General features: G+C 44.3%; 2 protein-coding genes and 4 long non-coding RNA genes across 6 annotated transcripts; 5 read left to right on the top strand and 1 right to left on the bottom strand.

Annotated features, from left to right (window-relative positions):
- The first annotated feature begins 27,023 nt into the window (after positions 1-27,023).
- On the top strand, positions 27,024-29,109 carry LOC127298335 (uncharacterized). Its single transcript, XR_007849710.2, has 3 exons — positions 27,024-27,571; positions 28,636-28,724; positions 29,002-29,109. It is a non-coding gene; the product is annotated as an uncharacterized lncRNA (long non-coding RNA).
- Positions 29,110-34,235: 5,126 nt separating this feature from the next.
- Positions 34,236-36,666, top strand: LOC139831520 (uncharacterized). Its single transcript, XR_011746122.1, has 3 exons — positions 34,236-34,387; positions 35,350-35,547; positions 36,351-36,666. It is a non-coding gene; the product is annotated as an uncharacterized lncRNA (long non-coding RNA).
- Positions 36,667-45,189: 8,523 nt separating this feature from the next.
- On the top strand, positions 45,190-49,206 carry LOC127302561 (uncharacterized). Its single transcript, XR_011745733.1, has 2 exons — positions 45,190-45,684; positions 45,811-49,206. It is a non-coding gene; the product is annotated as an uncharacterized lncRNA (long non-coding RNA).
- Positions 49,207-52,063: 2,857 nt separating this feature from the next.
- On the top strand, positions 52,064-56,222 carry LOC127302558 (kinesin-like protein KIN-7J). The gene is made up of 12 exons (XM_051333029.2): positions 52,064-52,336; positions 52,416-52,505; positions 52,612-52,712; positions 52,819-52,932; positions 53,045-53,126; positions 53,247-53,314; positions 53,402-53,467; positions 53,538-53,662; positions 53,767-54,100; positions 54,194-54,310; positions 54,394-55,433; positions 55,543-56,222. Exons 1-12 carry the CDS (start codon positions 52,168-52,170, stop codon positions 55,850-55,852), a joined length of 2,616 nt encoding a protein of 871 aa, XP_051188989.1. The 5' UTR covers positions 52,064-52,167; the 3' UTR covers positions 55,853-56,222.
- LOC127302560 (uncharacterized) lies at positions 52,797-53,248 on the bottom strand. Its single transcript, XR_007852926.1, has 2 exons — positions 53,071-53,248; positions 52,797-52,962 (listed from the first exon to the last, which is right to left on the bottom strand). It is a non-coding gene; the product is annotated as an uncharacterized lncRNA (long non-coding RNA).
- Positions 56,223-57,076: 854 nt separating the features above from the next.
- On the top strand, positions 57,077-57,701 carry LOC127302559 (small ribosomal subunit protein bTHXm). The gene has a single exon (XM_051333030.1). The coding sequence runs from the start codon at positions 57,162-57,164 to the stop codon at positions 57,405-57,407; it is 246 nt and encodes an 81-aa protein (XP_051188990.1). The 5' UTR covers positions 57,077-57,161; the 3' UTR covers positions 57,408-57,701.
- The last annotated feature ends 14,388 nt before the right edge of the window (positions 57,702-72,089 follow it).

Genomic DNA, 72,089 nt, shown 5'->3' with positions numbered 1-72,089 from the left:
GAGTGCGTGCATTAACCCAGCTATCCTCAGCCGAAGAGATTTTCTGGCGGGAGCACTCGAAGGCTTCGGCTGTCGCGCAATTTCAGGATCGGGTTCAGCAGGTCCACCACTTTTTTGACAAGTGCTACAAGGCTATGAGGGTGGTTTGGAAAACGATGTTCCCTTTGAACGCAGTTCCCCCCACGCTCCTTGCATTGATGTCTGAGTTTGGTAATGGCAAGAAGATCCGAGACTTGGTGCGTGCGCAAGTTTTTGCAGGGGCCAGGTTTACACTTGCTCTTGTACTCGCCCGTTATCCCTCAGCGGGTTTGCTGCGATTGCCAACGCAACTGGAGACTTGGAGGCACTGTATCCGAAGGTATTGTTGCCTGCCAACATAATTGTCGACAGACTCGAGGAGGACTCAAAGGTGCCTGAAGAAAGAGGAACTCCGCAAGGTGATTTCAGGGATTTAATGTTTGTTTTGTAAATAGATAATTTGGCTACTTCATCCAAGTGTTTGGATTATGTAATGATGCCTTTTCATTCGGTAGATACATGCATATGTACTTTTACCATGTTATTGCCGTTGGCAAGTTTTGACTTGAGCGAATCTGAGTTGCTCGTTTTAAATGTATGTATATTGGTTGGCTAGCAAATCATTTGAGTGATCAGCTCGTGTTGCAGGTTTTGCTAAACCTGTTGTATGCGCAACTTTGCTTTCAACCGTTTTATGTTTCGACAGGCACTCCCGAATATTTCGGGTGTAGTGGTTCTGTCGATGAGCCCGTTATTTCTTGATATTTCCATAAGTAAAATATCGAACGTGGGTTGTATTTATATGTATTTTCCGAACTCTTGCTATTTACGGCACTCGTAGAGGCATCTATAGCAGAGGGAAAGGTGAACGTCTTTTAGCACTCGTAGAGGCTTTTTGAAGCACGATCTTCTGCCTCGTACTATGTTTGCATAGTGATGGGGCTTAGAAGTTTGTAGTTACTGCAATGCTTAACAAAGAATCGAAGCTTAAGTTCTCATTAATAAGTTAAGCATGAGGCTAGAGGGCGAAAAAAGGAAGGCCCTGTTTTTAAAATAAAGGAAAAAAGAAACTAAAGGCTGATAAATTGCTTAAGCAAGGAAGGGGTTCTTCTCTTCTTCTGGCTTCTTCACCACGTTAGTGGTTGCTGCAGCGTTGCTGGTTTCATCAGGGGTTTGGGCAGTGGTTGTCAGCGTCTTGCTGTCTCCTATGCCTTCTGTGCCATCAACTGCCGAACCTTTTGCTGCCCAGGCTTCTGCTGCCGAAGCTTCCGCTGCCGAAGCTTTAAGGGCAAGAGCGGCTGGCTTCTTCTTGGTTTCTCTGACATCTTTTTCCTCCTTGATTTCACGTAATGACAGCTTGGGTAAGGGGTCGACGATTTCTTGTTGTGACCCGAACTTTGCAGCAATCCTCTGAAAGTCGCGATCACAATTGTCCGAGCGTGAAAAACTTCCATAGACTGTGATGTTTGTCCCGTTGTTCCCAGGCATTTTCAGCTTGAGGTATGCATAATGCGGCACAGCCATGAACTTGGCATACGCTGGTCTCCCGAGTATAGCGTGATACTGTGACTCCCAGTTCACCACTTCAAACTCGATCTTTTCCTTCCTGAAATTGTCGGCTCTGCCGAAGATAACATTCAGGTAGACTTTGCCAAGTGTTGCGGTCAGAAACCCACCGGCGAGCAGCGACGGGCAACACAGGAGAGCCGGGAGCAACTTAGGGCTGCGGCTGGCCCTGGTCCCTCCGAGCGACGGCCCGCAAAGATTCCGGCACGCACGTCCGATCTTTGGTGCAGGGCGTGCCACCTGACCTATACAGTCGGGAAGGTGATGGATGATGCCTCGCTTAGTTTCCTGCATGGCATACACGTAAACATTAAATACGAGCCTCGATCGGCTCTCAGGTTGTCCTGTGAATCGGCTCAAAGAGCCGATCCACCCATGATTCGCACGAGGTGTACGAATATATGGTGGTCCTGCTTGATCAGAATAAAGCTAAAGCGATCTACGACGATTTAGGGTTTTCACCGCATAATCGGAACATCCTACTCGTGATTGAGCCTCGCGGCCGCGTACGGTGTTCGTAAGTCAATCCTAGACAAGGCCTAAAAACCAACACGAGGTTGATCCCCGGAACATCCTGTCTAGGACTAGCAAACTACACCCTACACGTCACTGGATCCTTCAACCCTTTGTAAGGCCTAACTATTGCAGATATTAAACTAATCCTTGAAGGACAAGGAGCAACCGTAACGGATCGGATCTACTGAACAATGATCAAGCGGGGTGCCGCCCCTACACCTAGGATAGGTGTAAGGGCGGCTAGATGTATAAGGGTCGCACTACGACAGCATATGATACGAAGAACAATGCTAACCCTAATACATCTAAGATAACTACGTTGCTCGCCATCAAAAAGGCTTCAGTACGAGCAACGCATGGATGGTGAATAAACTTGTACTGCCTAGATCGCAAGATGCGATCTAGGCAGCATGATGCTTACCCGGAAGAAACCCTCGAGACAAGGGAGTTGGCGATGCGCCTAGATTGGTTTGTGGTGAACGTGATTGTTGTTTATTTCATAAACCCTAGATACATATTTATAGTCCGTAGACTTTCTAACGTGGGAATAATCCCAACCGTGCACGAGCCAAACTCTAACTAACCGACACGTAATCTACTATATTACAGATACACGGGCAAACTAGCCCAAACCTTGCATATAAGGCCGATTCACGTATATTCTTCATGTATATTCTTCAAGCCCATCTTGATCGCGGCCCACCTCTGACTTGGTCAAATTCTGGTGATAACACATGCCCCCCCGGTTTTGGAATTGATAATTCCAAAATCACTCTGCTTCTCTTCGTCGGGTCATGTCGTGGCAGAGCAGAACCGTCGCAGCATCCTTCATCATGATGCCCTGCCTTCTCAACTTTTCCGCGTGATTTGACCGTTGTTTTTCGGGCACCGCCTCCTCGAAAACTGCTGTGGCATTGAATCTCTACTATATCCCCTTTATTTAACCGCTCTGAGCAGTTTGCCACTTCGTCCCCTTGCTCTGTTCTGGCCATCGGCACCCAAAAATCCCCAAATCTCCCGCAACCATGTCCTCTTCTTCTTCCTCCTCCGCCTCGTCGGATCTTTCTTCCCAGTCCTTCTCCTCTTCGTCCTCCTCCGCCTCATCAGTCTTCTCCGACTCTTCCTCATCTCGCGAGCCGACGCCGGAGTGGGGCTCGTTGGCGGCGCACGACATTCTCGCCCCAACGATGTGGGACAAGGAGGAACATGATTCCTCCATCTGGTCCGAGGATGACAAGTCCTTGACCGACGGAGAGGGCGACCTTCGATTCCTCGTCGAAGGGGAAGAAGAGGCGGAGTGCGAGGACGACCGCTTCTCCTGGGACGATTTCACCTCCTCCGAGGAAGAGGCGGAGGAGGATGACGACGACTCCCTCGAAGGTTACCCACCGGCGAAGCGCCTCCGCACCTGGTGGGACGACGACAGCGATGACGACGATGAGGAAGATGAGGCTCCCGTAGAAGGCTACGGGAGCTCCTATGAGGAGCCTATCAGCAGCTGCGCTGGCGGCAGCGACGACGACGACGAGGGCAGCAACGGCCCTTAGATTAGGGACTAGTAGTAGTAGTCGGCTTTTGTTCTCTCTTCTCTGAGCAATCGGCTCTTTCGTTGTAAGAAATCCCTCTATTAATGAAGAAAATATTCCTCAATTAATTTTGCTTCCTTGTCAACTTGCCGATCATCGAACGAAGTCGCCGTACAGAGAGCCGATGGCAGGGCATCGGCTTGCATTATAAACGCGATTTGAGGCCAAGCCGTTGCCTAATCACGCGGTCCAACAGGTCTAACTCACGTCCAAACCATCCTCCAACCGATTGAACTCCTCAGCAACTCACCAAGAGATTCATCCCAAATATCATGACTTCCGGTCTGAAACCGATCTGTTAACCCACTTAATCGAGCTTATTCCTCTAGAGTCGATAGCAATGTATCGGCTTTTATTATTCTGAAGTCGATGCCCGTGCATCGGCTGTACTCGCATACTGTTGTCTCCGCATGTTTTCTCAAGTCGATGTCTGCGCATCGGCTATGATTTTTTTTAACTGGCCGATTAAAATCGGCCTCCATACCTTACTGCCCATCATCCCACATGCTTGGGAAATACTTCTTGAGGTGTTGACCATTGATGGCTACTGGGAATTTAACGCCGTCTAACTGCTCAGCATGTATGCATTACCCTTCAAGGCCTGGACGACTTTGTACAGACCGTGCCAATTAGGAGACCATTTGCCATATGCTTTGTCCCTAGTTCCTAACGGCAACACAGCTTCCCATACTAGATCACCAACTTGAAACTCCTTTGGTCTAACCTTCTTATTGTATGCACGAGCTACCCTGGCTTTGTTCTCTTTAATTTTCTCCAACGACCAAAGTCTAAGTTCTGTTGCGTCCTCAATAGTGTCACTCATCAAAGCTGCATATTCTTCAGCCGTTAGATCATTCTGAAACGTGACACGTCTTGATCCAGCCGTAATTTCCCAAGGTAATACGGCTTCCTGTCCATAGACGAGCTGGTACGGCGAAGTTTTTATAGCTCCGTGGCATGACATGCGGTAGGCCCACAAAGCTTCTGACAATGTTTCATGCCAATCCCTAGGGTTCTCGTCGATTTTTCTCTTGATCAGCTTGATCAGGCTCTGATTGGACGCTTCAGCTTGCCCGTTGGCTTGAGCATAGTATGGAGATGATCGGATCAGATTAATCCCCATGTCATCGCAGAACTTTCTGAATTCTTTAGAAATAAAGACCGAACCTCCATCGGTCGTAATAGTTTGGGGAATCCCGAACCTATGAATGACGTGTTCCTTCACAAACTTGACCACATCTTCTGATTTCACCTTCTTCATAGGGACGGCCTCCACCCACTTGGTGAAGTAATCTGTGATAACCAAAATCCATTCATGTTTTTTACTCGACGCCGGATGGATTTTGCCGATCATATCCATGCCCCACCCTCGAAACGGCCAAGGCTTGATGATAGGGTTCATTGCTGATGCGGGTACTATCTGAATCTTCCCGAACATCTGGCACGCTTGGCACCCCTTGTAGTACTTGAAGCAATCTTCAAGCATGGTGGGCCAGTAAAACCCTGATCGCCTAATTAGCCATTTCATCTTATGAGCCGACTGATGAGTTCCACAGGCGCCTTCATGCACCTCATGTAAGAGCCGATTAGACTCAGTTGGTCCCAGGCACTTGAGTAGTAACCCTTCCAACGTCCTGTAGAACATGTCGTCTCCTATGAGGACATACTTCATGGCCTTGTATCTTATCCGTTTAGGTGCCCCCCGAGCCGAATCCTTTAAGTAATTGAAGATTTCGGCTCTCCAATCATCCTGCTCCAGGAACTGCACCTGAACTTCTGACCCGTCTGCTATGTCCTTATAGCCTGACGCCATTTGTGCGAGATCGTTGGCCTCGGTGTTTTGGGATCTTGGGACCCAATTAAAGTTGATGTACCGAAACTGTGTCATCAACTCACGGCATTCCATCCAATATGGGAAAAGCGATTCACTCTCGCACTTATATTCATCCGTGAGCTGGTTAATCACCAACTTTGAGTCTCCAAAAAGCTCTACTGCTTCTGCCCCGGCTTCCAGTAGCAACTCCATTCCCTTACGCACCGCCTCATATTCAGCGACATTGTTGGTGCAAGGGGTAGATAGTCTGATGGAGAAAGAGTATATTGCCCCCCGAGGCGATACGAGCAGAATGCCGATGCCACAACCATCGTCACAAGCCGATCCATCGAAGAACATAGCCCATGCACGTATAGATAATGCTGCTATGTTTGTACTGATCCGTTCAGCTATAAGATCGGCCAATGCTTGTCCCTTGACTGCTTTCGTAGGCTTATACCGATCGAACTCTGACAGCGCAAACATCCACTTGCCCAGTCGGCCTTTCAAAACAGGGGCCGACAGCATGTGCTTGACAACGTCTGACTTGCATATGACGATGATTTCTGCCGTCAAAAGGATGTGATGAAGCTTGGTACAGGTGAAGAACAGGCAAAGGCAAAGCTTCTCGACCTCAGGATACCTTGTCTCTGCGTCCAACATCCTTCTGCTGAGGTAGAAAACGACCTTTTCAACACCCTCATAGAGTTGCACCACCACCGAAGCAATGGACGTGTCAGCTACCGACAAGTAGATATAGAACGGCCTGTCTTGTTGGGGCAGAACTAACACGGGCGGCGTCGTCAGATACCGCTTAATCTCATCAAACGCCTGCTACTGTTCTGCCCCCCAGTGAAACTCGTCGTCAGATTTGATCTTCACCAGTGCTATGAACGGCTCGATTCGTCCTGACAGGTTAGAGATGAACCGTCGGACAAAATTGATCTTGCCGATGAGACGTTGGAGCTCCTTCTTCGTGGTGGGCGGCTGCATGGTACGCATTGCCTCTTGACTTTTCAGGCCGATCTCAATTCCCCGTTCATGAACCAGAAACCCTAGGAACTGACCAGCCGTCACACCGAAAGCACACTTCTTTGGATTCATTCTCAGTCCGAACTTCCGAGTTCCGTCTAGGACGCGTCGCAAATCATCCAAGTGTCCCTCCATGGAGACAGATTTGACCACCACGTCGTCGATGTAGATTTCCACCAACTTGCCGATTAGATCGTGAAATATATAATTCATGGCTCTTTGGTATGTCGCACCAGCATTCTTCAACCCGAAGGTCATGACTACATACTCAAACAAGCCTACTGCCCCTGGTACTCTGAATGCGGTCTTGTGTATGTCTTCCGGAGCCATGAAGATTTGGTTATAGCCGGCGTTGCCATCCATGAAGCTCAACACCTTGTGGCCAGCAGCTGCATTGATCAACGTTTCTGCCACAGGCATCGGGTATTCATCCTTTGGAGTGGCTCTGTTGAGATCTCGGAAATCGATGGCCACGCGCCATCGGCCATCCTTCTTTTCTACAGGAACGATACTGGAGATCCATTCAGCATACCTGCATGGCCTGATGAACCCGGCGGCCAACATCTTCTCAATCTCTTTCTTGACCTCTTCCAGAATTTCGGCCCTCATCTGTCGTGCTCGTTGTTGGAATGGCCGAAATCCCTTCTTAAGGGGGAGCCTATGCTCAATGATGCTCCTGTCTAACCCTGGCATTTCTGTGTAATCCCATGCAAAGCAATCTGGGTATTCTTTTAACAGAGCTATCATCTGACTCCTAAGATGTGGATCTAACTTCTTGCTGATAAAAGTTGGTCGCGGCTTATCTCCAGGTCCGATGTCGACTTCTTCAAGCTCATCAGCCGATGTGAACCCATACCCTAGCTTTCCATCACCCGTTAGATCGACACTAAATTCGGGGAGAACGTGTGGTAAGGATAATACGGGCCGATTGCTGGAATCGGCCTTCATCTCGATTGTAACCGGGATTTCTTGGAATTGCCGGAGCCGATCGGGTGGAACGGCTTCCTTCTTATCCTCGCTATGAGAGCAGCTGCCCTCGTCTCCTTCCTTATCAGGGTGGCGCCCAAGCTCTACCATGTTGATGTTGAACGAGAATCTTGGCTGGTACCTCCCGGGGTATGTGCATTCCACCATGTCGACTGCGTATGCCGGCGAATTCGGCACTTCTGGTGTTGTCAACGTGAATGGCAGCGGTGGACGGGGTTGGAGTGGCATCTCTCCTTGGTAAGTCCTGATAGCTGGTCCTGACGGAGAGTACTGATGCCTCATGATTTCCTGGATCATCCGAAGAGCGACACGCTCCAAAGTGTTCGCCAGGCTCTCAGAATGGTGGCGCAGCGAGTGAGCCACCATGTAGCTAATCTCCTGACGCAGGGACCTGGTGCGTTCTTCGGACGGGGCGGACAGGTCCACTCCATCGAGCGCGCCTTCAGGTGAGAACCCTTTCCACCTGATGCCATGTGAGCGGGTTCTGTGAAAATGGCCGATGAGGTCGGCTTCGAGGATTGCTTTGACCTCGTCATACTTCTTCTTGAGCTCCTCAGTCAGATCCTCGTACGTGACTGGAGTGCCATCCGCCATCTCAGATGTAGATGGCGATGTGGTTGATGTCGAAGATGGTCCCACCGGGCGTGCCAGAATGTGTTGCGGTCAGAAACCCACCGGCGAGCAGCGACGGGCAACACAGGAGAGCCGGGAGCAACTTAGGGCTGCGGCTGGCCCTGGTCCCTCCGAGCGACGGCCCGCAAAGATTCCGGCACGCACGTCCGATGCTGGTGCAAGGGCGTGCCACCTGACCTATACCTGGTCAGGAAGGTGATGGATGATGCCTCGCTTAGTTTCCTGCATGGCATACACGTAAACATTAAATACGAGCCTCGATCGGCTCTCAGGTTGTCCTGTGAATCGGCTCAAAGAGCCGATCCACCCATGATTCGCACGAGGTGTACGAATATATGGTGGTCCTGCTTGATCAGAATAAAGCTAAAGCGATCTACGACGGTTTAGGGTTTTCACCGCATAATCGGAACATCCTACTCGTGATTGAGCCTCGCGGCCGCGTACGGTGTTCGTAAGTCAATCCTAGACAAGGCCTAAAAACCAACACGAGGTTGATCCCCGGAACATCCTGTCTAGGACTAGCAAACTACACCCTACACGTCGCTGGATCCTTCAACCCTTTGTAAGGCCTAACTATTGCAGATATTAAACTAATCCTTGAAGGACAAGGAGCAACCGTAACGGATCGGATCTACTGAACAATGATCAAGCGGGGTGCCGCCCCTACACCTAGGATAGGTGTAAGGGCGGCTAGATGTATAAGGGTCGCACTACGACAGCATATGATACGAAGAACAATGCTAACCCTAATACATCTAAGATAACTACGTTGCTCGCCATCAAAAAGGCTTCAGTACGAGCAACGCATGGATGGCGAATAAACTTGTACTGCCTAGATCGCAAGATGCGATCTAGGCAGCATGATGCTTACCCGGAAGAAACCCTCGAGACAAGGGAGTTGGCGATGCGCCTAGATTGGTTTGTGGTGAACGTGATTGTTGTTTATTTCATAAACCCTAGATACATATTTATAGTCCATAGACTTTCTAACGTGGGAATAATCCCAACCGTGCACGAGCCAAACTCTAACTAACCGACACGTAATCTACTATATTACAGATACACGGGCAAACTAGCCCAAACCTTGCATATAAGGCCGATTCACGTATATTCTTCATGTATATTCTTCAAGCCCATCTTGATCGCGGCCCACCTCTGACTTGGTCAAATTCTGGTGATAACACCAAGAGAGTAGCCCGGTGCAGTTGGAAGGATCCCATGGAAGCAGGTGTCTGTTTCTTCCAGCATCCTCATGGTGATCCCCATACTTCTGATTGTGTCGACGAATATCAGATTGAGCCCGCTTCCACCATCCATGAAGACTTTGCTCATCTTGAACCCCCCAATTTGTTCTTCAACTACCAAGGCAGCGTGTCCTGGTTTTGGTATGGTCATCGGGTGATTTGCTCGACTGAACATAATGTTCTGAGAAGACCACTCGACATACTCGGGGATGTTTGCCATGATGCTTTCTGCCAAGTTGATCTCTCGGGTGAGCTTCTTCATCTCCCTTTTCGAAACACCTGTCCTATGGATCATGCTCATCTGCCCACATGGTGGTGGGAATGCCTCGTTGGGTTGATGAGGTTGAGCCTGCTGGACTTGATGCTGCGGTGGAGGTGGGGGTGGCGGTGGTAGCTGTTGCTGGCTTGACTGCTGGATGAGTTTGTGCATGTCAAGGAACTGCCGATAGTCCCTGAGCAGGTGACTCGACTTCGTTTTGCCGTCCTTGGAATCGACATATGAATGCAGGTAACAGGGGGCGTTGATCTGCTCAGCATAGGGTAATTCAGGAGTCCTCTGTTGTCGTGGTTTATAGTTGCCACGGTTCCCAGAGTTGTTCCGATTACCGTCGTGTCGATCGTCTCGATCGTCCTGTCGATCGGAATACCCTGCGGCTACCAGATTGTTATCATCATAGCTGCGGTTCTTGCTTCTTTTGTGACGATCCCTTCGGCCACCCGAGTCGTGCTTCGGCTGGTCATCGTCTTCGTCGTCACTGTGCTGTCGTGGCCTTCGTACATTGTCCTCACCATCAGCCCAACTGTTGGCGATTTCCATTAACTTGGTTATGGTTTTTGGATTTTTGCGCCCGAGTTCTTCTATGTAGCTCTCCCGCTGAACGCTGTCGCTGAAAGCGTCGATTGCTCTGTCGACAGATACGTCTTCGGCAACGTTCAGGAGTTTTGTGAATCTCCCGATGTATGAACGCATCGACTCCTTCTGCTTCTGTCGGCAATTCCGCAACTCTTCGATCCCAACGGGCCTCTTGTATGTTGATTGGAAATTGGCAACGAAGGCATCTACTAGGTCGTCCCATGATTTAACGGAACCTTTCGGCAGCCCCCTTAGCCAGGCTCGCGCTGAATCCTTCAAGTAGAGTTGTAAGCATTGCATTGCTGCTATCTAGTTTCCTTTGTGCAGGATCACAGTCTGCAGGTAGTCGTCTATCCAGGATCTTGGTTCCTGCTGCCCATCGTACTTGGCAGCGTCGGTAGGGGTAGGCTTGAAATTTTTGGGCGGCATCGTCTCACGGATTTTGTAACTTAGACAGTCGGCTCCCCTGAGCTCGCCGTCGTACTCCTGATCTTCATCTGAAGAATCGCTATCGTTGTCCTTTCTAGCGGCGCGTCGTCGCCTTGCTTTGTCGATCTTGCTCTGGGTGATTTCGTCCCGAGCATCTCTCGCATGATGTTTTGAACCACTACCTTGCACCGTGGTCTTTTCCTTTTGCGGGACTAGGTTGTTCCCCAATATCGCGAGACTCTCCAGGGCACCTCGATGAGCTTGACCATGGATCCTTCAGGGCGCTGGTTGATGAGGTATGCGGCGAGGTTGGCCGTTGCTCCTGCAACGGTTTTGGGCCGTGGCATGCCCGCGGTATCCGTAGTCATAAAGGATTTAGTCAGATTCGACGTTATTTCTCTGGCGTCATCTTCCGAAAGCCTGGATAGTCTTGACCGGTGCTTGCCTGCTCCCTGAGTGTTTCGGGAGGCGCTCCCTTGCGAGCCCCTTCGCCGTTCACTGGATCAATCTGCCGCAGATAGGCGTTTCTCGAGGGTGGCTTGCTCTTTCGACAGGTGCTCCCGGTTTTTCTCTAGTATAGAGCGATAAGCATTGAGGGTCCCAACCGAAGTTCATGCGGGGAGCGGTGTGTTGTTGAGTACTGCTGCCCTGGCTGCTGCCCACTCCTCATCCGCGATGGTGTAGTCGCTATCGCGGTTGCTGGCACTGTTTTCAAAACTTGCCCTTCTACTGGAACGGGGAGTATGGTCCTCGTCTCCTCTGCGCCTTGTGTTTCCCGTGTTATTGGCGACATAAACCTGATGGTGTGCCGTTCTTCGGGTGGTTCCCTGGATGATGCTGTCGATACTGTCCTCTTCCGATGAGTACTGGGCGTTGCAGATGAACGGCGTGTCGCTCGATCCCAGCCCGTGCCTGGTGTCGCAGTTCAGGCAGTAGTACGAAGTTAATTCCGAAGATGTGGGATCGTCAGATCCTACCGACATGGAGGACACCGAGCGGGGAGTCGAGGCGCCAATTGTCGAGGGCACGGGTGAGCACGTTGATCCTGTCAGACCAGCCGATAGGTCGAGTGACGATGACGCGCTTGAGCTCGTCGATCCGGAAGTGGGCGATTCCAGCAATCGAAGGATTCCTTCTGCGTTGACGTTGTAGTGGACGTTGCCGAAGGTCATCTCCATGTTTCCTTGTAGATCTGAAAAGTTCGAGCGGGAGGAATCGCTGTGCGGAGTGAACTCGTAGGAACCGAATCGAATCGGGCTCCCTGGGATCGGAGATGATGGTGTCGACGAAGTTGCTGATGAAGTTGCCGGCGAAGCCGCCGGTGTCATGATTGGATCTGCCAATGCCCTGCCTTGTGCCGTCAGGCTTCCCACAGACGGCGTCAATTGTCGAGGGTGCTCCTCGGCAATGCCCTCCGATAGGGGCTTAGGGTTGATGGAATCCTGCAAGCTGGCACGAGACATCGGTTCACAGACAAGCGGGGAGAGCGATTTACCCAGGTTCGGGGCGCTCGATGAGGTAAAACCCTTACGTCCTGCCTGTCAGTTCTTGATTATGATGATAACAGGTTACAATGGGGTGCCGAATAATTCGGCTGTGATCTCGTCGAGATGGCTAATTGCTAGGGTAACCTAGTTCTAAGCTTCTGCTGGCTAAGATCGCTAAGATTGATTGTGTCCCTCGATAGCCCCTCTCCTGGTCTTTATATAGGTGGCCAGGTCTCGAGAGGTCTAATCGAGTACGAGTAGGTTTATAGTAGATCTATCTCTAAACTTTCTTTGTTCGGCTTCTTCCGTGTCTTGTACTTCAAGTAATCTTCCGCCGCACCGTCCTAGTGGCCCATCTTGCCATCGGGTACCTTCATGGGCCTCCAGCTGGACCGTATAGGGTAGAGCAACATTGGTTACCCGAAGGGTAATGCCCACGTCAATATCCCTCTCAGGCAACCCTGCAATCACGATACAAGAAGTCTCTTGTGTCCCCAACACACCTAATACACTTGTCAGATGTATAGGTGCACTAGTTCGGCGAAGAGATAGTGAAATACAAGTAGTATGGATGTATATGAGTGGTAATAGCAATCTGAATAAAATATGGCAGCGAGTAAACATGCAACAGAATAGTAAATAAACGGGGATTCGATGTTTGGAAACAAGGCCTAGGGATCATACTTTCACTAGTGGACACTCTCAACATTGATCACATAATAAAACCACTCTACACTCTCTTGTTGGATGACAAACACCATTAATTGTGTAGGGATACAAGAGCACCTCAATGCCGGAGTTAACAAGCTCCACAACATTCAATGTTCATATTTAAATAACCTTAGAGTGCATAATAGATCATTGCAATTATACCAAGTACTAACATAGCATGCACACCGTCACCATCACACTATGAAAGGAGGAATAGATCACATCAATACTATCATAGTAATAGTTAACTCCATAATCTACAAGAGATTACAATCATAACCTACGCCAAGAACTACATGATGCACACACTGTCACCATTACATCATGAAGGAGGAATAGAGTACTTTAATAACATCACCAGAGTAACTAGATCACAAAGAGAGAGATGAACCACATAGCTACAGTATAGCCCTCAGCCTCGGGGGATAATTACTCCCTCCTCATCATGGAGACAACGATGGCGGTGAAGATGGCGGTGGAGATGGCTTCCGGGGGCACTTCCTCGTCCCGGCAGGGTGCATGAACAGAGACTTCTGTCCCCCGAATTGGAGTTTCGCGATGGCGGCGGCTCTGGAAGGTTTTCTGGTGTTTCGTCAATCCGTGTCGATGTTTTAGGTCAGGACGGCTTAAATAGGCGAAGAGTCGGAGTCGGAGGGGTTACGGGGGCGCCACACAATAGGGGGGCGCGCCCCCCTTGGGCCGCGCCGCCCTACTGTCTGGTGGCCCTGTGGCTCTCCTCTGGTCCCTCTCGGGTGTTCTGGAAGCTTCGTGGAATTATAAGATGTTGGGCGTTGATTTCGTCCAATTCCGAATATTTCCTTACTAGGATTTCTGAAACCAAAAACAGCAGAAAACAGGAACTGGCACTTTGGCATCTCATTAATAGGTTAGTTCCGGAAAACGCATCAAAACGATATAAAGTGTGAACAAAACATGTAGGTATTGTCATAAAACAAGCATGGAACATAAGAAATTATAGATACGTTTGAGACGTATCAAGCATGTCTTGGAGATATTTTGCTTGATTGATGAAAGTTCCTTCCCTCAATTGCTTGATCTCAAAACCAAGGAAGAACTTCATCTCTCCCATCATAGACATCTCAAACCTTTCGGTCATAATCTTTGAAAATTCATCATTGAAAGCTTTGTTAGTAGAGCCAAAGATAATATCATCAACATATAATTGGCAAACGAAAAGCTCCCCATTGACCCTCTTAGTAAAAAGAGTGAGATCGATTAGCCCAACATCAAACCCACGGTCTACCAACAATTCTTTAAGGTGCTCGTACCAAGCTCTAGGAGCTTGTTTGAGACCATAAAGTGCTTTATCAAGCTTGTAGACATGGTTAGGAAAGTTGAGATCCTCAAACCCCGGTAGTTGCTTAACATAAACCTCTTCATGCAAAGGACCATTAAGAAATGCACTTTTCACATCCATTTGTTGTAACTTAAAGTTATGATGCGATGCATAAGCAAGAAGGATACAGATGGACTCAAGGCGAGCCACGGGAGCATAGGTTTCTCCAAAGTCAATTCCCTCAACTTGAGAGAACCCTTGAGCCACCAATCTTGCCTTGTTCCTCACAACATTTCCAAACTCATCTTGCTTGTTCTTGAAAATCCATTTAGTGCCTATAGCATTGCGGCACTCCTTTGGCTTCTTTACTAAGGTCCACACTTTGTTGCGCTTGAAGTTGTTGAGTTCCTCATGCATAGCTTCCAACCAATCCGAATCTTCAAGGGCTTCAAATACTTTCTTGGGTTCCACTAAGGAGATATAAGCATGATGATTGCTAAAGTTAGCCAATTGCCTTCTTGTGGAAACTTTTGCCCTTACATCACCAAGGACCTTGTGATGAGTGTGTCCACGAAGTTCAAGGTTCCTATCTCTTCTTGCTAGACGACGGGCCTCGATCTCCTCCTTGGTTCTTCTTGGCCTTGGAGGTGTCACTTGATCAACTTGATCATTTGGGTCCCCGTCTTGACCTTCAACTTGAGCTTCCTCAATTTCTTGAGGTTGCTCATCCTCATGTGCTTGATCTTGGACATTATCCGGTGAGAGGAGAATGTTGAAAGGACATTCATCGGATCCATCATGAATCCGTGGTTGATCTTGTCCTTGATCTTGTCCTTGATCTTGCACACAAGAGGGAGGGTTTTGTTCTTGTTCTTGGGTTGGTGCATTATTTGCTTCAAGAGATGGGGTTTGTTGATGTTGAGAAGATGAGGGATCCACCGTGGTAGAGCATAGTCCTTCCCGAGATGCCACACCGTGTCCCTCAATGGGGCGGAAAAATCCCACACCCATTCTTACTATGGCATCTTGAGGTATTTCATCACCTGCACATACATCAACTTGCCCCACTTGGGAGCCATCATTTTCTTCGAACCTCACACTACAAGATTCGATGATAATCCCGGAGGCTATATCATAGACTCTATAAGTGTGAGATTCGGCACCGTAACCAACAAATATACCCTCCAAAGCTTTAGGAGCAAATTTAGATAAACGAACTCCTTTGATTTTGTAGAAACACTTACACCCGAATACATTGAAGTATGAGATATTAGGCTTGTTCCCGGTGAGTATTTCATATGGAGTCTTGTTCAATCCCTTGCGGAGATAGAGCCGGTTAGAAGAGTGGCAAGCGGTGGAGATGGCTTCGGCCCAAAAATTATAGCGGGATTTATACTCCGCCATCATAGATCTTGCCATATCCATAAGAGTCCGGTTCTTCCTCTCTGCAACACCATTTTGTTGAGGGGTGTAAGAAGCGGAATATTGATGACGAATCCCCTCATCACTAAGAAAATCATTGAGTGTATAGTTCTTGAACTCGGAGCCGTTGTCACTTCTTATTGCCATAATGAGGAAGTTGTGTTGGCGTTGCACCTCGGTAGCAAAGTCAATGAATATTTGTTGAGTCTCATCTTTCGTCTTGAGAAAGTAGACCCAAGTGTATCTTGAGTAGTCATCAACAATCACCAAACAATGTTTCTTCGCACCAAGACTTGCGTGAGTAACGGGGCCAAAGAGATCCACATGAAGGAGCTCCAAGATCCTCTTGGAAGAGATGATAGTCTTGCTTGGATGCGGAGAGTCATGCATTTTGCCTTCAACACAAGCCCTACAAACACGATCTTTGGCAAAAGACACATTTTCCATTAGTCCCACAATATGGTTCCCCTTGTGAAGACTTTGCAAAGTTCTCATGTTGACATGGGCCAAGCGGCGATGCCACAACCAACCCACATCCGCCTTTCCGAATAGGCACATCGCATTTGAAGTGGTGGTCCCCGAAAAGTCCACCACATACAAATTATGTTTGCGATACCCAACGAAAGCGACTTTTAGAGTCTTGCTCCACAAGAGGACCACAATATCATTATCAATAAAGACGGCAAAACCCATCTTGCCAAGGGCGGAAACGGAAAGTAAATTGTAACCAAGGGTTTTGACAAGCATGACATCTACAAGAGTAATGTTGTGTGCAACCACAACCTTGCCAAAACCCAATACCTCGGATGTAGAATTATCGCCAAAGGAGATGGTGATGTTGTTTATGTTAGGCCTCAACTCCTTGACGAGGTTCTTGCCGCCGGTCATATGACTTGTACATCCACTATCAAGTACCCATTTTGAACCTCCGGCGGCATAGTCCTACATGAGATCAATTCTTGGATTTAGGTACCCATTTTGCAATGGGTCCTCTTTTGTTAGCAACAAGGGTCTTTGGGACCCAAATAGACCAAGCAACATAACCATCATATGGGCCAACATATTTAGCATAAACATCACCATAATAATCTTTAAATAAAACATAGTGAGGGTTAGCAATTCCCGCATCATCATCATTTATGGTTTTGCCCTTGGAGGCTTCACCATTAGTGATGGCTTTCTTCTTCTCTTGTGCGGGCTTGGCCTTTTGCTTGTTTGCCTTCTTTGCCTTGGCATTATAACCAAGGCCCTCCTTCCCATTGTTTGATCTTTGCTTACTCAAAAGATCATCCAAGGAAAGTTTACTTTGGGGAGAGGAGGCCTTAGCAAGTTCATCCTTCAACCTAGCATTTTCCTCAATAATATTTGCATGATCACATGAAGGAGTAGAGGTGCTAGGTATGTCATATGAAGCGAGCCTAATTTGAAGTTGCTCATAAGACTTGGAGAGGAGAGAGTATTCACTCTTCAAGGCTTTGTGTGCCTTGTCTAGATCATCTAGATCTCTCACAAGTTTCTCATGATCAACACCAAATTTGGCCTTTTCCTTTGAAAGCACTTTAGACTTAGCTCTAGCAAGATCTCTAGCTATAGTGAGCTTGTTAATTTTATCTTGAGGATCTCCAAGATTTTCTAACCTCTCTTCAAGAGAAGCTATGGTTTCTTGACTTTCCTCAAGAGCATTTCTAAGAGCATGTAGTTCAAGAGAGTCTTCTCTCTCTATTTGGCTTTTTTTCTCTAGAGTACCATTTAGTTGAGCCATACGAACCATGAGATTTGAAACATGCTTTTTAGTATTACCTTGTAGGTTAAGAATGAAATCATCAAACTCAAGCATTTCTTGTTTCACTTTTAGACTAGCAAGATCAACCCCTAGATCATTTGAAATGTTAGGCGTAGAGGGGTTAGGGGAGGATACCTCGGAGGATTTAGCCATGAGGCAACTTTCTTCCTCCACATGAATGACCTCATTGGGGGATTCACTTGGTGATGAGGAGTTAGTGGAGAGGGAGGCAAGAGCGACCAATCCATTAGAGGTTGCATCTTCTTCATCATCAACGTCATCATCTCCGGAGGTATATTCTTCTTGAGTTGATAGCACAATAGATGTGTCCAAGGAGGACCTTGCCATGAAGCAATGTGCATTCTTGATATGAGGATTTTCATTGGGGGATTCAAAGAGAGATGAAGAGGGAATGTTGGTGGTGACAATGGCGGCCACTTCCTTTCAGCTTTCTTTATCTTCATCATCACTAGAGCTTTCAACTTCATCGGAAGAATATTCTTCCCTAGTCACTAGCACAACTTTTGAGGGCCTCTTGCCCTTCTTGGTCTTGTTGTTGTAGAACTTCTTCTTGGGGGCTTTTGAATATTTGCCCTTTGAGTCTTTTCTCTTGTCCTTGGGGATGAGCCTTCCACCATGATTCTCCCTATTCTCATAGGGGCACTCGGCAATGAAATGGCGCTTGTCATCACAATTGTAGCAAGATCTTGTCCTTGGGCCCGAACTTGTGAACCCCCTTGAGTTGTTTCTCTTGATGTTGTCTTCCTTGGCCTTGGATGGGTCAACCCAAAAAGAGTTAGCATGGACTGCCATGTGATCATGGTAGTGGTGTTCCAAGTCTTCCGGATAGGACATACTCCAAGATGCCCTATAAGATTCTTGAGGAATCACTTCTTCAACGGAGTTGACCGCCAAGGCAAGGTTGGACCCTTTTGTCATCCCAAGAGCTCGATTGCGAGAATCATGAGAGTTTTGCTCAAGCACCTTGAGAGCTTGCATCTCGTGCACGACTTGTTGAGAAGTGAGAGAGGGATAGCATTCTCTCTTGACAAGAGTCTTGACGTCAATGGGTACAAACGGCATCATGCATTCAATGTACTTCTCCTTGATCCAAGAGTCATTGATGTGGGTGGCACCAATAAGCCGGAAGGAATCGGCAACGGTGAGAAGTCTTCCATACATGACTTCATGATCTTCATCCGGTAGCCTCATGAATCCTTCGGCTTTATTCCGAAGAGCATTATATTTGTTCCTTCTCGTGCTCTCACTTCAATGCAACTAGCGGCCAAACCATCCTAAGCTTCCTTGGCGGTGGTGTAGTTCCGAACACGAGACAAATCCTTTGTCCCCACACTAGTTTGAATCATGTGCAAGGCGGTGTTGTTGAGTTGACTATCAACCGCTTCTCTTCTAGTCAACTTGTCGGGGTTGTAGGGCTTGAAGCCTTCCACGATGATTCTCCAAAGTTCATTGGAGGCACTACAAACATGAGAGCGAAACTCAAATTGCCAAGTATCGAAATTATCAACGGAAAACTTAGGTGGGTCGCCCCGAATGTTCATATGAGGATGGGGAACCGGTATATCGGGAGATAGAAAAGGTGGAGCCACTCGATTGTAGCTCTCACCTCCACTAGTTGAGTTATCACCATCCACGGGTTTGGTAGATGAGGGTAATGCCGAAGCACCTCCCTCTTGTAACACACCCGTGTCCTTCACCTCTACGACGGGAGCCCTAGGAAGGACCGGAGTCAAAAGCTCGGAAATCATCTTTCTCATGCTTTCCATTTGAGCTTCCATGGAGGACCTCAACGAATTGATGTCATCCATGGAGACCATCTTAGCGGCCTCTTCCGCAGGCCCATCGTCCGGCGTACTCTTAGGCGGTTAAGCCCGAAATAAGAGCCGAGTCTCTGATACCAATTGAAAGGATCGTATGCCGCACCTAGAGGGGGGGCGTGAATAGGTGCTAACCAATTTTTAGTTCTTTTTCAATTTAGGCTTGACACAAAGGTAAATTCTCTAGATATGCAACTAAGTGAATTTACCTATATGACAAGATAAGCAACTAAGCAAGATATAGCTACACAATATAAGAGATAGAATAGGATAGAGGTAACCGAGAGTGGAGCACGCGATGACACGGAGATGATTCCCGTAGTTCCCTTCCTTTGCAAGAAGGTACGTCTACGTTTGGAGGAGTGTGGTTGCTACGAAAGCCAAACCAACAGCCACGAAGGCTTCACTCAGATCTCCTGTGAGCAACGCCACGAAGGCCTAGCCCACTTCCACTAAGGGATTTCCTCGAGGCGAAAACCGGGCCTTTACAAGGTTCTTGGGCACACATCCACAACCGAATTGGAGGCTCCCAAATCTGTTACAACACAACAATCAACAACAATACATCAACACAAATCAACTAGGGAACCAAATAGGAACACTAGCATGAGATCCCTCAAACAAATGAGGGGGAAATGAAAAACGCTTCGGTGAGGATGTAGATCGGTGTCTTCTCCTTCGAATCTCCAAAGATCAAGAGCTTTGGTTGGGGGAGGAAGGAGATCTTGTAAATCTTGTGTTCTTGAGGTGGCTCTAATGGTGGTGAAGCTTGGCAGCTTTTTCTTGCAATGATTGAGCAAAGGAGGAAGGAAGAAGAAGAGGGGTATAAATACCCCTCCCCAAAATCCAGTCGTTGGGGCTTCCGGGGGGCCGGATATTCCGGCCTAAGTAAGGGCCGGATAATCCGCCCCCCCCCCCCCCCGATAATCCGGCCTCAGGTACAAAACCGGGAGAATGTCCGGCCAAATATCGGACCTCACACCAGACTTGCTTTTCTTCAGATCCTTAGCCATTTTCGAGGGGGCCGGATATTTCCGAAATGTCCGGCCCGGATAATCCGGCCTTGGGACAAAACCGGGACAATATCCGGGCAAATGTCCGGCCCCTATACTGAGCCGCAAAACCTCAAGTCCTTAGCCAAAAAACTGGGGGCCGGATATTTTGGAAATATCCGGCCCGGATTATCCGGCCTTATGATCTTTTTGCTGCATCTTTTTGACAGAACTGACCACATCCAACACACATAAAAATATATCTATATAATCCCTGTACCACTTAAACAAAGATTAGTGTATCACATACATTGTCATCAAACACACAAAACATAATATGAGAGATGTTCTTTCAACTGGAGTCTATAGTACATAAGGACACATCTCCTACAAGAATCTAATCTAAATTAGTTATGCATAATTATGTTTATTATTATCTTTTATTCCATTCATGTATCCTAGACATGGCATATTTCCTACAATCCTAGTCATGGTGTATCTCCATCACTGATTCAGAAACCCTAAGTAAACTCGAAGGTCCGATGAGATGACGATTTCAAAAGTTAACAAGATCTTGTTTGAGTAAATCACCACATCAATCGTTTTCCAAGGATCGATATAAATCTAGGTCTTCTAGGGAAAAAACAACTATACTACATTTGGTATTATGGATTGAAGGTATCAACCCTTTTTCCAACGCCGTTGCCACGGAAGCAATTTCGCTATCCCGGTGAGGTTATTAGAGACCTTGCTAGTTAGTTTTATTTTTTTCTTAGTTTACCTATTGAAACAAAAAAAAGTTATTTTTTGTTATTACTAGTCTTAATGTATTTGCTATTAAAAATCTAAAAAGAATAGGAAACATGGCACAGAAGAAGCTTGTGGAATTTGCTACCCCTAATGATGATTATTTACCTGCATCTATTACTCAACTGGATGTTATTGCTGAAAATTATGAGATTAAGACTCTTTTTAACTCTAGTTCAACCGAACCAGTTTGGAGGCTTAGCTAATGAGCATGCAGGTATGCATCTAAATACTTTTACTAAATTATGTGACATGATGCGAATTAAAGATGTTGAACAAAATGTACTCAAGTTACGTTTATTTCCTTTCTCACTAAGAGGAAAGACTAAAGATTGGTTGCTAGCTTTTCCCACATGAATTATTACTTCAAGGGAGTAATGTACTAATACTTTTATGTCTAAATTTTTCCCTCGAGCTAAAACTATGCAGCTCCAATCTAACATCACAAGTTCATATTAATTTTTATATGCATTTGGTATTATAGATGTTGATATCTTTTGTAATCCCTTTAGTTCATATTAATTATCGCCAATATAGATGTATCTAGATACATTTTAGATCTAGATATATCAGTAATATCTATAAGTAATATAAATCGGATGAAGTAATATTCTTAGTCAATTTTGATTAATTTTGACTTTGACTAAACCTAGAACATGAACTAAAAAAATGGAGGGAGTAATGTGTACTGAAACAATTACCAAGTGCAAAATGGTGTGCCTGCAATGTGGAGTAACTTCATTAATGGTAGTATTATTTATGTTATGTACCTTCAAATCGGATGGTACAATGATCTTAGTCAAGAAAAAGATTTACGAAGAATCCTATGTTAAGCGGATATAGTTGTCTAGATACTCAAACACTTTGGAACCGTCTTGTGAGATATTTATTACACAAGAAAATAGACACTCTTCGACGAGCAGATATGCATATATAGTATGCTATAGTATTATTTATCACATATCAAAATGTATGTCAATTTGTATTAGAGTCAAAGCGTAAGAAAGATACATAGTACAAAACTGGCAAACAAATCAAGTGAAGAGAGCTAGAAGCTTAAATAAAAACGATTCAGAAGTGTTCCAAAAACTCAAATAAATGTACTGTATGCATGTATCAACATCAAAATGAATATTTTCATAAACAAAGAAAATCCTTCTTATGAAAAGGGGTACAAATTATGTTTTCTTCAGTCACATGCGTAGGTCAATGGGAAAAAACGTTTAGTTTTCCGATCACGACAAGGTTATAATTTCACCCCTCTACAAATGTTTAGAAGGAAAAACTATGATTTTTGACCCAATATTGTGTTGTGTAAGATATCAAACATAGATAAACTATGTTCGGTAGTAAGTAGACTAATAGTTCGTAAAACTTATAATCCAGTGTGAATCATTTTGTGTGTTAATTGGGTTTAACAAGAAGATTGTTGTTTATTTTTATATAATCGATCGTACATCGAGATAACACGATTAGTAAGAATTAATTACAAAAATTAAGGAACTAGGTTCATTGTGTCATACAATACAGGGGGATGAATTTATCAAGGGGGAATAAGGTGACTTTGACATTGATTCATAGTGTGATAAACAATTGAGGAAACTGGATCTAGGGTAAACAAAATGGATCTCAAATAGCGAGTTGCAAACAAGTATTTTACAGAACTTTACAGCCCTACACATGGCATGCTTCTCTCTTCGAATTGATTGGTCTGTTCTGTGTCTTATTGCTTAGTAAATAATTTGTCTACTACTTCAAGATATTTTCCATTTTTCTTAGCCTCATCCTTTTTGTTTTTCACAGCGAAAGCTCCCTGTCTTTTCTAATAGAGAACTCGAGTTTATCCAACTGGGGTTTGTGCCACCAAAAGCTGCAGGGAGGAAAGCAGCTGTTATCACCAGAATTTGACCGAGTCAGAGGTGGGCCGCGATCAAGATGGACTTGAAGATTATATACGGAAGAAATACGTGAATCGGCCTTATATGCAAAGTTTGGGCTAGTTTGCCCTTGTATCTGTAACATATAGATTACGCGTCGGTTAGTTAGAGTTTGCCTCGTGCACGGTTGGGATTATTCCCACATTAGAAAGTCCCCTGGACTATAAATATGTATCTAGGGTTTATGAAATAAACAACAACCAACGTTCACCCCAAATCAATCTCGGCGCATCGCCAACTCCTTCGTCTCGAGGGTTTCTACCGGTAAGCATCATGCTGCCTAGATCGCATCTTGCGATCTAGGCAGCACAAGCTTATGTTGTTCATGCGTTGCTCGTACTGAAGCCTTTTTGATGGCGAGCAACGTAGTTATCTTAGATGTGTTAGGGTTAGCATTGTTCTTCGTATCATATGCTATCGTAGTGCAACCCTTGCATATCTGGCCGCCCTTACACCTATCTTAGGTGTAGGGGCGGCACCCCGCTTGATCATAATTTAGTAGATCCGATCCGTTACGGTTGCTCCTTGTTTCTTCAGGGATTAGTTTAATATCTGCAATAGTTAGGCCTTACAAAGGGTTGGAGGATCCAGCGGCACGTAGGGTGTCGTTTGCTAGTCCTAGACAGGATGTTCCGGGGATCAACCTCGTGTTGGTTTTTAGGCCTTGTCTAGGATCGGCTTACGATCACCGTGCGTGGCCGCGAGGCCCAATCGTGAGTAGGATGATCCGATTATGCGGTGAAAACCCCAGATCGTCGTAGATCGTTTTAGCTTTATCTTGATCAAGCAGGACCACCATATATTCGTGCACCTCGTACGAATCATGGGTGGATCGGCTCCTTGAGCCGATTCACAGGACAACCTGAGAGCCGATCGAGGCTCGTATTTAATGTTTACGTGTATGCCATGCAGGAAACTAAGCGAGGCATCTCCATCACCTTCCTGACCAGGTATAGGTCAGGTGGCACGCCCTTGCATCAGCATCGGACGTGCGTACCAGAGGCTTTGCGGGCCGTCGCTCGGAGGGACCAGGGCCAGCCGCAGCCCTAAGTTGTTCCCGGCTCTACTGTGTTGCCCGTCGCTGCTCGCCGGTGGGTTTTGACGACAACAGCAGCTCAAACTTGATATAACAGTTTTACATGTGATGCCTTCTTATAGTTAGGGCATCTTCAACGGGACGAGGCAAATAGACGCTGAGGGGCCGGTTGCATCCACCGGGCCTAAAATACGTCTAGTACCACCTTCAGCAGGACGATGCATAGTGACCGGACCGTCCCGGCGACGCAAACCTGGCACAAATATGCGCCAAGTTTGCGTCTCCGCGGACCGTGCAGCGTCCGAGGAAAGTGTCGTTGAATTGGTGTTTCATTGGTGAACCAATGAGGATAATATTCATTTAATAATACCCTACACCCAACTTATGTTATATCTAGTTCTTCATACTAGAATACCAACCAACGTCTATTTTCCCGTGATATTGGCCCTAGGAATGACGTGTCAAAATCATGCACTAGTGTATCCAGTTAGAAAACTAAGACACCATAAAATGTAATATGGAAAATACTTCATATCAGGCGGAGGATCGGGCGCTCCCAACCTCCGGGTCCGCTGCGCGCCACGCGTCCCACTCTGTAGTCACAAATATGATGGGGTCCACCACGATTTCTTCTTCCCACCCCGTTACTTATCCTCTGGTACATGCGTGCGGCACGCATCTCACCGCCGCCGCCGCCTTCCCAGCTGCTCGCGCCGCCTCCCGCCCGCTCGCTGCCGCTTTTCCCACCTTCTCGTGCCGCTCCCGGCCACTCATTGCCGCCTCCAGGCCGCTCGCTGCCGCCTCCAGGCCGCTCGACGCCGTCTCCAGGCCGCTCGCCGCCGCCTCCTTCCAAGCCACGAGTCGCTGTGCAGCACCGGTGTTCCGAGTTCCGACTGTCGTTGTCCCCTGCTCGCACGGCCTCCCACGAGGACGCCGCCACTTGGAGCTCCGACCCTGTCGCTCCGGCAGCCGTCGGCCTTCCCGCGTAGCAGCTTCTCCGACCCGGCTGCTCCAACCTTGAGCGCCTGGAGACGCTTGCGGCCAGATGAATAGCACCGCCGAGGACAGCTTGCACCGCCCTGGAATGGTGCCTAGCTCCCCTGGCTCCGGCCTTCGCCAGAGATAGAGGCTGCAGCGGAGCCCGAAGCAATTGTCCTCCCGGCGCTCGCGCTCACGTTAGAAGGAGCTTGCGGATGAGGCCCGTAACCCAAGATCCCGCGCCGGCAATCTGGTGAGGTGGAGCTTGCAGGGATGGCTCCGGGACGAGCTGACACTAGGGTGCAGGGGGCTGTGCCGCCGGGCGTGGCGGTGGAACTCCGGCAACTGGCCGGCGGTGCTACGACAAACGTCGGCGTTGCTACGGGCAGAGTTTGGTGCTATAGCAGCAGTTTGCCGGTGTTCCGGCATAAGGCGATTCTCTGCTGCCCAGAGCTGCAATGGGTGGCCGACGGTGCTGCAAACGCCGCCCATCGGAGCTACGAATGAAGGAAGTCGGTGCTGCAAAAGGCTGCTCGCCGGAGCTGCAAAGGCGAGCTGCAAATGTGCATTAGCGGTGTTGCAAAGACTATTTTCCGAAGCTACAAACCGTTAGCGGCGGTGCTACAAACCGTCAGTGACGGTGCTACAAAGGTTGCTTGCCGGAGCTACAAAGGTTGTTCGTCGGAGCTGCAAATGGACATCGGTGGTGCTGCAAATAAGCAGCGGCGGCGCTGCAAATATTCCGTCATTTCTGCTACTTTATTATAAATTTTGTGCTACAATGTCTCTGGCGAGTCTCCGACGAAATCTGCGTTGGATGATCTTTTGTTTTTTATTTCTAGGTGAACCATTTTTTCGCTGCATCAATGAAATAAAAGAAAAAGATTTTTTCTGCGACGAAACAAAATCTGAACGAGTCACAACTCTCTTTCTATTTTTAGTCTGCTTCAATAAAGCAAAAGCGGAAGGTTTTTTGCTGCAACGAAGCAAAGTCTGAACGAGTCGTAACTCTACTTCTATTTTAGTCGAACCGTTTTTTTTCTTCAATGAAGCAAAAGTGGGACATTTTTTGCTGCGACGAAGCAAAGTCGGAGGACATGTCTTTCCTTTTCTATTTCTAGGCGAATCGTTTTTTGCTTCAATGAAGCAAAAACGGGATATTTTTTGCTACGACGAAGCATCGTCAGGATTTTGGCTGAAAGTGGACACGTGTCGATCAGGGAAGCAGGAGGCTGGAAGGAGTTTATCCTCCGGAGGATTCTCAGCAGTGTCCATGTAATATGCTTATGCCTTCATTTCTAGCACGAAGGAGACCAGCGGATCTCCATCGCCGGATAGGCGGCAAGTCCGCCCTGCAACGGCGAGCAGCTGCGCTGCCACCGGCGGCAGGTCAAAGGACGGCATAAGTTGTGGTGCGGGCGTGGCCGCCGCGTCGTGGTGCTCGTTCCCAGGAGCTATCTAGACAGGATCTTGAGTCCAGGCAAGTGTGTCCTTGCTGCGAGGAGGAGAAGGATGGGGCGAGCGAAAACAGCCACGGAGACGCGCGTCTCCGTCCAGATCGAGGCGTTCTTCTCGGTGTAGATCTTCTTCACGCGCAGCACGAGCCGGGCGCCGACCGTGCCATCGGCGGCGGCATTGGTTGGCCGGCGATGTGGGAGGGCTTCGGGACTACGACGGGTTGCCGTTCGGGATGCAGCGGAATTATTCGTGGGGGGAGCGCCCGGGATGCACGCGCGTGCCGGACTTGCCGACGCGCCGCCGTGATTTGTGCGAAGTGGGGGGCGCAGCCGCCGGCTCTGTCCAGGATTTGGTTCGATGGGGGAGAAAGCGGATCAGAGTGCGGGCTGAGTTAGAAAGAAAGACAAGGTTGTTTCTGTAAAATAGCCCGTCCGGCAGTTTTTTTCGGAACGGAGGGAGTAATAATAATAATAATAATAATAATATATATATATATATAATAATCTACTACTTAAAAAGACTAAAGTGGTTCCTTATTCTGCCATCACAATACGTTTCGTCGTCGTACCTTCGTCCCGCAAACCATGCCTCCCGAAAAAACGCTTCGTCCATACCATCCCTTCTTCCATCCTCCCCCCTTCCCGCTCGCCGCCGCGCCCATCACTTTTCATCTCAGACCAGCGCCGCCTCTGTCGGCTCCGTTGTCCGAGTTATACGATGGGCTCCTAGGGACCATCCTCTCGGCGGCGAACGGGAAGAGGGGGGATGGAAGAAGGGCGCGTGGATGGCAGCAGCGGTGAAAACCGTGGACGCGACCTAGCAAATCCTCGTGCCTCCACGCAAATTCACCCCTCCGCCCAGACATGGTCCTCTTCTCCCCTTCCACGTCGACAGAGGGCTCCGATGGAGGACGACTGCAGGTCGCTGAGGCAAAGCACAAACGACGGCCACCATCGGCGGCCGCGCACCGGATCTGGGCAGGGAGGGCCCGAGCATGATTGCCGGGCACTGAGGCAACCGCCGGTGACGGCGATGGCTCCATGTTGTTCATGACCACCATCGGCATCCACGCTCCGGATCTGGGCAGGGAGGGACCGATATGGGGTTGGAGATTTGGGCCCATGGCGTGGCGGCGTGTCCTCTCCCTGGTGCGTTCTCTAATAACTCCCTTCTTGCTTTTCTTCTGCGCTTCTCCTTTCGAGGGCGGTGGGGTTGGGATGGGAGGGATGTAGCCGTGGTTCCAATCAGTTTTGGAGCTTCGCCTGCAGGTGCCCGTATTGGAGTACTGCTGTATTAGACGATAAGACTGCTGGTTGTAGGTTGTGATTCAGTAAGTGTGATCCAGTTTATCTCTGACACTTGCAGATTTCAGAGTTATTAATCTCTGACACTTGCGGATTTCAGGGTTATTAATCCATCGAGAAGACACTAGCTTCCTTAATTTAGTGCAATTTGTTTTGTTGCATCAGAGGTTATCAGATTACTATGATGACATATATGAGAATATCTAGGGCATTGGTAGGTTTAACTCTGGATACTGTTCTGACGTTATTGTGGTGGTATGATGTATGCTAGGGTGTAGTACCTATTCCTTGTAGATATTGCTATGTATGAACATGGAGATAGCACATTTATGGTGAAATGCCAGAGCAAAGGATTCGACAAACCCTGGGCCAAAAGCTGTAATAATTCTAGAAAGTAGTACTTCATACCAAGTCATAGTAAATATAGGATTAATGTAGCTCAATTCCTCTGGGTAAGTTACAGATAGTATCACAGGCTGCAGCACTCTGTTCTTTCATTCTTTCTTAGTGCTGCCACCAGCCTCAGCACTCGATTGATTGTCTATGACCAATGTGATGCGTTCTGGCACCTTTTTTTTTGAGGGAACGTTCTGGCACCTTGGTTAGTTGGCTGGAAGAACCAAGTACACAAACTTACAATACAATGAACCTATATTTCTTCAAATGCGCTAACATAAAACGTTCATGCACTACCCAATCAGGTCGAACACATCTCATCGTGCCCAATATGCTCATCTCAACTCAATCATCATCGGAGGAAAAATAGTAGGATAGCTAATCAAGAACTACATACAATAATTGTTTAGATCAATTTCGTAGTTGCTGCCAATTGGATGTATCTCTACTACCTAAAAATAATGAACAATAAATTTGACTACTTGAATATTTTGTGCTTTCTTTCTATGCAGGGTTTCAAAAATTCGAGTACATGAATTCTCTGCAAGCACGATGCATTATGTGTATTTTTATCTTAGGTACATCTTTCTTTCCAACAAAGGTAAGCTCAGAGGGATTATGTGTATATATAATCAATTAAACTCACAAGCAAAAAATAAATATTTATTCCAATATAGCTGCACCTCTTGAATTATAAATCTCTGTTTACTCATCAATGCTTGCACATTACCTGCACATTACCTGCATTTTCCCCTGTTTATTTACAGAGAATACAAATATTAGTTGTTATTGGTGTCATTTATAATCAACAAGAAAGTCTCTTACATATTGTTTACCTTTTTTTTCTAATTATACCGCTCACTGCCTTCTGCTTCTAGGTACACACATGTTTCTTCATGGATCCAACTACATGAACATGGAGGTTTGTTGTTGATTTATTTTACTCTTGTGTTCCAGACTTCCATTTCCTTTATAGTTTTTCTTTTAAAATGCTTTTCTGCATGAACTGAAGACTTTATACGTCTAGGTGTTGAATCCGAAACTGAACACCACCCAGTATATGAAGTATCTTCTGGTGAACTATATCAGTCTTTTTCTTGCAAATGTAATGTCCTCGATGTATCTGAATTGCAATAGATACGGTGTGTCATATCTTCTTATCACTTACCTTATTAGTTGGGGGACGAAAAACATAGCTATTCCTTTACTGAAAATACAAATGGTTTTAACTTCTTCTCTGCATATGGAAAGTAATGTCATTGAGTGTGATCCTGATTCGTTACAGGAAGTTGATCATACAGTCATCATAGTTTACTGAACTGGGCTATGTTCTTGTTGGGAGACATATTGAGGATAAAGGAAAAGGTATATGCTCTTCTCTGTTACCTAAGCCACTTGCAACATTTAGAAATTCACTGAAAATGATTGGAGCTACTCTTGTTTTCACAGTATAGAAAAGGATTGGAGCCTTTTAATTCAGATCTATATGATATTCAACATGTTTACGGAAATGAGTCGCTTCATTTATTTCTGCCAATTTGCAAAAAAAAAAAAAATCATTTGTCTTGTGTCACTACTTAGTACTCCTAACTAATACGGTAATTTGGCTCCTGATCATCATAATTCAGTTATGTTTTGTACTCTGCTAATTTGCACAAGTGAGTATCGATGTTATGAAGCGTTTTTCACCTCAGTTTAGCATGTGCACAATGATGAACCTTTCAAACTGAGGAGTAAGTTTCTCAGCTACATGTTGATCCATGCAGGTAGATCACGATGGCGAGCACGGCGAGCTGCGGAGGAACATGGCAAGCTACGACGAAGCACGGCGAGCTGCAGAGAAGCATGGCGAGCTACCGAGGAGCAATGACGTCTCAGACATGTTCGCAGGAGCTCCACAAGTTCCGGGCGGATGGAGGCAGTGACTGGCAGCTGGGGAGGAGGAGCACGGGTGGGTGCGGCACCTGGCCGAGGCAGCGGCGTGCACCTGATCACTTGAGGCGGAGAGGGCTTCAGCGCTGGAGGCGTGCACCTGCCCAGCTCGAGGTGGAGATAGTGGGGTGTTCGAGCAACGTGGGGGTTTCAGCTTTAAATATTGGAAATTAACCATGTGAGCCTAATTTCATTATGATTTAAATATTGGTTGTGTACTGATTGTCACATTTATTTAGCAAATTTTAATTTTAGTGAATTAATTGTATACTCAAAATTTTCTGTACCTGGAGCACTTCGCTCATCTTGGCATTGTGCCAGATTGAAATCACCTCTCCCGAAGTTGCGCCTCAGCTCAACATTGCCACGCCTGAATATCTGCTCCAGCTCGGCAGTGGAAACACAGCAGCTGCTCGACGGCACACACTCAGGTAATTGACAGAATGCTATGTAGACATTCACTCGTAATTTTGGTCGTGGGCTGGCTTGTGTTCATTTTAGTTGATGATATTCTGCTGTAGATGCATTGTTGGATTGCACAAACAGGCTAATTGACAGTGGAACTCGAATTTTGTGTTGGATTAGTGGGTATTACCGATCCTCATCAAATTTGTTGTTCAACTCATACGCGTTAAAATTTTGTGACTGAATTGGTAATCTAATTTTCTAAGATGTGGCTTTTCTCTATATGTTCAGTTCAGTTAATGAAGAAATTTCGACTGTCCTTGAATTGGTGCTTTGCTCTCTGGAATAATTTTCCTAATAGCACGAAACAAATGAGTTGTGTGTTTACTGCTGTGGCCATTTGTTTTAATACCTCTCATGGTACAACATATGCTGATGTCTTAATAGCATGAAACCTCTGAATGTAGTTCAAGATACACTGGTGAAACAAGAAATCGGGGATGAACTCCGCAACAGGAGGAACACATAATGTCAGCTTGCAGATTTTGGTGAGTTCAATGCTCATTCTTGGTTATATATTTTAATTAGGCACTGCAGATAGTAACTGAAATGATGCATATGTAGAATGTTGTCAGCACTGCGAGTGGCATCAACATATATTTGGAGAGGCCAATTTGGTCACCTTCTGGTGCTTATAACAATTATGCTAGCTCCGAGACTGACACCAAGCAAAGTCATGCCGTCAACAAACATGTTCTGGATGGACCTTTTGTTATTGGTTGTCAAGATTCAAATGCTAATGCCTTACTTCCCTAGAAAATTATTCCTGGAAAAGGAAGTGAAGTTTTAGAGTAAGCATAGCTAAGGAGTTGTGCAGTACATAGGATAGTACCAGGAATAGTACCTTCAAGTTGATTGAGAAACCAGATGTATAGGGCCATAAATATTCTAATGGCGATTGCATTGTTTGTAATTTAAATATACAACCATTCAAAGGAATGTATTGTGCATGCAAAGGTAGTCTCATGATTTTGTTTATTCAAGCACATTCATTTTATTACAGTTGGGTATTCAGCGTCCTCTCTGTGCTATAAGTTTGAGATGGAACTGCACCAAGTTAATACTGATTCAGCCCCCTACATATGCATTTAGCTATCATTCTTATACCCTATCCTCGTGACTTTACATCAGTGTTTTGCAGTCAAGTGCGGGGAGGGGGCATGATTTGAGACAAGTGATGTCCTTGTTGATTATCTTGCAGTTTACTTTTATTCATTATGTTCCCTAATATGGTGATGATTTGGTGTCTGCGGCGATAATGTCAGTTTATGGTTGTGGGGTGCGCAACTCAATTTTCTACCAAGCATGGCAGCCTATGAAAGAGCTTCTAAGGTGTGCGGGATGCAAAGTGGATGCCTCCTATGGCGATGAGATAGTTTGCAATGTTCGTTGCAAGAATCAGCACATAGGTGCCCCATTTTTTCTTCGAGCTGCTAACATACACGCTTGCACCCATTTAATATGATTGTATTCCTACTTTTCCGCCAAGTTCTTCGTTGATAATATGATAAGTGTGCTTTTGATTGCGTTACAATATTTCTTACTTCAAAGTATCTAGACAGACTTATAATAGGGAAATACTTTTGTAGTTACACATATGGGTGTGGATGTTTCCGTCACCGTCTTTAGATTCGGATAAAAAAGATAAGAGAAATGAATCTTTTCATCTATTATGGTGAGCACGAATTTCAAGAAATAAATGGATGGTGACAAAAAAAAAACACCCATGCGTGTAAGTACAAAATCCACTCTCATATAATAAAATTGATATTGATTTAATATGTACAATGAAATGTTTGAGGCTAGGAGGATGACGCGGCCGATGAAAGCGACAAGGGATACTCCCACGTCCTTCTTGTATCGGCAAGGGATACGCTGCCCTGTAACGGGTATATCTTCTTGTCCCACCTCCCGCTTGTATCGCTATCAATGTATGTTCATATATGTATTGATCTATGGATAATGGTCCAGTGGCACAACACCATGCCAAATAATAACGCTCCCTTTTATTCGTGTGTATCCATGTCTTTTTTGCATACCATCCTTCAATTATATTTGTATTTGCGGCAATCATGTTTTGTGAGACAATAATACATCTAAAAGGAGATGTTGTTGAATTGACAGTTATAACGGCCCAGAACACAGGTGTGAAACTTACTGTGACAGAGTAAGAAGATCTATAACTTGAAACCATGTAGATGCAAAATAATGTTGTTTTGTTATTGCGTTCGATATTATCATGTTGTAGTACATTATAATATCCCTGATTTGTTTCTAAATTTTATGGTAAGCTATGATTTATGTATATCTATTGAGAAATAAAATTTGATAACCCGTAGCAACGCACGGGCATTTATATCTCTATCTCTATACTTAAAAAGACTAAAGTGGTTCCTTATTCTGCCATACACAATACGTCTTTCGTTTCGTCGGCTCTTCCTACACCGCTTCATTTGTCGCCCCCCCTTATGGGCCTGGCCCAATTTGTCACCCCTGTTTCACCCAGCGAGAGAACAAGGAAGTAAGGAAGTGCAGATAGAAGAAACAGGGTACGCTTCTAGGTTTCCCCGCCGCCACTCAATCGGTCGATCTACGGCGGCCGGCGGCCAGCGGCCAGCGGCACATACCTCCTCCGGCAGGAGGAACGCGACCCCGTCCTGCGGTTCCTCTTGATTCTTTACCGGAAGGTCGGGGCGTTGCAACTGGAGGTCGCCATGAACCATAAGAACTCCCTCCAGCTCCTCCTTGGTCGCCGCTGCCTCGAGCCCGACGTCCCCTTGGCATCTCCACGACGGCCGACGGCGCTGTGTCGTCTCGCGGTCTCCGCCTACGACCTTCGCTACCTCTCACGGATCTGGGGAGAGACACATCACATCGCAAGCTCGGGGAGTTCGATGTCGCGCCAAGTGGACGTGGGCATGGCGGACCAGCAACTTGCCAAGATCGACGCCTTCTTCGCCACAAACCGAGATTCCCGTGCACAACGACGACGGGAGTATCAGGGGCTCGGGGCCTTCTCCAAGGAAGAGGCCATGGCCTCCAACGGGGTCAGTGCTCTTCCTCTTCTCTTCCTCTTCCTCATCAAAACTTGCATGCCTGCCAATCTGCTATTATTTGAGAAATAGGTTCCTGGTCATACGTGTATATGTGGGATTTATGTGCATTCAACAAGGATTTGGGTCCTCACGGTACGGTGTATATGATAATGATAGATCTTCTGAAAAATAGTGCCTGATCATAGGTGTACATGATTTTTCAGGTTATTATGTTTAGCAAGGCCTCCATCCCTGATATAATGCAAACTGAACTTGATACTTCTCATTGATTGACAAGGTTTATATAAGCAAATACACGTAACTAACACTGACATGTACACGATAGCACGATTGGTGCATGGACCAGGACTTAGTCTAAGCACTAGACAGTAGAGATCATGGAGTACACAAGTACGGAGTATCCTTAGCACCCACCAACCCATAACCTTTTGTTTGCAAGAAACATCAGCCGAAAAATGATCACCCTTTGATACTTAGATTGATGTTAGCCTTTGAAATTCGTCCTCATTTCCAAGTTGTGAAATGAGCTTTCTTACTACAGAATATTTTTTTAAATAGCATAACGTTCTCATGTTTCTGTTTTCAGCATTCTTGTTGCAGAATGTTGAGTGAATTCAGTATGTAGACCAAGCATGCAACATCTAAATTCCCTTCCTATATCTATACAAGCTGAGGGCATCAAGAGACAAGGATGATGCTTCTTTTTGTGTCTAGATGACACATGGCAAATCACAAGATTCACCTAGAACAGTTTTGCCTCCTCCGTATAAACACCTGCGGGTTTCTGACAAAATGCCCCTACAGGCTGAAGGTAAGTAGATGTGGAAACATGCTTTTTGAATAGGAAAGGACAAATGTCATGTTTGAGCTACTTCAGTGGAATACAAAATTGGTAGCTTGCAGTTCTCAAGTACCCAAAATGTTGAGCCAATTCAATGGAATGAAATATTATTGCAATCCTCGAAGGCATTAAAGATAACATTGTCCTCTCTTTCGCAGACCCTTATTTGCATCTAGACTGCACCCGGAGCACTTTTGGTTGGAATGGGTGCATGTATAATTAAATATAAATGCATCTATTGCCTTATCATCTTAATAACATTACTAATTGTTGTGTGTGTGGCAAATAGGCTCTCTGAAAAGTTATAATAGTATATGTTTATAAGTATTGTTAATAATATGATTTTTTATGGTCTATATATTATTGTATAATAAAGCACGTGTAATTTTGAATTATGGATTGTTATCGGAGGTTACTTGTTTTCGCTTAAGGCATGAATCCTTGGACTGATGCCGGAATCATGTTTTATTTTATAATGGGCAAACTAAGAAGGTGTAATTTCCTTCAAAATAACTGGTGTGCATTTCCTTCAAAACTACTGAAGAAGCACATATTTGAGGTTGTAGAGTTCAACCTCCCACATGTAAATAGGATAGTTTTGATGGCATAACAAGTTGGCTTTAAAATTTTCCAACGCTGTATCCTCTTCTGGTATTGCTGATGTTACTACATTCTTGGATTCTGTTCTGTAGATGAAAAATAATGAGTACTAATTGTCCTGGGAAACAAGTGATGGTCAGATCATCATAATGGGTTTTATTGTTTTCGTTAAATATATTGGCTAAGATACTAAGTTGCTTACCAGTTTGAGCAAACAATTGCAGTTCTCATTTAGCTGTCTGTCGCTATAGCCTCGAGCTTCCTGGAACAACTACCAATGTCTCTGTGTATCATGGAGTGTAAATAAATCTTATTATGGTCTGGTTGTGCAGGACAGGTGGCGTAACTTGAGTGTCACAGCTGGAGGATGTGGCTCAAGAGAAATCGTGTGCCTAAGGTTTTCACCGAACCAATGGATGACGATACAAGCAATCTGGACAATGCCCCGACTACAGTGTCGATGCCAAACCACTGGCAATGGTTGTTGAACCCAAGCAGGTTGAGTGCAGTCCAGGGAAGTCAGTTGCTAGGTTAGTGAATAAATATGTTTCTGAACTTGTTTCATATTAATTTTATAATTAACCTACATGTTTCTTGATTTTTCAAAAATTTCCATCAATGTAAATTTCTGTGTGTTTGACACGCATGCATTTAGATTAGTAATTTGATTGGAATGTGAATTCTATGCATACCGCTTTAGGACTGCTGACATGTAACCTGTCTTTGAGATAACTCGTCTAGGGCTTCGCATATGAACACTTGTTGAGAATTGAGATAGATATTTGTATCACATGATTTTCCTGACAACTCAATTTAACGATAGGGACTTTTTCTTGACTAGGTTAATTAAGAGAAGGTTATAATGTCCTATTATTACTAAATTTAAACTGGAGTCAGTAAGCATAAGAGAATAACCTGTCACAGTCACAAACACACACGCATCCACTGGCAGCGGGACTAAGCCGAGCCGAGTCTGCAACATCAGCCATATAGACCAAATCACTGGTTTGATTACTACTCAATCCTAATTCTCCATCCCATGAATCCTAGCTGAGGCCATTACACCATAGGTTATGCTGGATATTACAATGATGTGTACCAAAATTTTCAGATTTTTTTGTGACTTTTGGTAGTGGATTGAAAGTCAGTACGATATTTTGCACAATGAAATAATATTAGAAAAAGGCTACCAGTCTATTGTTGAGAAGAAAAATCAGGCCTACTACTTTTTTTGCAACTAATAATACTAAGTTTGTTCATAGTTGTAGCTTGCCAATCCTATTGAGGAGATATGACCCTGTGTGGTCTTATGTTTCTCTTTTTTGATTTGTAGGTATGTGCAGTGAAATCTCGTCGAGGGGGAAGAAGTGGTCGATACGGCGTCGCTAGCGGCCACCAAGCACTACAACCCAATCCAGAAAGTGATACTCTGAGTATGTATCCAGACTAGAGAACTGGAAACTGGGGCTTGAAAATTTTGTCTTTCCTTTGAAGTATTGGTATCAAATGCCTGAGTACTGTGAGAAGAGGTGTTTATTCACTGCATGTTTCGCTTAAATCTGTAATGCACTTTCACGTCGGATTGCATATTTAAGAAAAATGTGTTACATACACCTTTTTTTTGTTTTAGAAATTCTGCTTGAGTATAGTTCTTCAGTTTTTTGCTCAGCCAGGATGATTGGATTAAATTTTAATCAATTTGTTTCTCCCTAAGAGCTGCCATGTAATCCAGTCTGATAAATAGATTTATATTTGATGGAAGCTGTGGTTGCAGTCACAAAGTGAATGATCATGGTCTAGAGGATACTTTGAATAGACATCTGCTTGAATACTTGATGCGTGCTGCCATAGCATTTTTGCAAATGATGAGTTATGGTACCGCATGATGAGTTATGATAAAATACTACCCTCATGATTAGATCATGTCCCTGAGATTTGATAAAATTAGCGGTTAATACATTGTAATTATATAAGTTGTTGTAATTAGATAAGTTATTTGGAATATCGCAGAACGAAAGACCAAGGAAAGAAAGAAGAATGCACCAAAATGCAGGCACTGGGTGAAGCTTTATTATCTATATCTTTTTAATCTGCTACGTGTTTATATATTTACTGCTACAAATTGTAGTGGAAAAGTGGATAACTCTCTGCTTATCAAATGGTGACTCTAATTATTATGATTTGACTACTAACATGTTAAATATGCATCGTGCCAACGTATGTATTATCAAAGTTTTGATATGATTTCCTGAAATGTATTTCTGCAGTAAAATTTGTAACAATATGGGCCTTATTGGGTCATTACATTACTTCTTGCCAAGAAGTGTTATTGGCCCCCCTAAAAAAAAGTGTTATTGTCCTGTTGAAGACACATGGCCACATAAGATTTTTGTCCAGTAATCCGGTAACTATTAAATGGTTAAATATTATTACCTAGATGCCAGTGTTTACCCATTTAAAAAAAACAAAGCTGCCAAATATTGATGTATACATGATAATAGTAAAAATAGTTGATAGATAGTGAAGAGTATCATTAGACCACAACGCTCTCATGCATTCATTGCACTTCAATCTTAGACATCATCTCATGTTTGTTGGATATCTAAACCTCATCACTGTAGAAGTTGTGGTACCTCAATGCAAAACAATGTTGTCTTGTATTGTGTTCAGTGTTATCAGGTTGTGATACATTATGATATCCCTAATCTGTTTTGAATTTTCATAGCGAGTTATGAATTATATGAGTTATGAATTATATGTGTATTGAGAAATAAAATTTGAATACCCGTGGCAACGCACGGGCATTTGTACTAGTATCTCTACTACTTAAAAAGACTAAAGTGGTTCCTTATTCTGCCATCCTCTCTCAATACGTCAATTTTGGTCGTCGTCGTCTCCGGTTCCGCTCGCGCCAACATGGGCCGCACCAACTTGGGCCGGGACAGGATCACCTGGGGAAAAATCCACCTCCGCTCCACAAACAAGGACCGCACCCCCTAATCACTCGACCTGCCCTCAGCCGCCGCCGCCGCCGCCCTGCCCTCTGCTGCGCTCAGCCGTCGCCGCCGCCGCTTCGCCGTCGGCGTCGCCGCCGCCGCCCTGCCGTCAGCCGTCGCCGCTGCCACCCTGCCCTCAGCCGTCGCCGCCGCCGCCCTGCCCTGCCCTCCGCTGCGCTTCAGATCACCACACGGACCAACACTGTCGCCGCCGCACTACTCCTCCTGGTTCCTCCATCAACAAACCCTATCCAGATCTACCCCTAGCTGGAATTCGCGTTGTTGCGCGGAGGGGAAATAAATGGTAGTTTTCTCTCGCATGGATCAACGCCAGGGTTGTCGACCCCATGATGCCCGTGGTCTGAGGTAGGCTAGGCAGTTTGCTTGGTTCTGATTGAACCCTATTTTGAGATGTTACAGCAATCTAACGCTTTTGTGATGCCATTGCATGTGGCGCTGAGCAGAAAACTGGTCTTCTCTGCCGCGCTCAGCCTCACCATCAACATCATCCCGATCTGTGGTATGGGGGTGCTGTCGATTGTGTCTCCATACAGTGGCATACCCAGAATTTTTTTAGAGCCTGGGTACAAAGTCTCGTCTAGCGAGCAAGACAAAGAGAAGGACAGATCGACTTGAATCAATTTCATCTCTGTCTAGGTTCCTCAATGTGAGCAGTCGTCAAGTATAGGCTATGGAACAATTGTGGACCAATTGTTGCTGCTAGGGAACAGCCGAACAGGTCCAAGTTCACCCATTTAAAGTCACAGACAAGACTACTATGTAAGTAGAGAGCTTGCTCGAGTCAGAACATTAGCCATAAAAGACCCAGTTATATATGTCGCCAGGGACCGCAACCTAGATAAGTGTGAAACCGCTGCAAAAAAACCTACACCAATTACTATCCTAGGAGCGGTCAAAATGTTGCAGTAAGTTCTGTTCAGGTTTGTTCTATACTGAATTTATTTTTCAGCATAGAAAGTTTTGAATTTTAATTCTTTTTTCTTCCAACAGTATATTCATGCAATATCACACCTTTCCTAATTCGGATAAGAAGAGTCAGGTAATTTGTATGGTAGCATTCTTGTTGCATCGCTGAACTGCTGGTGAGATTCTGTATTATATACCATGTGCTTGTAGTATGGTCGCACCATTGATTCTGGCTTAAAGATTCCTGCAAGGCTCTCTGGTTATGTTTTTTTGTTGAGGTAATCTTGTTTAATGGTCACACAAAAGTGTGAGAGGTAATTGTTCCATATGCTCATACTGTGAGATGTATTGTTCTTCTCATGATTTTCCAGCAAATTTAAAATTGAGGCTTAGTGCTCAAAATAACAATATTTATTTTAGCTTGTGATATTATGTGTTCTCCGGAGAATGGAATTAGAACTGACATCAGATAGACTTGTTAAATGTTTGTACCAAACAAAAGATGGTATGTAACTCTACAAACTAGCAGTTCAGCATACATGCTTTATAAATATATTCATATCTGTTGCAAAAAGGAGGAACACCATTAAACCTTCTACTGTAGTAGTCCCAAACTTAGGAGAAGGTGACAAATAGTTTTTTACCTCGCAGGTTCACATGCTGGGAACTACGTTGGGTGTGTTTATCATCAACATTGGTCTCGAGTCGGTTCACCCATATTCAGAACGAATCAACTGATATTTTCTCTTGTGCCTATTTTCTCTTGTGCCTCTTCTTGTGCTGGAATCTAGATCCAAAGGTATTCATGCTACATATTTGATCAAGAATATTAGCTTATGTATATCAGGCTGTAGCTTTTTTTCTTCTACCCAGATCTGAAATGACTCGATTTGACAAGTGCGAAATCTTCATCGAACATATGCTCATTGAAATGTTTTTTTGGTGTTGTCTGGCCGATGCGAATTTGATGATTTTTCTTATTGATAGACAGTGATTGGCAAGGAGGATGGAATGACCCTCGCTACCTTCACATATCAAAATTTCCAAGTCAACACTCAGTTATATCATTATCCAGAAGATTAGTGAGATTTAAGCCAAGGGTGCCACCATCTCAACTGGTGAGCATCCATGTTCATATACTCACTGTAATTCAATGCGAAAATATATGTTCATATATTTTGTTCAATTGTTCCTTACAAATTTAGCAAAATTTTTATTTGATCACTTGTTGAGAAAGAGAAAGATAAAATAAGTTTATGTTGTTATATATATTGTCATATGGTACAACATTTATATTTTATCTATTCAAGAATCATGTGTACCTTCACTGTAACACACAAGCAAATGTCAACCAGGACGGCTATCTATATGGGATCACTGTCTCATGTGGTTGCGCAGAAACCTATTTTCGTTATGCAGCACATACACTATTTAATAGGGAAATAGCAGGCTCACTTTATTCTAAAATCTTGTGAAATTCAGATTTCCCTGAAGTTACGCCACATGTTATTCATTCCCCATACCACCTTAGGCTCGAAGGTGGAGAACATAGCAGATTTGTAGTTTACCATTTGTTAGAGATTCAGAAACCTACCGGAACATTGTTAGCAAAATCAATATGGGAATGTAAATACCACTTCAGGCACTTGATTGTCTTTCATTGTATAATTGGAGGTTATGGCTTGCCCTTCTGGTACTTCATTCATGAAATTTTGCGCAAGGTCGCTTTTAATAACATTTCTTGACTGGATGATCTAGATATCCTCTATTATACGCTGATTATTGCCTGTAGCTTGTTTGAATGAGGGAGGTTAAATAATACCTGTTAAAGGCCAGTCGACCAAGGATCTAATCCAACTACTAGAGGGTGTGTACATGCAAGATGTAAGTCTACGTTTCATGTTGTTTGTAAGGGTCTTGCTTGTGGTTCTATATTCGTAATGTCCAATGTGATATCATGTTACAACATGTTGTTTGTTCTCTGTTATAGTTTTGTCCCTTAGGTTGCTCGTGTGTCCAAGGCCCAAAAACCTACTGATACGGTACTGATTGTGATTTATCATCTTAATTACATGATATTCTCCTTATTTAAATGGATACAAAATTTCAGCTGCGGTGCACACTTATAAGTTCATAGTGATGAATGACTAATAGATTATCGTCGTTCGGAATTTTCTATCCTGGACGTCTCTCTCCCCCTCTCTGCAAGAAGGTCATGTAAGAGAAGACTGCGAGTTTTTGCTTCCAGTACTAATAACATTTTATTTGTGAGAAGAGGAGCCAGGCAAAGACAAAGTATGAAACATGCCTTTTCATTTCATCATCATGATAACATACCTTTTCATTTCATAATTATGTTAACATACCTTCTAGGAGTATTTAAGTATACTTATTACTCTTGGCTACACACCGAGTTGGCTTTATTTGGATGACTGGTTCTTAGTTAAAAATTCATTTTCTTTGCATAATATGTTATATTATAAACAAAATGGTGTTGTTTATGAAAATAAAATGTTTCTCTATTTTAAAATATAGTTTTGGTTATGTTGGGCTATCTACTATGGAATTTCCTTGATGGAGCAAAATGTGTTGCAGGCCGTTATTGTCAAGAGTCTGTATACAACATGCCTTTGTGATCAAGCCACGAAAATCATGGGGTCTAAATTATCATCTAAAATGGAAGAAGTCATGATTGGATATAGTAGGCAGGTACTCCCCATGATGCATCATTGTTATGTGGATCAATTGCACTCATATTTTCTCAAGAGATCGGTCTGTTTTTTTTATGTATGTTGAGTTATTTGCTTAAGCTGCACTTGATAATTTTGGTACAATATAGTTCCTTTGCTATGTGGTACGGAATTGTACTATCAATGTTGAGTTAATTTATGACATGGTCAGTTCACCTCTGTTTTGTTTAGTTATTGTACTTCATGTTACTTCTTACTGCTATGGCCATTTGATTGATTGAGCAGAAAACAAAATGGGCAGATAAGATTTCAGTAGAAGATTAAAACAGAGAAAATCGGTAGCAAACACCTCATGTGGCTTGGCCTGAATGAACAGGGAAACTAGCTGACAACCCATTTGCTATTCACTCTGTGGTGATTGATGCACACAACCCATTTTTATTTACTTGATTGAAATTATTCTTGTAGATCACCTAATTGATAAATTTAAAAAAGCGTGCTTCGGAATCTAGATTGCAAGGCACCGTGCTGCATTCAGGGATCATGAATCTTAACTAAAAATTTCTAGGTAGTAAACTGGAATTGTATAGAAGTTGTTTTGTCTTTAAGCACCAATTCCATATATAGACATTTTCTTTTCTTATTCATGATAGAAATTTTCATTTGAACTTTTGGTTAGGTAATCCTGTATTGTAGACTTGCAGTTGGAGAATACATATATTGTTATGCTTTGTCCGCCCTTCTTTGTATTTAAAAGGCATAAATTTGTATTTAGACTATAGATTATTTGTACTAAATGTTTTAGGTAAAAGAAGAGAAATGATTGAAGCCCCCTTAGTGCACTCTGAAGGAAAGCAAATATTCAGACCTACAATATAACTCTTGCTTGACACATGCAGTATAGTTAAATGGAGATATGAGATAACAGAAGATCATTATATTTTGAAAATGTCTAACATCAATGAAAAAAAAAGCTAAATCTCCAGCGTTGATTTTTAAGAATAATATTTGCGACCATCGGTGTAAAATGCTGCAAATATGCATACTCAATTCATGACACGTGGGAATGGCAATACACGTACAGTCAATTCGGTTTGAGATGAACTCTGAACAATCAATTTTTATGTTGAGGGGAATTATTCATATAGATGATGATGCTCACTGCAATCTATTGTTTTAATGGTATTAATATACATATATGCAGAGTTATTCGGAAGTTCCTTTAATCAGGTGAGTTTTTCAGAAAAAGAGGACATGTTGTGGAGTAGCCCCTTCATTAGATGTATATTATCTTAAGTAGTAAATAAACCACAAATTTTTTACATCCTCTTTTCTAAAAATATGTACTTCCAGCAATTATACATTTAGGCTCCTTTACATGTTCATGCAGAGCTTCATAGAAAGGTATTCCTGCTGGCACATGTAGAACTAATGTATTTGTTTATGCTTTTTTACTAGATCGACATGAAAGTTGACAAAGCTAGGTGCCCTATGAAGAATATAATTACGAGATTGATCTTAATTGACCGAGCGGGGGTGGTTGCTTGTATGTTGATTTGACCAAGATGGTGAGGTGTTTGGCCAGATCGACGAGCTGATGTGGTCGTGTGACAGCTAAGGGAGCATGAGGACATCAGGCCGCGCATACTTATGCTCCGCTTGTGCCCTGGACCATGGTGATCAATCAGTCGGTCGGATGGACAGATGGACGGTCGAAGAGCTAGGAAGAGTTTGCAGTGCCCGGCTTGGACTCTTTCTTTTTTCTACAAGGTTTGTTTTCAACGAAGTCTTTATAAGCTATCACTGAAGCTACTCTTGTGTAGTTCTACGTAGGAATGGATAATCTAGCTGTTGTGTGGCTTCTTATAAAACCTCCGACGCTGGTTTATGTACTGGTTCATCAGCTTAATATAAATGTTTAAATTTATATGCCTCTCTTTAGTCTGCCCTTATGAGAGGTGCTCCAAGAAGTTGCACCAACATGAAAAGTAAGTTGTTGGCATTGGTCAAGAACTACATGACATGGGACTACGATAGATACAGAAATACTTTGTGTAGGACATCCTACATTCAGTACCCACAAAAGCTCAACAAATGATTCTGAAACTAAAATTTCTGAAAATTAAGAAGTACAAGTGAAATGCTTTGTCTTCTGCAATTTACTATATCAGCAACATGTTTTCAGCAAATAATGGTATTTATTTAAGAAAGGCAGACAATGTATAAGCTAAAAAAAGCATACCCCATAAACTGTTACGAAGCGCCTGCAACTAGATAGGTTCCTTTGAGAACTGATTTGTGATACTGTTCAGAAAGTAAAATAGCAGTTCCATGCCATTTTCTCCTTAGTTCTGCCTCAGATTGATATTTCTAATGATTCAAGATGCTTTGATGTGAGCTTCCAGAAGATATAAATTGGCCCTAATTCTCATTTACTAGATCAAAGAAATGAACGACCACCACACCTGCAACTCCCAGGGAGGCTAAAGCCGTTCCACCGCCAACAGATGGCGGCCGGTCAATCTTGGCGGTTCGATCTGGGCCGCGCTAGGATGGCATCCCACACTAGCCTTGTCGACTCCTCGCCGATGCCGTCCCATCACACACCCTACAGCCAGGCCTGTTGGTCGCCTCGGTGCGTTGCCCCCGCCGCTGACAGGCGGCCGCCGACCATTCTTGGCAGTGCACTCGGGAGCGCCTAAGAACATATCCAAGCAGCGGAGGGGGACAAAGAGTAGAGGCGGCCAGCAATTAGGAGGTCATGGCTATGGTGAAGAGGGAGAGCAAAGAGGATTGTGTTCTGGAGCAATTGGAGTGGGTTTCTTTTCTGACTTGGCTACTGGATTGATTCAGACAAGGAAGATTGAGAGGAGCACGTGGACACGGTGTGTGGGTTTCTTTCCTGGAAATGCTTCACATGGATAGAATGGTACGATTTCTGTACGATCATACACACGAGCGGACTTCGCATGATCCGGCCAAGTTTGGTAACTGTGGGGATTGACAAGAAGCAAGAGAGGCGTATAAGAACGAAGAGAGAGAAATAGGTCCATTACATACTCATTAAACTAAATGAAAATATTATATATTCAAAAAAATTATGCTCCCTTCCCAAAAATATTAGTACTGCTACTAGGTATGGGGTAAGACCTGCCAACATAAAGCTATTTCTTTTACTTCGGTATCCACCATTTTTTTAGTCAACAATCTTTGTTGGATGTCATAGAATGTAGATCACTCAAATTAAATCCTAGAGACAGAGAATGAACCAAGTTTGAAGTACATACAGGTGGCTCTAACCATCGTTACAAGTTTGAATTAATTACAAGTAGGTGAAACAAGGAACTTGAGGGCTTGCCTTTTTAGAATTAATCATGTTCGTCATGAATAGGAGAAAATATGATCACCCTGGTCGATGGTGGCACATAAGAGAAGTGTAATCGTAAATAATTCGCTCAAGATTTGAGCTTTTGTTTATCCCGATGCAACGCACGGGCATTTTAACTAGTATAACATAGAAGACTAAACTGGTTCCTTATTCTGCCCAGCCAACCATACGTCAAACCTTTTCGTCGTCCTCGTCGTACTTCTGTTCCGCACCTGGGCCGCTTCCGCCCAATCGCCTACCTGGGCCGCTTCAGCATGGGCCATAAACTCGGAGCCTGAAAAATCCCATCGCCTGCGAACTAGGAAGAAAACACCACATCCCCAAATCACGGACGAAAATCGTCCCAATGTTCTCTGAATTGATCTCCTCCTCTTCCGCGCACCTCGCTCTCAATGCGTCGCCGCCGCATCTCCTCTCCTTCCCCCATCTCTGCTTCCTCGCCGCTCGTTGTCCCGGAGGTCGCGGGCTACCCGAGGTATCCGACGTACGTCTTCAAGATCCACAGCCACCTTCTTCCGCGATGGTGGAGCCATGTGCTCTACCCCGACGCCCTGTGCTTCGCACCGCCGCCGTGGCGACCGCTCATCTGTAGGCCTTCTAGGACTGAGTTGCGCGGCAACCACCTTGAATCTGAGGGGGGTGGCCTCCATTGTCAAGTCTGATGTGGTAAATCCCGTCCAGACCTCACATGCATTCCTCACACGATTCACTCTCTTCTTCTTCAATCAGTTTCTCGCTTCCAGTATGCTAATCTCTCTCTCTCTCTCTCCGATCTACACGAACATTTTCTAGGTTCCAGGAAACGTCGATGTTGCGGGTAGAAGCGGAGGCAGAATTGGGCATGCTCAAATTATTCCTGGTGCGTATTGCCTATGAGCTGAATAATGGTACGCATGGCTATTTCCAGTTGAGGTGCACAGAAACTGCTCATTTTTGTTAACTGAACATGTAGTGTCAACGTATGGTGATAGCTCCAACAATTTTTTGGCAAGCATCGATATAAATCCTCCAATGAATATGACTATAATTTGTTTGGATTTTTTTCCCGATCTATCAGACTCTGTTTAGGACCCAGGGTGAGTACATAGGTGATCATTCAGAAGCAAGTGACATGCTGAGTTCACATTATTCATAACTGAATTTTTGTATTCCCTACTAGCACTTCACTGAAATGGTTTTCCACTTTTTATGTCCTCTGCAATCGAATTGTTTCTGGTTGGTTGCATGTGTACTCATGAGGTGTTCAATTTATTTTAAATTTCCAAAACATTGGCTGAGACCGTTGCATGGTTCTAACAACCTAATGGTTATGTTATGCTACATGATCAATGCAATTCAGTTATTGCCTCTTGCGTGAGGTTATAGGAGACATTCGTATTATTTCTGTTGCATTAGAGTACTTTATTCATAATAACATCAACTTGAGGTTTATTAGATGTGGGGGTATTATAACCGAAAAAGTAGCCCTTGCCTCTTTCTTCATTCGTAATGACTGCTATAATGTCCCAGCAATATTTTTTCATGAAAGACTCTTAGTTATGCTTACCCATGTGTATTTCCTTAACACGGAAGTCTTAAAGACGGTATTCAACTTCTTAGAAAAGCATTGATTGAGATCATCTTGGTTTATGAATAGTGTAAATACTCGAACAATTTTTGTTATCTGTCTGTTTGGTCATGGTTTCCATAAGTTAGCTTTATGTGTTCAAACTATTGTCTTCGATTTGTTCTCAGTAACTGCATGACTGAACTAAGGGGCAATTTTTCTTCCTTGGTACTCTACTATGCAAGATACTTTCTGCCAAGCACACCAACGGTGTAACATTTGAATAATATATAACTCATGTGTTATTTGACTAAGCGATTAGCATGTTAGGCTTCACTTTAGAAAGGGTCCAGATATTCGGCTCAAACTTCACATTCTGCAGTACCACAACCACAGAGTACTCATCTGCATTCCCTTTTGGGATGGCTTCCTTACACTTAATTACCAATGCATTCTTCTGTTTGCATCCTTAATAATGGGTGGTGGAAATTGAAATGGTGGATTGAGTGCCCGTGGCACTAGCTTTTAGAATTGTGCTACTAAATGGAAGGACCGGAAGCAAATATAGAATTCCAAAGTAGTTGGGTGGAAACGTAATCCTTGTTTCTTTCTTTTCTTGTATATCGTGGTTTGCGCTAATTTCCTAAGACACTATGTTCTGGAGTTTGGTTGGATGGAAGCATAGTTAGATAATTTCACAATGTAATTCTTTTCACCAGATGTGTCTACAGGTTAGTTTCTCTTGATAATGATTTTGTTATATGAGCATTACTGGTTTATCCAGGGACTAACAAAATACTGATGATCAGAATCGTGTATTTGATAAATGGAAGTTTGCTCTTATGTTTTTTATACATTTCCAGTCTATAAAATATGTGCATCTAATTTACTTGCAAGATTACAATTTTGATTGCTCTAGCTACATGTTTAGATGGGTAGCATTTTTTGCACTTTCTTTTATGATACAGGCTACCTTTGCATTTTTTTTATCTCTTCCTTCTCTACTATGGTACAGTGATTATTTGTGTTGCTGATTACGTCTTCTTGAATATTCGGTAGGAATACTTTGAGTGTTCTCAACGGAAGTATGTTTTGCATCTCTCACTTATTTTCCAGCCTTGTAATGAAATGTGGAACCAAGAGGATATATAATGTTTGCTCTGTCCTTTTTTGTAAACTGGCATTTAAAAGTATCGTTTCACATTTGTATGACCATTGAGGTTGAGGTTGCAACCAGACTTAAAAGACAAATCTGCTCCAGCAGCCGAGTTTACTCTGCCTTTTCTTTTTTATTTTGTTCAGATGTGTCATTTTTTTAGCTATCATTTCTGCTTGAATCACCTTTTTTTGCTCTGCAAGATATTCTATTTTTGACGATTGATATAGGTTTGACTATCCACGAGATTCGAATACACAAATAGATGTGTTGATGAAATAGCAAAGTTTCACTTGTTTTCTCTTGAAACTTTGGGACACTAACCAACTAGATATGTCAGCTGTGGGTGTTTTTTCCACATGATTGTTGTGATTATGGTTGGCCTACATGTTGCATCCTTTTCTGATACCGGGATGCTGGTCAATGTTTCCTGGCATGGATGCTCCTCCAGTGGGGGTGGGGCATGCACATGTATCTAGCGGTGTACTTGGTGACAATGCTAATATTGCTTCTCAGCTTTGGTAAGCTGGGCAGCGAGGGCATCGTCGAAGCAGCAGACCACTGCCGAGGTGTGGCGGCTCGGGAGTACCGTGGAGGTCTTCACCATCTTCTAATGCGTACGTGAAATGTGGAACCAAGAGGATATAATGTTTGCTCTGTCCTTTTTTTGTAAACTGGCATTTAAAAGTATCGTTGCTTAGAGATTAGAATAGCAATGTAAGCTCAAGTCGTGATGTGAGCCCTGATGAAACTCGGCTGAGCATAATGTAGTATGTTTGAAGAAGTTCTGAAGTGGCTTAACCTTTCATTGACACTCAGTGTTAGGATGCCCATCTATATTCTTCATCTAATCTTAATTTGAGCAATGCCTCTATTAAAATGTTATTTTGTGTATAGGCTAGCAAGCGAAAGATCTTGAGAGCTGGAAAAATCATTTGGTTGAGTGAAGAAAAAATAATCATGTAATCCCTTGGTCTGAATGGAACAGAGTATCGCTGTCGTGTGATCGCTAGGAACAAACCCCTTGGTCTGAATGTGAACTTTAGGTTGCCACTAGAGTTGTCTGCTTATACATTTATGCTTTGTTTTGCCACTGTAATGGGTATTCCTAAAGCTATTTCATACTTCTGCGGTTCTGCCTATGAGCGATATCACCAAGCTAAGCATTGTTGTGAAACTGGTAATTCCATTGCTCCCAGTTGAGTTCCACTTGCAGCATGAATCATGTTCTGATGGATGATGCAACAAAGTAGAATCTCAAGGAGTTGTTATGGAGAATCGAGTTGTGAAGCATATGATGACAACAATGGCTTGAGAACTATCTTTGAGGATTCATTTTGGCACTTGATCCATTTTCAGTATCTTGGAAGTGCAGAGTAGTGTGTCAATGTGTTAAGTCTGATTCGGGGCATGTATACGGTATATCTACACCATAAGTGTGCTGGTTGTTGCGTAGAAAGGGTTATAATTGCCTCTGTGAACTGTATTTTCTGTATTTTTTGCTATCCAGTTCCATGAGCATGTTTGTACTCTAAACTATCTTAGTGTCATTTGTATTCTATAAACTAATAGTTGGATAACACAATGATCGATAATGGGTAGCTTGTCTTTTGTATTCTGGCTATATCCTTCATTCTGCATGTTCAGCTTTAGATGTACAAGCAAGATGAAGATGAGAAAAAACAAAAGTTACTCTAACGTTCACCCGATGTTATTCTAATCCACAATTCGTAGCTTCAAGTCTTCATAAAAGATCAATGTAGTGGCAGTTACTTGGTCAATCTCTTAAGATAATTTGGATACAAAGCGACAATTGTATCAAAATGGCAGGGGTTTGAATGATAGTTGGAGCCTTCGAGGTAATCGATACATTCAGAGCCATGCACATCTTATTATTCTGATTTGATATTACTCGACAAATATCTTGCATATGTAATACAATTGTTGAGTCAAATGAGTAAACAACTATTTTGGATTATATTAATTGACAATTATCCTTTTTGATTGCAGGTTTTTATAGAAGAAGCACAAAAACAGAGAAAGGCCCCAAACGAGTACCTCTCAAGCTTGGGATCCTTGATTCTTTCTTTCTCAAGGTTACGCCATGTGTCTATAGCCAATGTTTTCTGAATAGAGTCAACGATCTATATACTGACATCTGGAGTAGTTAATGTTTGTTTACATACTATGTAATTATCTAGCGTTGTTAATTTATGAAATTTATGTCTTCCAACTATACAGGACTGAATTATTAAATAATTCTATTTTCTCCTTTCTTATTATTTCAGGAACTTGGGGTAACCATCGGTAGGTTGGTCAAATCATGCCAAGTCCATTTGTCTGCAGGCCATTTCAGTTTATATTGTTGCTCAAACATTTAATATGCTAGAACTTGGAACCACGCAGATGCACAATAATGATGTCTTGTTACTGCGTTCGGTATTATCATGTTATAGCACATTATGATATTCATGATTTGTTTTAAATTTTCATAGTGTTGAAATTATATATACACATTGAGAAATAAAATTTTAGAACCCGTGGCAACGCACGGGCATTTATACTAGTGGAATAACAAGACAAAATCTTAGTGCTTCATCCAAGAACCGTTTCGACGGTTCGGTAGACAAGCTAGGAGGAAAAACACAAAGAAAAGACCACTGCTACCATAGCAGATCTAGCGGTGCCTTAGGAATCGTGATGACCACAATATGCGGAGGTACTCCAAGCAACCAATCACGTACTGCGGAACCCGATTAAACTTAGTCCACCAGTAATTAAGTTACATAGTTGTTCGACCCCTAAGTTATGGAAAAATACTCAGCGAGTGAGTTTTCTTCGTACTATTCATCTGAGACTTGTCATTTTTCCCTAAGATACGTACTTTCAAATTTAAGTTGTCTTCTACGCCCAAATTTGTTTGTTTGGAACTTTTGGATATCTGGAAATGCGTATTTTGAGGGGCTACAGTATTTCGGGTTCCATGGAACCCAGGACCCAACAAGTATTTAGGCATGCGACCACCAAAAGGCGGCCCATATGCATGGTCAGACGAGGCTACACTGAAGGTTGTACGTACGGGTATATCCACATCATATCTCCATCTTCTGCTGTTGGTGTTGATGGAAGACGACCGAACTACATATGCAGACTGCACTGCCACTGTGCATGGGCGGGAGCTGGAGGAAGGTGAGGAGCAATGGCAGTAAAGTCCCCCACGGACATGAACATCCGCGGCAGCAGGATCGGAGGCCGTGACCCACGGCCACGGGGACAGTATGCAGCACAGAGCATTAAAGCGGCTGTCATGCTCGTCGCCGTTGCCATGTCCATGCATGATCGTACGACGAGCACGAGCAGCTCCCCGAGAGCCACTTCTTTTCTCTCCGAGTTTTACCGGAGACACGGGAGAGATGGTACTAGCAGCACCAGCACTCGAGCGGCAGCTCGTCAATGGCCACCGCGCGCACGGTTATTTTTAGCCCGGGCTTTTCTCTCCGACAGGGCGATCGATGGATACCGCCGTACGTGCGCAGCTTCACATGGCGGGCAGGCGGGTCCCCCGTGCTCCTCCTGAATGACCCTCGCCCCCACAAGGCCACAACGGTTGGCCGGCGCGCCGCTCAGGCTCAGCCTGTACGTTCCCGGCGGGTCGAAAAGTGAAGAAACGTTTTTTTTTTCTTCCTTTCCAACACGAGAGCTCCGAGAATCAGCTCCTCTTGTTTCTGGCCCCGTCCCGTCCGTCCCCTTCCCTCCTCCATTCTCTTTCCTCTCGTGGAAGAGGGGAGGAGGAAAGCTTTACGCGCAAGAAGAAAATCGATCAGGGGCGACACATCGCCGGCGGCCGGCATTGCCGTTTTCCTCTCGCGTCCGGCGGCTTTCGTCGAGCGGCCGGCCAAGCTTCCCTCCCGCAGGTCAGGTAACAAATTAACCGAGACCTCCTTGCTCCCTTCTCCGTTCTTGCTTCGTGTCCAAATGCCTAGAATTGGCGGTCTAGCCGATCGCCGCGCGCGGTTGTTTTGTTTCTTGTTGACGCATGCATGTGTAGCTAGCTAGTTTCATCTCGCCGCCGTTAATAAGCCGGAAAAGGACAGCGAAACACCGCATTCACACATACTACATGGAAAGGCCGCATCCGTCCATGAAAGCTGAAGAAAAGAACAAAGTTGGAAGACATCCCCACCGCCTGTTGGAGCGGCGCTATCGGCCCTATGTACGCTTGTACGTACGCAGCCTCTAGCCCTCTACTGCCCGGAGGTAGAGGACAGGGGAGGCCAACACCGACCGCGCGCCGAACTTTCCGGGGGCCTTGCTCCTGCCGCTTGCCGGCGTCCACCTGCACCCACCCGTGCGCTTGACATGTCTGTTTGCGCCGTCTCTTGACTAGACGCTGGGCGTTTCAGGGAGGAGATAATTTGCAAAGGAGTCAGAGACGAAGAGGGTGACGATGGCGGGCGGGGAGGAGAGGATCGTGGTGTCCGTGCGGCTGCGCCCTGTGAACGCCCGGGAGGCGGAGCGCGGCGACGGCGCTGAGTGGGAGTGCTCCGGCCCGACCACGCTCAAGTTCCTCGGCACCATCCCGGAGCGCGCCATGTTCCCGGCCACCTACACCTACGGTACGCACGCACGCACGTCTCTTGCTTCCATCTTGGCCGCCATTGCGAAATGTTCATTTCTCCATTCGTCGACGACCAGACAGGGTGTTCAGCCCGGAGTGCAGCACGGCGCAGGTGTACGAGGAAGGGGCCAAGGAGGTGGCCCTCTCCGTGCTCGCCGGAATCAACTGTACGCACGCTACATTCCTGAATAACCTTCATGTGTTCGCTTAATGTGCGTGTGGCCTGACATTTAGTTTCTTGGTGGCATCGGTGTACTCTGCGTGCGCGTGCAGCCAGCATATTCGCGTACGGCCAGACGAGCAGCGGGAAGACGTACACGATGGTCGGCATCACGGAGCACAGCATGGCAGAAATCTACGGCTACATAGATAAGGTGCATCGCTCTGGTGCAACGTTGCAGCTAATTACTGTTTCCTCTTTCAGTTTTGCATAAACATCTGACATTCTGTATGTAAACTGGGCTCTGTGCATGTGTTCAGCATCCTGAGAGGGAGTTCATCCTCAAGTTCTCGGCCATGGAGATATACAACGAGGCCGTCCGGGATCTCCTGAGCTCTGACGCCACACCTCTCAGGCTCCTCGATGACCCGGAGGTGAACTGCCAACCAATTCTTGCTGCTTGCCTGAAAGCAGTTTCGACATTTCATTTGTCTTCTCCGCGTTCACTGTACTCATGTCGTTACAACTGTGCGTGAATTCAAACAGAAAGGAACAGTGGTAGAAAAGCTCACCGAGGAAACTCTGAGGGACAAAGGCCATCTCCTCGAGCTCCTTGCGGTGTGTGAAGGTATGGATCAGCCGAATCTTCCTTTTCTTTCACTGAACCACTGAAGCTGGAAACCACACGCAGCACTGCAGCTCCATCGGTTTACTGCTGCTTTGCTCACCCATTTGTGTTGTGCCGCAGCTCAACGACAGATTGGGGAGACTAACATGAACGAAACGAGCTCTAGGTCTCACCAAATACTCAGGCTGGTAGGTTCCCTGTGACACTGAATTATGATCTGCATTCATCTTCTGCAAGAATTGTCGTGTTTCCTTAATCTCCTGCGTAATCCGCAGACCGTTGAGAGCTCAGCAAGGCAGTTTTTGGGGAGAGGCAACTCCAGCACTCTTGTGGCTTGTGTGGTATGGAACTCATATACCCCTCCCTGTTCTTGTTAAATGAATGTGCCTCTGAGTTTCTCCTCCTGGGCAGAATTTTGTGGATCTTGCAGGAAGTGAGCGTGCTTCACAAACAGCAGCAAGCGGTATGAGGCAAAAGGAGGGTAGTCATATCAACAAGAGTCTGCTTACACTGGGAAAGGTCATTCGGCAGCTCAGGTTTGTTGAAGTGCAAGTTCAAGCTCTCGGACCAACTAGTTTGGTGTGTGAAACTCCATATTTCTTTCATTTGATGTAGATTCTCATTAACTTTCCTGATGCAGCGGGGGTAGAAGCGGACATATTCCCTATAGAGACTCGAAGCTCACTCGCATATTGCAGTCTTCTTTGGGAGGCAACGCGAGGACAGCCATCATCTGCACAATGAGCCCGGCGCACTGCCACATTGAGCAGTCCAGGAACACACTCTTGTTTGCAAACTGTGCGAAAAACGTAGTCACCAATGCACAGGTCAATGTTGTGATGTCAGACAAGGCATTGGTGAAGCATCTTCAAAGAGAGCTTGCCAAGTTGGAGAATGAGCTCAAGTTCCCTGGATCAGTCTCTTGCTCTAATCATGCTGAGGCTCTGAAAGAGAAGGATGACCAGATTAAAAAGGTGTGGTTACTCTTAATGAAACATCTTACTTTATAATATTTACTACTACTCAAATAATCCATCTTTGTAATACATACTATTATGGATTTCCAGCTGGAAGAGCAGCTGAAAGAATTAATGGAGGAAAGAGTTACTGTTCAATCTCAACTTGATAATTTCCGCAAAGTTGCAAGTGATGATCATCTAAATGCTCACAAAGCAAGGCGATGGGTACTTCCTCTTTCATGTTTCATGTTCCTATTATGTTAAGCAATTCTAGTAGTCCCTGTAGCTGATTAAAATACCTCTGACAGGAGGAACACAGTCGGTCTTCAGATTGCTTTCCACGTAATATGTCCGAAGATGCATTTTCATTTTCAGATACTCATGATATGTCGTATCAAGATGAAGCAATGGATGAACCGTCAGCGCCGCTACCACGACGACCCAGTAACCATGTTTTCGACAGGATAAGTGAATACCAACAAAAGAGTGTGGCCTCCCAATCAGCATCTGAGGTTTCTGAGGAGCAGTGCAAGGAAGTACAGTGCATTGAAACAAATGAGCTCAGAAGAAGGACAAGCCAAGAATCCTTTCATGCATACAAACTTGAAACAGCGGAAAAGGAGAAGCAAGCTTGCACTGACGAAGAGAAGCATGATGAAAGCGTCAGAAAAGACACAGAAAATGCCATCGAGCTATATGCATGCGATTCTGACGCCTCTTTGGACATCGAGCAATCAAACACTGACGACGAACCATTGGCCCTGAAGAGGTGTGTGGTAAGCTCCAGAGATATTGCACTAGCTAGGAGCAGTAGCTGCAAAGCAAGCTTCATGGTAATACCAAACAGCTGGTTTGATGATTCCATGAGTGCAAACATGACAACACCACCAAGTGAACATTTCAAGTATCCTCCAAGAAGGCCAGAGAAGGTCAGGAGGAGCGTGTTTCCTGAAAAAGTTGCCTCGGATGCCGTCACCGACAACAGCACAGGCAACACTGAAGAAGAAAGTGCTGTGAATGACACGAGCTGCGTAAGTGAAGCTAAGCAAACTGAGGAGAACGATGCATCCCAACAAGAGGAAAATCAGGTGCAAGTCAGCACAGATTCATCACTGAGCACCTTCGAGTCTCCTTCAAGGTGGCCCTTTGATTTCAGCAAGAAGCAACGAGAGATCATTGAGCTGTGGCACGACTGTCATATCTCCATAGTGCACCGGACTTACTTCTTCCTCCTCTTCAATGGAGACCACACAGATCACATCTACATGGAAGTAGAACACAGACGACTGTCCTTCATCAAGAGTTCCTTCATCGCAGATGGTGAGCCGAACGCTACTATTGCATCAAGGTACTTATGAAACGATGCTAATGAACACAATTCCAGCTTATATTAAAGGAAAATACAATCATTATTCCTATTTTTATCAAAATAAATATTATTGTTGTTGTTGTTGCAGTTTGAAGACTCTTAAGTATGAGAGGGATATGCTGTACAGGCAGATGGTGAGGAGGCTCGGCTACTCAGAGAAGGAGAGCCTCTACAGCAAGTGGGGGATCGATAAGAGCTCCAAGCAGCGGAGGCTGCAGCTGTCGCGCCGCATCTGGACACAGACTGACATGGAGCATGTGAGGGAGAGTGCTGCGCTTGTTTCGAAGATGATCCAGCATCTAGAGCGTGGGCAGGCCATCAAGGAGATGTTTGGGTTGAGCTTCTCTCTGAATCTGCGGTCTGGAAAATCTTTCAGCTGGGGTGGAGGCTACTCCTGAGTCTTGAGACGAGTTGGAGTTTTGAAAAATGTGACATGGAGGTAGATGGATACATAGCACACCAAGCTGCTCATCGTGAAAGAATTGACATCGGGTCCAGATCTGGTTGAGTAATGCTGACGGGCTTGCCTATGTTTTGCTGATTTATGCCGGTGACTGACATTTCTGAGCGGGGCTGATGAAAGTTAAATCAACCAAACAAGGAATGCATGCTAACTATTTTACACTTAACTGCATGGTGTATTTCCCTAATCAGTGTATGCATCTATATCGTGCCAACACAAGGCCTGCATGAGCTTGCAGCTTCACTGTAATTCTTCACTATCCTTGCCACTAATATGACCACTTCAAGCTTATAGCTTGTAGTCTATGCTGGATGCTGTGAGGCGTACATGACCCCAAGATGGGTTGTGATGTGTAGTGCACTTGGTTGCTCGGTATCCAGTTGATGGATTAGAATGGTTGGTCACTGCCTTTCCTGTTGTCAGTTATAGCAGTTGGTGAGTGCAGGCTAATTGGCTGATGCTGTACTCTACCCAACAATTGTTGAAGCCAATTTGGTAGTATCTATCTACTGTTGTCCTTACATTGCTTTCACTGATAAATTTTCAATGCCCCCATTTTCTCTCATCAGTTCCAGTACAAAAATACTAGTGTACTATCGTTGCTCAAGATGTAGAAAGATCATAATAGAACGCCAAACATGTACATAGTTTTAAGTTTCTTAAGACATACTAAATAGATTTTAGGTACATCCATGATACAAACTGAGTCTAAATCACATATAGAAAGGGAGATTACCATTAATCCAACCACTTTTCAGTCTTCATCCTCACCCAGGCCTGTCCTCACCCCATTTGAACTGAAAATAAAGGAGAAGAAAAAGGTTGAAATTTCAAATATATTTCAGATTTTCAGTTGGAGGAATCTAATCTCACCAAATCAAATATTAAAAAGCTTCCAGATCGTCAACATTCAACTAAAGAACGAACTTCATAGCCGGACATTAGGTCTAGGGTTCTGACAAACCTCGGACTGATGCGCAGTTTTGGCGGCAGAGAGGCCACGTCCACGCCGCCGCATCGCCGGGAAACGGCGCCGCCGCATCGCCGTCTGCCATCCTCCGATCCGCCGTTTTCGGGCGCCTGTTCGTATGGGCCTTACTTTGCAGTTTGACTGGGCCTAGAAGAAGCAGCTGGGCTTTGCTTAACTCTCTCGTGGGCCCGAAACCCTCGCCCTCACTCCGCAAGTCTCTTCTCTCCTCTTCCTCGCGGACGGTTCAAGCAGGCGATCCAGAGGCGGCGGCGGCATGGCGCTGCGGATGGCGGCGGCGGCGTTCGTGCGGCGCCTGGCGCCGGCGCGGCCCCCGGCGCTCCTGGCGGAGGCGGAGGCCGTGACGTGCGGGCGCGGGGACAAGAAGACCAAGCGCGGGAAGCGGTTCAAGGGCTCCTACGGCAACTCGCGCCCGAAGCGGGACAAGAAGATCGAGCGCATCAAGGACCGCGTCGAGGTGCCCCGCTCCACCCCGTGGCCGCTCCCCTTCAAGCTCATCTGAGCTCAGGGAGAACCTCCGCTCGGTTCGTCAGGCTACCTAATACGGTTTCGCTTTTACCCCCTATGGTTTGCTGCTACTCTCCGTTAGCTCCACTAGCTGGGCATGTGGTTTTCTTAGCTTTCTGTCGTATTGGATTCTGTCAGATGTGTACTAGACTACTGCTGAATCAACCTGCCATTGCAACTTGTAGTCGGTATGATCGAACGAATCAAGCTTTTGTGTACTTCTATCGTTGTGCTGTCTGAGAATGATGGTAATAAATCATTGGAAATGAAATTTATAGTTGACAGCTTATTTATGTGTGTAGTTGTTGATAATACTATCGTACTGTAGAATAACGAAGGTATTAACTTTGATTTTTCATGTGGCAGTGCACAGTTGACGAGTGTCCGTTTAAATAACTTGATTTGTTTTTATGATATTGGGCATCCTTCGATATGTTTATATTGATTTATAAATGGAAATGGCCAGGTAGTGACCACCTGGATCTTCACAAGTTCCATTCTATGTGACTGTTGAATCTAGCATTTATGTGCTTTGACCTTTGTTCGCAACTGGATACCACTAGAGGAGTATAGTTAGCAAAATGCACTCCCTATAGGTTACTTACACCTGAACATGAGCGAGCCCGTATTGAATTTTGATAGCTGGACTTTGCGATGTAGTAATTACGTCGAATATGTTCAGGATATTATTATCTTATAAAGCATGAGCCTCCTCTGTGACGTGCCACATGGTGTTGGTTCATTTGGTTTTAGTGTTCTCGTGCTGAGGATGCAATCTTATGATCATTTATATCGCCAAATGAACTATGTGAAGATAAATACTGGTGAATAGTTCAATACTTTTCCTCTTTTAGCATATTTATGCTTAGAGATAGATGGGGTTGAAGTTCATACCAATTCAAAGTAGAATGGTGTTGCCGTTAATGTCAATGTTTTGGCTGTCTGAACTACTTGAGTCATCTGTCTTAGAATTGCTGTGAAATTCCGTTTCTTCATTACATATCTATGCTTAGAATTTTTCATTATGGCATTTTATGCCACTGGTGTGCCAACATGGTGTAATCTCAGGATACCCTAATGTTGCTTACAACCATTTTTGTGAATTCTCATATAATTTCTCCTTGTTTGGTCCCTCCTTTCAACAAGGCAGGCAAGAGTCTAGAAGACACTTCATTTGTTACCATTGTTCCAGAATGCCAATTTAGTACCTTCAGTTTTATAATAAACTCCCAACAAAAAAAGTTTTATAATAAACTAATTCAGTTTCTGCTATTTCTGTAGACTGATAGTAACTGTTGATTTTGTGTCTTGCACGTTTCAATGGCTGTAGTTACATCTGCCTCGAATTGATGTGGAGCTAAGATACATGATTTCCTTCTCCAGCTATCTACTTGAGCTCCTGATACTGTAGTGTTTTTTCCCCTCTACATAAGTGCATGACAGTTGCCTTTCAGCAACTATTATCAGAAAACGTTATCTAAATATGTCAGTGGCCACGGGTAATCTAGAGCTGGTACAAATGTTAATGTAAATGCCCTTAAGGAACACATCGTGTAGGGATATGAAAGAAACTGAATCATGTTTACCACATTCAACAGTAATTCGTAATGTCAAATGATAATAGTCTTTTCCACCTTTTGTGCTACCTTAAAGAGTTGCACTTCCTGATGTTGCTACCATTGTTGGTTTGCTTAGATGATACCTCCAGTTAGATACTATTCGTCGTAAGTGTATGTCTTGATTGTTGAATATATGTGTCTAGTGATAAATACTACAAGGAATGCTGAAGCACTCCATAGACCAGTTCAACGCTAGTTTTGGTAGATCGAAGAATTGCTTTGCAATTTGCCCAACATTCATAATGTAGTGGTGGTTGACTGGTTGGTACGGTGAGGTGTGGGGACAAATATTTTTGTATAAATCTGGTATCATCTGGGCGTACTTAAGAGTTATTTTAGGTCATACTTGGAGGGTTCTTTTTTGTGGGTATACTTGGAGGTTGTTGATGATAGTTCTCCTGCAATTTTCTGTCTTGCTGGATGTTGTGCATCTGTTTTCCCCTTCAGAATGCAGCCTTCCATGCCCCTGTCTGGATGAAGTCAGGTTGCCATCAGGTAATGGTTCATAGATCGATGAACAGTGTGACTGACCATGACAAGTGAGCGGCCAGAAGGGTTTCGTACACCGAGTAAGTCTGTTTCTGCTTGATCGAACTTCCTGTAGCACCATTTATTGGAGCAATCCCTATGCAACCCTGTTATACTTATTAATACTGGAGACAGAGTCACATTAACACACTGACGCTAGTGTAATCTCGGAGGTGAAATGATTACTGTCCAGTGGCCTCTGAGAGCGTCGTTGATCGTGGATGCCAGTGGATCCATCCTGTTGGATGGGAACCCGCGCTGACTGTTGCTCCTTCATTGCTAGGCTTGTCCTGGTGGACCAAACCATTCGTTCCTGGTCCGGTCCGGAAGGAAGGATCAGGATGCACAACAGTGCTGTTCTTGTTACCAAATTCACTTGTTGCTGTTACTGATGAGGATTGCTAGGTCCATCAAGTTTATCCGGTTCTGATGGGCTAAAAGCTATGCCATTGCAGTAGTGCACTGCAAGAAGTAGTGCCTCGTTGTCCAAGAAACAAAGGGAAGACCTCATCACAGTAGGTTAATTAAGAAGGGAACCCGACTGAAACCATAGCCAGGACAGGATGACCTAGTCTAAACTAGCAAGTTCAGGTCAGCCGTGGCAACAAGTCGACCAAACCAAACACGCACAAACCTTCTGGTGACCTTGGCTCGGTGCCAACAAGCCGCAGCTTGGCCATTTTGACTTCGCCATAAGAAACCATCATGTAGCAACATCACTGCCGTCGAGTGTGTATTGAATTTTGATAGCTGGACTTTGCGATATAGTAATTACGTCGAATTTTGTTCAGGATATTATTATCTTATAAAACATGAGCCTCCTCTGCTACATGCCACATGGTGTTGGTTCATTTGGTTTTAGTGTTCTGGTGCTGTAGATGCAATCTTATTATCATTTATATCACCAAATTTACTGTGTGAAGATAAATACTGGTGAATAGTTCAATACTTCTTCTTTTTTAGCATATTTATGATTAGAGATAGATGGGGTTGAAGTTCATACCAATTCAAAGTAGAATGGTGTTGCCGTTAATGTCAATAGTTTGGCTGTCTGAACTACTTGAGTCATCTGTCTTAGAATTGCTACGAAATTGTGTTTATTCATTACATATCTATGCTTAGAATTTTTTGGTTGTGTTATTGTTTCAAACAGGATAAAAGAACATGCAATGCATTATGGGTTTATGCCACTGCTGTGCCAACATGGTGTAATCTCAGAATACCCTAATGTTGCTTACAACCATATTTTTGAATCCTCATAAAATTTCTCCTTGTTTGGTCTCTCCTTTCAATAAGGCTGGCAAGAGTCTAGAAGACACTTCATTTGTTACTATTGTTCCAGAATGCCAAATTTAGTACCTTTAGTTTTATAATAAACTCCCATAAAAAAAGTTTTCTAATAAACTAATTTCAGTTTCTGCTATTTCTGTAGACTGATAGTAACTATTGATTTTGTGTGTTGCACGTTTCAATGGGCTGTAGTTACATCTGCCTCGATTGATGTGGAGCTAAGATACATGATTTCCTTCTCCAGCTATCCACTTGAGCTCCTGATACTGTAGTGTTTTTTTTTTTCCTCTGCATAAGTGCATGACAGTTGTCTTTCAGCAACTATTACCATAAAACGTTATCTAAATGTATGTCAGTGACCATGGGCAATCTAGAACTAGGACAAATGTTAATGTAAATGCCCTTAAGGAACAGATCGTGTAGGGATATGAAAGAAACTGAATTATGTTTAACACATTCTACAGTAATTCAGAATGTCAAATGATAACATTCTTATCCACCTTTAGCGCCACCTTAAAGAGTTGTACTTCTTGATGTAGCTACCATTGTTGGTTACTTAGATGATTCCTCCAGTTAGATACTATTTGTCAGAATTGTAGTTCTTGATTTTTGAATATATATGTCTAGTGATCAATACTACAAGGAATGCTGAATCACTGTAGTAACATTGAGAGGGTCTCCATCAGACCATCACTTGGTCAGCTGATCGATTAACCAGTTCAATGCTACTTTTGGTAGATTGAAGAATTACTTGGCAATTTGACCGGCATTCATAATGAAGTGGAGAATCGACTGGTGAGGTGTGAGGACAAATATTTTTGCACTGGGTGTCTCAAATAAATCTGGGATCATTTGGGCATACTTAAGAGTTATTTTAGGTCATACTTGGAGGGTTCTTTTTTGTGGGTATACTTGGAGGATGTTGATGATAGGTCTCCTGCAATTTTCTGTCTTGCTGGATGTTCTGCATCTGTTTTCCCCTTCACCGTGCCCCTATCTGGATGAAGTCAGGTTGCCTGTCAGGTAATGGATCATAGATCGATGAGCAGTGTGACTGACCATGACAAGTGAGCGGCCAGAAGATTTTGTACCCCGAGTAAGTCTGTTTCTTCTTGATCGAACTTCCTGTAGACCAGTTCAATGCTAGTTTTGGTAGATCAAAGAATTGCTTGTGGAGACAGAGTCACATTAACACACTGATCATGTAGACCATTTATCGGAGCAATCCCTATACAACCCTGTTGTACTCATTAATACTGGAGACAGAGTCACATTAACACACTGGCGCTAGTGTAGTCTTGGATGTGAAATGAACAGTGTCCAGTTAGCCAGGGGAGGCTGTTAGAAGTATTCAGATTTCTTTCAAATACTGGGCTAGAAGACAGTGTCCGAGTCTCTGAGAGCTCCGTTGGTCACGGATACCAGTGGATCCACCCGGTTGGATGGGAGCCCACGCTGACTGTTGCTCCTTCATTGCCACGCTTGTCCTGGTCGACCAAACCACCCGTTCCTGGTCCTGTCCGGAAGGAAGGATCAGGACGCACAACAGTGCTGTTCTTGTTACCAAATTCACTTGTTGCTGTTACAGATGAGGATTGCTAGGTCCTTCAAGTTTATCCGGTTCTGATGGGCTAAAAGCTATGCCATTGCAGTCATGCACTGCAAGAAGTAGTGCCTCGTTGTCCACGAAGCAAAGGGAAAACCTCATCACGGTAGGTCAATTAGAACTACTGAAACCATAGCAACAAGCCGACCAAACCAACCACGCACAAACCTTCGGGTGACCTTGGCTCGGTACCAACAAGCCGCAACTTGGCCTTTGTTTTTGCGGGTCGCAACTTGGCCATTTTTTTTTTTTTTTGAAACGGAGGCAAAAGCTTTGCCTCATCCATTAATTAAGAAGAGGGTGTCCGGTTTTTAGGAGAAAACCGGGCAAAAACCTACAACAACCAGGCCAAGCCCGCACAAGCAACACACCCACATAGACCACAACGCGACCCCAACAAACACTCAACACGACACTCCAACACCGCGTCGAAGAAGACATGCCACAGCAATGGGAGGCACCCGTCAACCAACCTCGGATCCCTGGAAGGCAACGACCAAGGTGGCGAGAAACTCGGAAACCTCTCTGGCAACGATAGCTCCGGGCACCACTGGCAACAACCCCGACTTAGCAACCATATCATCAATATGAGCCACCTGTCTGCCGGACTCAGCCGAGGAAGAGACTGCGGCGTCAACATTACCACACCTCTTAGGGACAAGTGCCTGACACGGTGGAGAAGCCACATCAGAGAACTCGTGTGAGCCGGACCTCACTTCCTCGATGGGAGGAGGCGTAAGCACACCACCAGACAAGACTGCAGCGTCAACATCCGTCGGAGCCGTGACTGTCGAGCTCGCACCATCACAAGGAGAGAAACTACCACGAGGAGAGAAACAACCGTAGAGGTGCTCATCCTCAACTACAGACGACTTCTGCTCAGCGGAATCAGGCGGAGCCAAAGCATGCGCATCCGTTGGCTCCATAGCAACACCATCGTGTGCCAACAACCGCTTAAGCGTTGCCACCTCCTCACGAAGGGGACGGACCACCTCCTCGATGCGGACGTCAACCAGCTGAAGGAGCTCCAAGCGCATCAACGCAACTTGTGACTGAAATAGGGAGTCCAAATTGGCGTCGACCTTGAACTCCCCGCAACACCTAGGAGAGGGACATGGCGGCACCGCTGCACACAACCGCGATTGGGACACGACCTCAGCCCAACTCCGAGACGACGTGGGACGATGAAGCGGAGCGGACGGAGAGTGGCTCCGCTGGAGAGGAGCATGACCATCCGGAGAGCGAGCACGAGTGTCCGGAGAGCGAGAACGAGCGGCAGGACCAGGACGGCGGCAGCGGATGCATCTGAAGGGCTCACGACATGAGCTGACTTGGTGGCCACGCTCGAGGCACCGGAAGCATCTCCCTCGAGCCCAACGCTTGAAGGCGAGGCTGCGCTCAAGACCTTCCTTGCGAAACGACAAGAAGCCATCATGTATCAGCATCACTGCGGTCGCGCTTCTCGGCCCATGCTCGTAGACCTCCGATAATGAATGTTAGTAGCAAGATCGTTAGTTCTTAGCAACAGTTTAGGTCCTTTGGAATTGCAGGATATTCATTCATCGGAGTTTTGGAGGATTCTAGAAAGACCTTTGAATCAAAGGAATGGCATGTCCAAAGTCTTACGGATTGCATTCCTATACCTCAATCCCATATAGTACAAATCTCAGCATACGCTCTAAGCTCTTATTTGCACTCATTCGTGTACGATTGAGATAGCTTTCCTGTCTTCTTCTAATGTTCCATTGAAATAACTGTTTCTACAGTTTTCTTTTGTTTCGTTACTACGATCGTACTAGCAAAAGCATTCAAATACATTTACCCCCATCGCGTCACTACAAGCAAAGATGTGGCGTATGCACGGTGGATTGGTGCGCGCACAAAACAAAAATAATCGGACGCTACAGTGATTGGCCAGCATGCAAAGAAAGGAAGGGTGGTTCCACTGAAGTGGTGGTAGGCACCACGGTACGGCGGCGCAAAGATGCGTAATGGCGACGGCCTCGCAAGCAACCGCATACACTGTTACAAGATCCCTCTGTAGTTGCTCTAGCACAGTACCGGCATCGATGGAAGGACATAAATAAATACGCAAAGAAGAAGAAGATAGATAAGCACGGCGCGAGCGCGAGCGCGATCGATGGAAGCACCAAGCACTGTAGCGGCAGCATGGACGGACGATCGATGGCGATGGCGATGGCGATGGCCAATGGCGAGGAGAAAGGTGGATATGCCCTAATATAAAGATCGAGGATCAAAATCAAAGCGAGGCCAAAGCCGGGCACTGTTGGAGTGTTGATGGTAGACGGATGGCGCCACAGTGCCGGCGGGGCCGCCGTGCGGATTCCGGCCGCACTCGCGTCGTGGCTGGCCGTGGTACGTGTGTTGCTGGCCGGCTCCTCGCCTCTCGTTGCCGTCCCGCTCCGACCATGCCTGCAATGCACGCCGTGTCTCGAGGCTGAAGCCATGCCGGTGGTGTACTGGTGCCTCGGTCAGCAGTTCGTGTGGTGTCGATGCGTGGCCCGTGACCACTTCTCATGTTTTTCCCTGAAACTTTCGAGATTCGGTCCAGTCAGAAGAATTTGAATCAAGTTCATGTCAATCCCAAAGTTCCGAACAAGCCGTGAGCCCTGTATGTTGACATGTACTGCGAAGAACAGGGGCCATTACGGGCAGTTTTCCCAAATGGGCATAAACCTCACGCTGATGTTTGCTGCAGTCGCATATTACGAATCCTGTCCAAACACTAGTACTACTTCTGTTCGTAAATAGATGCCTTATATTTGTCTAAATTTTAATGTATTTATACACTACCTTTTTTAACAATGGATGTTCCTGTTGTTTCAGTTGGAAAAAGAGAGATAAGATCTGGCTCTACAATCCAACCAATCAAAAATCCGTATGTAAAACAAGCCGTGAGTTCTGCTATGTGACCCGTACACTGCCAAAACTTGACTGAAAAAAGGGTATGTTAGCCGGAACCACATAAAAATGACAATGCTTGCTGCCGAACCAAATTACAGAGACTACCGTCCAAAACACCATCTTCAGGTTCAAGCTGAAGGGAGACACCTCGTCATTTTCGCTGCACAAAAAATGACAGGACACTCAAGTAGGAGCACAGACAGCATTTCATATCGGGTGAAATAATATTCTACGCAGCGATCAGTAGCAGCAGAAGGGCGAGAACTTATCGGGTCAACGATAAGAAGTAACTTGCCGAGACACGGAAACCGTGAATGATACGTGCGTGCGATGGATAAGTGACAAGACAGTAACCGGAAAGGAATCAAACGGGAACAATCAGCAATAGTTAACGTTGGGTCAGTGTCAGTCAGTGGACCTGCGAAAGCGTCAAACTTTGCTGCTGGGCGATCACACGCATCGCCCAAGCAAAACTCGCCAGCGCCACGGGAAAGCGGGACACCTGGATTACATGTGCGACTGAGCGAGTGCACGAGGTCCATTTTTAAAGAGGAGCCGTGGAAAGCAGCTAGGGCAATCCACCTTTCTATATCTATCAGCTTTTGTAGAGTAAACACTAGAGCACTATATTTGGAGGTGGCAATTTGGCTCATAGGAGCAAATGCTCTCATTATATAAAATAATTAAAAAACAATTTTAAAAATGTTAAAAAATTCTGATATAAATTTGTTGGTGTACATCTTGACATTCTATGTTAGTGCACAAATTTTCGTGGAGAAACAACATTTTATATGGCGTGTACAAAAAAGACAAAAAAATATCCTGTATGTAGTCGTGTTATAGCATCAAAACTTGTCTTTTTTACAGGAGCCACAATTATTTTTAGTTTTTTTTGAAAACTTGTGTACCAATATAAAATGTCTAGATGTACATGTAAAAATTTAGTTTAGAATTTTTTGACACTTTGAAATGTGGATTCACATAATGGGAGCATATGCTCCTATGAGCCAAAGTGCATTTCCCACTATATTTTAACTATAGAAGAAGAGAATTGTGTAGACATTTTACGTCGGCCTCTAGACAAGGAAAAACCCCAAGAAGCTAGCGAGCAATGAACATCTTTTTTTTTTTTTACGAAAAAATCACCGATCTATTTATAACCATCACAATTATATGGTAAACTTAAAAAGTAACAAAAATTATAAATAGGTCTTTCGACCACCTAACGGCAACTACACTCACCTAAGCGAGCCGAAGTCACGCCATCTTCCTCGACCCTCCCTCGCTGGAACCGGACAAAGCATGTCGTAGTAGAATTTGTTGTAGTAGATAGACGACAAGTCATGCGCCTAAGGCCACAAAGGACTAACGCACGACAACCATCACAACTAATGAGAACCACAAATTGAACGAGATAGACCTGCAACCACACCAACAAACGCGAAAAGCGGCCGAATATCAAGAGATTTGCCGGACACACAATTCTACGGGCCCTCCGTCGATGCTAAAAGCACCACCGAAGCGGGGAGGTCCCTGGGAGGGCCATATTCTGACTTCAGGATATTGTCGCTGCCTCACTATCTCGAAGAAGACACGGAAACTTCCTAAAAGAAATCGAAAACCCTCCTGCTAGCAAGGGGTCGTGGTCTACCGCAGCTCCAAGTCCCCAACTGTCGCCAGAGGCGTGACAAACGTACAATGTCACTTCCGAGGGGACGTCACACTACCGCAGCTCCAAGTCTTCCACAACATTGTTTTTGTAGGGTCCGTAGCATAGAAAACAAAAAAAATTCCTACCACAAGAACGAACAAAAAGCCAAGATCAAATCTACTACATGCTAGCAACGAGATGGGATCAACATACCCTCAAAGATCCCTAAGCGTTTAATGAGATGGATCTCGTGGATGATGTAGTCGATCACTTGCCGCTCCCAGGAGTGAGTAGAAGATCTCGTCGGTGCCGCAATCAGGCAGCACCCTCCGCACTCGGTCAAACGTACGGTGTTGACGAAGATGCCCTTCTCCCCGTTCCAGCGGATAGCGGAAGTAGTAGATCCTCCTCGGAATTCTGGCAGCACGACGGCGTGGTGACGGTGGTGGTGGAGATCTCCTGTAGGGCTTCACCGTCGCCGTGCGGGAGAGAGGTGGAGGAGGGTGGTGCTCTAGGGTTTGGGGAGAGAGAGGGGTGCGGCCAATGCAGCCAAGGTGTGGCCGGCCAGCCCCCTCTCCTCCTCTTTATATCGGTGGAACACCCAAGGGTCCAAACCTACTCCTCCTAGGAGTCCTAGTGCAAACCTACCATAAAATCAAATAGTCAAACCTAGTCAAAGGTGGACTTGTGGTGGAACTTCCCCCCCCCCTTCCATGTTGGTTGGCCGACCAAGGTGATGGAGTCCACCATGGCCTCCACCTTCCCCATTAGTGAGTCGGCTAGGGTTGGTGGAGTTCCTCCGGGACTCCACCTTCCTTAGTGAATATTTTGGACAGCCCTAGAACCTTCTAGAACATTCCAAACCTCCGATAAAAATCACCGAATTATTCCCAAACTTGGAATTTGACTTTCTATGTATGAATATCATTCTCCGGACCATTCAGGGACTCCTCGTGATGTCCTGGATCCCATCCGAGACTTTGAACAATATTCGGTATCCATCTCATATTCCATATCTACTTAAACAACATCAAACCTTAAGTCACCCTATGGTTCGTGAACTATGCAGACATGATTGAGACACATCTCCGATCAATAACCAATAGCAGGACCTAGATATCCATAATGGCCCCCACATATTGAACGATGAGTTCGTGATCGAAAGAACCATTAACATACGATACCGATTCCCTTTGTCGCGTGATACTTTACTTATCTGAGGTTCGATCATCGGTATCTCCATACCTAGTTCAACCTCGTTACAGATAAGGACTCTTTACTCGTACCGTGATATGACATCCCTTGTGACCTAGTCACATGCTTGCAAGCTAATTGGATGATATTCCACCGAGAGGGTCCAGAGTATACATATCTGTCATTTGGATGGACAAATCCCACTCTTGATCCATGCGCTTCAACTCATACTTACATAACACTTAATGTCACCTTTATAACTGCCCAATTACGAAGCGGTGTTTGATGTCATCAAAGCATCCATCAGGTGCAAGTGATTAACATGATCTCATGGTCAAAGGATTAGGTTACCATTTATCTTAAAGCTCGTAGCAAAAAGAACTTAATGACTTGATCATATGATATGCTTACTATGGGTGTGTGTCCATCACATCATTATCCTAATGATATGATCTGTTATTAATAACGTCCAATGTTCATGATCAGGAAACCATGACCATCTATTAATCAACAAGTTAGTTAAACGAGAGGCTTATTAGGGATTCCGTTTTGTTTACAAAACACACATGTATCAATGTTTCCACTTAATACAATTATAGTGTGGGATGTAAACATTTATCATGAATACTAAGACATAACAATAACCACTTTATTATTGCCTCTCGGGCATATCTCCAACAGTCTCCCACTTGCACTACAGTCAATAATCTAGTTTACATTTGTAATGATCTAGCACCGTGGACTTCTGGTGCTTATCATGCTTTGCTCATGGAATAGGTTTCAGTCAGTGAATCTAAGACACTCAGAATCGTATGTATTTTGCAATTTATGTGCATCTCTACGCATCACTCATTTTTCAAATGAGTCGGCATTAATCGTATATGTTTGGTCTTCTGGTGAAACCTTAATTCCGCGGTCTAAAATATGTTATGAATATTGTCACACACAATATAGCTTCATAGTTCTGAAACTACCGGAACTACACCAAGTTATAAAAGAACTCCTTGACTCAAATACTCTCGATCATTGTAAAAACAATGATATACGCACTCTGCCTTTGTTTGTAGAATCCGTCACAATATTTAGAACTCATCTAAATCTATCGTAGACTTCTTCTATCCCACTGTGCTACCTTTTAATGAAACACTTAGTCTAATTGAGATTGAAATTCATTTTTATATGTGACCAAACTAATATCGGTGCAACACCTTACATCGATTTGTTTGTCATTACCCCATACAAAACTATATATATCATCGGCTCTTCCAAAGCACTCAGGGATATTCTTACTGTTGTCCAATGATCATAACATGAATAATTCTGGTATATGCTCATAACTTTAGAGCACAGGACATCTGATTGTGTACATATTATTCGTGATCCAAAATCACTCATGTGTTTATACTCATTGAGTGTCAAATACACTCAAGTTTTTGTTAAGCCTCCACATGGAGAAGAACACCTTCTTGACGTTTTTATATTGAACTACTTCAATATTTATTCTATGTACTTTGACATAAACTTATTATGCGCTTTAATCTATCTTCATAGATATTGCGCTAAATATGTTCTTAGTACATATCCTTTCAATGAAATTAATTTTTAATGAAACCTTTTAATCACATCAAGTACAAAATTACATCATTTGTTATCAATGATATGCCATCCACATAAAGTATTATAAATATGTATCATCGCTCCCACTTAATTTCTTGCAAATGCAAGCATCTTCATCGTTTCCGATGAAATCAAAACTCTTTGATTATTTCATCCGGTGAAGATTCCAAGTCCGTGATACTCACTTCATCCAGTGAAGTTTGTATACCTATCTAGAATTCTACGGACTAGAAAAACTCTCGGTTGTATCTTGTATACACCTTTAATACACACTTCTGTTAAGGAAATATATTTTTGCCATCCTGCTAACATATCTCATAAAAATGTAACGAATACTAGAATAATCCGCATAGAATATAAGCATCGCTACGGAAGATCTAATCTTATCGCAATCAACTCTTTGAACTTTGTTGTAAACAACCTTTCGACAAGTCGAGATTCTTCAAGGATATTACATCCATGTCCATTAATTTTATAGATCCATTTACTTTCAAAAATTATTTATTCCTTCAGAAGGTTTACTTAGCTCCAAGCTTAATTATAGATACTATCTTGAATTACGTGGCACTTAGCCATTTTAACGGAGTTAGTGTCCATCATAGCTTCTTTGTATGAAGTTGGTTTATCATCGTTCAAAATCAATCCTTTGTCCATAAATCATTTATTTGATCACGAAATAAACCATACCTACAAGATTCAATAGGTACTTCGATATCCATGGCTATAAAACTTTGTAGACATGGGATCCATGAGCGTCGTGGCTGCTTCCGGAACCATTTCTGACGCTGTGCTACTCTACTCATCTTGCTCAGGTTCATCAAAATTATCGAGTTTCATTGTCCCCCACTCAAATATTTCGTGAGAAACAATTTCTTGGAAATAAGCAAGAAACATCGAAAACACTTTTGTCTTTGACTTCATAGTGGAAAAAATTCCCAATTTGTTCTCTGGAAAAACTAATCAAAGACATTTTTCCGATTTTGGTTGTAAACTCATTTTCTTATGCTATGCATTCCAAAATTTAAGAAAGGACTATTAGGGTTTATACCCATTCCATAACTCGTATGGTGTCGTTTCAATGGATTATGATGACGCTCTATTTAGTGTAAAATCGGTAGTCTCTAAAGCATAACCCACAAAAATATAATGACATTATTTTATTTTATTTTACCGTACATCCAACAAGGTTTGGATACGTCTCTCGAATACTCCGTCATAAATATGGTGTTCCGAGAAGCGTGAGTCGTGGAACTATTTCGCAATTCTCTTAGATGTTCGCTATAACTCGTAATTCAAATATATCCACCATGATCAAATCATAGATATTTGACTTTTCCATTACGATGATTTCCACTTCGTGCTAAAATTATTTGAACCTATTCAAATGTTTTAGACTCCTTTATTTTAACCAAACATATCCTCATATATCATCTTGATTCATTGTTGGAATTTTTATGAAGTAGATGAATCTTCCACACACAACTATGCTTAATGAACCATATACATCATTGTGTATGTTTTCACTAAGCTAGTTTCCCGTTCAAGTGCCGTACGATTCAAAATCAAATGACTCCAAAAATCCATTTGCACGGAGTTTCTTCATGCATTCCTTTCTAACATGACCTAAATGGCGGTTCCACAAATAAGTGGAATTATGATCATTTGCCTTATGACATTTTAGCGTTAGTCTTATGCATGTGTGTTTCACCATTAAGATTTATAATAACTTATCCATCGTACATGGAGTACGGTAATAATTTGAACAACTCATTGCTTTCATTTAACTAGAGAAAAATAACAATTATTAAGTTCTTTATAATAAATCTCAAGGGCTAGGTAGAATGCCAATGACGAACACAATAAAAAAATATTTTGTTCCAGACGTGCATTGTTACCATATTTCTTGTCAGTCACTTAGGGCATTGTATTCTTGTATTGCTATGTATTGTATGACACCTCATACAAACCAATATGGTACAAATACCCAAGAATTTCATTGTGTGACCAACCAAAGAATACATTCATAACATGTATATCATCTATATAGCCCTGAGCTAGATTTCTAGTCTTTTTCTTTCTTTCTGCAAAATCTTTTGTAGTTTCTCTTTCGGTTTTTTTCATATTTCAGAAAACACTCAACATTAATAACTTGTAGGCTTGTTGGTCAAATACCAACACCCTTGAATTACGTACTTTGAAGTTGATCATCACATGACAAATGTTCCAGATTTTACTATTAGTATCCTT

This window comes from Lolium perenne, chromosome 5 (assembly GCF_019359855.2).
Source record: "Lolium perenne isolate Kyuss_39 chromosome 5, Kyuss_2.0, whole genome shotgun sequence".
Taxonomy (NCBI): domain Eukaryota; kingdom Viridiplantae; phylum Streptophyta; class Magnoliopsida; order Poales; family Poaceae; genus Lolium; species Lolium perenne.
Note: the sequence above shows the minus strand (reverse complement) of the source record. Positions and strands in the feature narration are given on the sequence as shown.

Excerpts from the sequence above, each read along its gene's own strand:
- LOC127302558 (XM_051333029.2), top strand. The coding sequence starts at position 52,168 with ATGGCGGGCGGGGAGGAGAGGATCGTGGTGTCCGTGCGGCTGCGCCCT. Across the intron at positions 52,713-52,818 it reads TCTACGGCTACATAGATAAG|CATCCTGAGAGGGAGTTCAT; the intron begins GTGCATCGCTCT and ends GCATGTGTTCAG. Across the intron at positions 53,663-53,766 it reads AAGGTCATTCGGCAGCTCAG|CGGGGGTAGAAGCGGACATA; the intron begins GTTTGTTGAAGT and ends TTCCTGATGCAG.
- LOC127302559 (XM_051333030.1), top strand. The coding sequence starts at position 57,162 with ATGGCGCTGCGGATGGCGGCGGCGGCGTTCGTGCGGCGCCTGGCGCCG.